The 72,089-nt window shown below is 41.5% G+C and overlaps 2 protein-coding genes across 2 annotated transcripts; one reads left to right on the top strand and one right to left on the bottom strand.

The window, feature by feature from the left end:
• Positions 1-21,880: 21,880 nt before the first annotated feature.
• LOC121448927 (60S ribosomal protein L11-like) lies at positions 21,881-22,417 on the bottom strand. Its single transcript, XM_041653213.1, has one exon. The coding sequence runs from the start codon at positions 22,415-22,417 to the stop codon at positions 21,881-21,883; it is 537 nt and encodes a 178-aa protein (XP_041509147.1).
• A 2,532-nt stretch (positions 22,418-24,949) lies between these two features.
• On the top strand, positions 24,950-53,366 carry Ube2u (ubiquitin conjugating enzyme E2 U). Its single transcript, XM_041651150.1, has 7 exons — positions 24,950-25,015; positions 27,233-27,314; positions 28,330-28,422; positions 31,237-31,334; positions 36,683-36,803; positions 51,915-51,963; positions 53,258-53,366. Exons 1-7 carry the CDS (start codon positions 24,950-24,952, stop codon positions 53,364-53,366), a joined length of 618 nt encoding a protein of 205 aa, XP_041507084.1.
• Positions 53,367-72,089: the final 18,723 nt, after the last annotated feature.

Raw genomic sequence — 72,089 nt, 5'->3', positions numbered from 1 at the left:
TGAGGTCAGTGGCTGAGGGCATCCGGAAAACTCCAGGGGGCTTTGCTTCTTCTGCACCCTTAGGAGGGAGGGAGCAGGGGAACCCTCACCTTCCTAGATCCTGGGTAAATGCTTTTACCTTTATACAGGCAAGCTCAAAGAAGCAATTTTCTTAGTACAATTTTTTTTAATTCTAAACTGATGGTTGAAAATAAATTTAAAAACATTCCCTCTGTGCTTCACCTTATGAAGAAAAAAAAGGGTCCCTAACCACCAGCAATCTTGTCTGTAGGGTAAGGCCAGCTCCTAGTTCACATCATACTGGAAGCCACCCAGAGGCCCCTCCCTCCTCTGTGCTTCCTGTGACAGTTGGCGGAAATGGTCACCTGCAGCTTGGTTCCCAAATCAGCTGCAGTCCATCTGGGCCTGGCAGCCTAGGAACTGTCCTCTGTGAAAGCCTAGCTCTCCAGGGAGCTATGGGGCTTAAAGACTGGGGGAAGACAGCAAGAGGGGTCCAGAATGGTGGCAGGGTGAAGTTCACACTCTTCTTAATTTATAGAGCATCTTTTTCGGTCTATAGCTCAAATGTCAAAGAGGAAATACCAAATGAGAGGAGGAAAAGGAGCGAGGAAGCGCACACAAGGGGGTCTGCAGCCCATCAGAATCATACCTGAAGTTCTTACTATAAACACCAAGATCCTGGGTCACTGAAACCTCAGGAGAGTGAGTCTTACAAACCATCAAAGTGTTCAAGGTCGAGGAAATCCACTGGGAAATTAGTATGGGGAGGTTTAAATCCATGGAGGTGTAAAGGAAGACAGACTGATGACATATTTATGACAAGCTGAGTTCTAATCACCTAAGAGTTTGCATGTCCACGAATAAGTACCTTAACACTGGCTGATGGGGGAGGGGGAGCTCCAGTCCCTTTCGTAAGTGACTATGGGAATGAACATCAGCTAGGGAGGAAAACCCTGCCTGAGGGTTAGAGAGAACATTGCCTAGGACTTTGTAAAAGACAGTATCACAGAAATGAAAACGCAAGGAATGTTTAACATGAAGAAAAGGAGCCCATGTGTCAGTTCTCCTTGACCTGTGTTCCTGATTGTAAATGTAGACATTACAGACTAGCTACACAAAGCCATAGACTGGAGCTCAAATTCTTCTGGCTTTCCAGGCAGAGTGGAACTCTCACCAGAAACAGGTGTCACCCACGTCTGTCAGCAGAAGTGGGTGTGCTGTGGCTTCTCTGTGTGGCACCTGAATGACAGCCTGGTTCACAGCATAGAGAAAACAAGAGTCCCAAGACATGGTCATTCATTCGATCTTAGCTCAGACATGCTGCTTGTTAATTCAAGTTCTGAGGCCAAATATGACTGTAAAGCATGTATCAATCCCCACTGGTTTGGCGGCAATGAAGGGCACAGGGTCATGAGAAGGGCTCTAGAACATAATGTTAATCACTCCTTTTTTTACATTTTTTATTGATTTTTATTGAGCTCTACATTTTTCTCTGCTCCCCTCCTTGCCTCTTCCCTATCCCCTTCAACCCTCCCCCAAGGTCCCCATGCTCCCAATTTACTCAGGAAATCTTGTCTTTTTCTACTTCCCGTGCAGATTAGGTCTATGTAAGTCTCTCTTAGTGTCCTCATTGTTGTCTAAACTCTCTGGGATTGTGGTTTTTGTAGGCTGCTTTTCTTTGCTTTATGTTTGAGTGAGTAGATGTGATATTGCCTTTCTGTGTCTGTAGTATCTGTTCTTATCAGTTAATCACTCTTAAAACAGTTAGTGTACAAAGTAATGGGTGTCATTATGACATTTTCAAAAATATGTCTTTGTCCTCTGCTCACAACCATCCTTCCCTTGTTGGCCCTTCCTCACTTCCCATCAATCCCCTTCTTTCCCCAAAATGGCTCCCTTCTGATTTTAGTCATATGGCAACTTGTTGTGGAATAATCTTTTTGTACAATGTGAAAATATATCACTCAGATTAGTTTAATAAAGAGCTGAACAGCCAACAGCTAGGCAGGATTTTGGGGGCAGAAAGGATTCTGGGAAGAAGGCAGAGGTGCCAAGAGATGCAGAGCAAGCAGGATGAACAATATGGAGATGAGGTAATAAAGCCACGAGGCAAAAAGTAAATTAATAGAAATAAGTTAATTTAAGTTCCAAGAGAGTTAGAAACACACCTTAGCTATCATGTCTCAGAATTAATAATAAGTCTCCATGTGGTTATTTAGGAGCTGGCAGGTGAGACAGAAAAAGACTCACTGCAATAGTTGATAGATGGTAAATGATGGATATATAGATAGAGATGGATAAATGATAGATAGATGATAGATAGATAGATAGATAGCTAGATGATAGTTAGATGATAGATTCTACATATGAGAGGAAGCATGTAGTGTTTGTTATCCTTTCCGCACATTTCTCCTTCATATCCCCCTTCTATTCCTTCTATTTTAAAGTCATATAATTATATATTTCAATCTCAATTCTGCATGTAAAAGAAAGCTTGATATTTGTCTTTCTAAGTCTTTATTTCACTTAATATGATGTTAAATCCATTTCCCACAAGGACATAATTTCCTTTTTTAATGGATAAATAAAACCCTATGGTCTCTGCATACCATATTTTTTATACATTTCCTTTTGTGGGCATCTGGTCTGGCTCCTTATTTTAGGAATTATGAAGCATGTAGCAATGAGCATGGCTATGTAAACACCTCTGTGGTGTGTTGATGGAGATTCCTTTGGAGATAGAACCAGGAGTGCTACAGCTGGGCATACAGTAGCTCGATTTTATATTTCTATGATGATCCTCCATAGTAACTTCCATAAAAGAAGTGCTAGTCTGCCTTCACAGCAGCAGAGTCTGAATCATCCTCTTCCCCATATCCTCATAGCGTGGGTCTGCTTGATGATGGCCACTCTCCTTGAGGGGGGATGGGATCTGCAAGTAGTTTTCATTTCCATTTTCCTGATGGCTGAGGAAGCTAAACACTTTTCTCGTGTATCTCCTGACTGTTATTTCTCCTATCTTCTTCTATGACTTCTTCTAACTATCCAATTTATTTTCATTTATTGATTGAGTTATTGGCCTTTTAGTGTTTACTGTTTGGAGTTTTAATATAGTTAAGAAATTAATCCCTTGTAAGATGTCCAGATATGCATAACTAACAAATATTTTCTTCCATTACAGAGGCTCTCTCTTTCCTCTGGTGAATATTTCCTTTGTTATACAAAAGGTTTTTAATGTCACGAAGTCCCATTTGTCAATTCTTGTCATTATTTCTTGAGCCGTCTGAATCCTTCCAGAAAGTTCTTGCCTATGCTTATATCCTTTAAAAAAATTGATCATATATAATGCTAATTGTTTGAATATTTTCAAGACTTATCATTTAGTATTGGACAGTCCCTGGGGAAGACTATTTCTCCCACTCTCACTTTTCCTTAGTTGTCTGTAGGTCTTTGTGTAGATTGAGGTCTCATATGCTTTCCTTCATCCACTTTAGCATGTCTTGGTGTTCTTGATCACCATGTAGGCAATCATATTGGTAAGATTCTATGGGTGTAGTAGCATCTGACATTCCTAGGATACACAATCTCATAGCAAACTCCATGACCTCTGGTTCTTAAATCTTTCACTCCCTAAGGTTCTCTAAGCTTTATGTGTGGGGTTGTTTTGCAGACATGTCTACTAAGACTGGGCTCCACAACTCTGGGTTTTGATTGGTTGTGCTTTTCAATAGTAGTCTGTTTCAAAGAGAAGTTTCCTTGATGAGGGGTGAAGCCTACACTTACCTGTGGCTATAAGGATAACTATTTAGAATGTAGTTAAGGATGGTGATGCTTTAGTAGTATGGCAGGTGTGGGTTCTTTTCGAAGAGCCACTACTGTAGTGATATTTTGTTTGGGATCTAACAAATAAAGATTTGCCTGAAGATCAGATTGCAGAGCTAAGACACCAGTTAGCCATAGAAGTCAGGCAGTGGTGGCACAGGCCTTCAATCCCAGCACTCTGGAGACAGAAGTAGATGGATCTCTGTTAGTCAAGGTCACTCCAGGCTACACAAAATTGAATCTGCCTAAAAGAGAAGCAGAGCTCACACAAAGGTGATCCCAACACTTGGGATCACATGCTTTTAATCCCAGCACTAGGGAAGTGGAGACAGGAGTAATATGGCTGGGTGGAGAGAGGAATATAAGGTGGGAGGAAACAGACGTGCAGATGCAGTCTGAGGATTCACTCTGAAGTTTCATAGAGACAGCAGTCAGTCTGAGGATTTAGAGAGACAGAAACGCCCCTTCAGTCTGAGCATAGGGAGAAGTAAGAGTTCTTTAGTGGTTGACCAATCTGCTTCTCTGATCTTTCAATGTTATCCCCGATATCTGACTCTGGGTTTTTATTAGAATTTGTGCTACACACAGCTTCATTGGTCCTTGGTATTTGCCTAGGTTTCCATTACTAGACGTGATTCTCCACTTGTTGAGCAGGTCTTAATTAGAGAGCTATTGGTTACTGCCAAGGTAAGTGTGCCACTACTGCACCCTCAGAGGTATGGTGCCATGATGATTGTTGTTCTGGTTCATGGACATCCTAGCAGGGCAGGACTGTTGGTTGGTTCTTCTGAGAAAATCTTGCATGGTGCCTTCTGGTTCCAAGAAAACTAGTCGTCAGGGAAGAAACTTTTGGGTCCAGCTCAGTGGCTTCTGGGTCCTGTTTCTGAAACATAGTGTATTCAGAAATAGGGACTTCTACATCAGGTAATGAGGACTATTAAGGAAAATAGCAATGGCCTGTAATGTTTTGGAAATCTCTTAAACAACCCTGACCAACAATTCTAAAGAGAGTTTTTCATGCTTGGTGTTGGGGTTTGTTAGATAATAACTTGAGGATCAGGAGTGTTAATTCTTTCATAAAAGTTGATAGAATTTATCTATGAACCCCTCTGGTCCAGGACTTTTATTTATTGGGAGACCTTTTGTTACCACTTCAATCTCATTGCCTGTTAGAGAACTGTTAAATTATATCCTCTTGATTTAATTTTGGTAAACCATAGGTATCCAGGTGTTTATCCACTTCTTCTAGATTTTTAATTTTTTGGAATATTAGCTTTCAAATTACTTACTGCTAAATATCTATATTTCATCATACTCTGTAGTAACAGCCCCCTTTCATTTAATTTTATTTAGACCTCTTTCTTTTGAGTAATTTGGCTGAGGGTCATTCAATCGTGTCTATTTTCTCAAAGCACTAGCTATGTCCTGGATTCCTTGGATTGCTCTTTTAGTGTACATTCACCAATTTCTATCCTGATCCATTTTCATCCTGTCTAATGTCTTTAGACTTCACTTTTCTCATTTTCCTAAGACCAAAAGGCACACAATGATGATATCTGAAATGGCTCTGGTTTCTTAATGTAAAAACTCATGTTATCGACATTCCCCTAGACGTACCTTCATTGCATCCAAAAAGTTCTGGTAAGTTGTGCTTTCATTTTCTTTTGATTGTGGGATTTTTAAAATTTTATACACTAATTGAAATAGCACCCTGCATCCTACCTGACCACCATGGATTAAAGATGGATAGCAACAACAACAGAAACAGCAGAAGTATACAAACTCGTGGAAACCAAAGAACTCACTGCTAAATGAAAAAAAAAAATCTCAAAATAGGAATTAAGAAGAAAATTATTTAATCCCAGCACTAGGAAGACAGAGGCAGGTGAATCTTCATGAGTGCCTGCATAAAAAGAAAAAAGAGATCTCATATTAGCATGTTAGCGCTTTCAGGGCACATCTGGGAGCTCTGGAGCAGTGGTTCTCAATGTGTGGGCTGTGACTCCTTAGGGGGTTAAAAACCTTTTCACAGGAGTCACCGAAGACCACCATAGAGCAGATATTTACAACATAATTCATAACAGTAGCAAAATTACAGTTATAAAGTAATAACAAAGACAACTTTATGGTTGAGGTTCATCACAACATGGGGAACTCCATTAAAGGGCTTCAGCATTGGAAAGGCAGAGAGCTACTGCTCTAGAACAGAAGAAACAACGCACAAAAAGAATAGATGGCAAGAGAGAAACTCAGGGTTGAAATCAATAAATAGAAACAACAAAAAATCAATGAAGCAAAAAGTTGGTTCTTTGAGAAATCAGTAAGATTGATAAAATGTTACCCAAGTTAACTAGAAGACACAGAAAGAAGATCCAAATTAATAAAATTAAAAATGAAAAGGAGGCTATTACAAATAATACTGCTATGAACATAGTTGAACAAATGCTTTTGTCATATGATAGAGCATCTCTTGGGTATATTCCCAGGAGTGGTATTGCTGGGTCCAAGGGTAAGTTGATCCCGAATTTCCTGAGAAACCGAAACACAGACTTCCACAGTGGTTGCACAAGATTGCATTCCCACCAGCAGTGGATGAGGGTACCCCTTCCTCCACAGCCTCTCCAGCAAAGGTTATCCTTGGTGTTTTTGACTTTAGCCATTCTGACAGGTGTAAGATGATATCTCAAAGTTGTTTTGATTTGCATTTCCCTGATTGCTAAGGAAGTTGAGCACGACCTTAAGTGTCTTTTGGCCATTTGAACTTCTTCTGTTGAGAATTCTCTGTTCAGATCAGTGCCCCATTTTTTAATTGGGTTAATTAGCATTTTAAAGTCTAGTTTCTTGAGTTCTCTATATATTTTGGAGATCAGACCTTTGTCTGTTGTGGGGTTGGTGAAGATCTTCTCCCAGTCAGTAGGTTGCCTTTGTGTCTTAGTGACAATGTCCTTTGCTTTACAGAAGCTTCTCAGTTTAAGTAGGTCCCATTTATTCAATGTTGCCCTTAATGTCTGTGCTTCTGGGGTTATACACAGGAAGCGATCTCCTGTGCCCATCTGTTGTAGGGTGGAAACAACCTAGATGCCCTTCAATGGAAGAATGGGTGAAGAAAGTATGGAATATATACACGCTAGAGTACTACGCTGCGGTAAAAAACAATGACTTCTCAAATTTTGCATGCAAATGGATGGAAATAGAAAACACTATCCTGAGTGAGGTGTCCCAGACCCAAAAAGATGAACATGGGATATAATCGCTCATAATTGGTTTCTAGCCATAAATAAGGGCCACGGAGTCTACAATAGGTGAACCTAAAGAAGCTAAGTAAGAAGGTGAACCCAAGGAAAAACATATAGTTATCCTCTTGGCTAAGGGAAGTAGACCAAATTGCCGGGGAGAAAATTGGGATCTTGGGGGTGGGGTGGGATGGGGGTAAGGGGAGATGGGAAGAGAAAAGGTAGAAGGGAAGGAGGGGGGACTTGGGGAAACAGAAGAATTGGGATAAAGGAAAGGTGGATAGGAGAGCACGGAACCACAATTCTTAGGTAAGGGAGCCACTTTAGGGTGAGCAAGAGACTTGACCCTAGAGGGGCTCCCAAGTGCCCAAGATGAGGTTCCCAGTTAGTTCCTTGGGCAGCTGAGGATTGGGAACCTGAAATGACCCTATCCTAGAGCAATACTGATGAATATCTTGCATATCATCATAGAACCTTCATCTGGTGATGGATAGAGATAGAGACAGAGACCCACACAGGAGCACTGGACTGAACTCCCAAGGTCCCAATGAGGAGCAGAAGGATGGAGAACATGAGCAAAGAAGTCGGGACCACGAGGGGTGCACCCACCCACTGAGACAGTGGAGCTGATCTACTGGGAGCTCACCAAGGCCAGCTGGACTGTGACCAAAAAAGCATGGGATAAAACCGGACTCTCTGAACATGGCGAACAATGAGAGCTGATGAGATGCCAAGGACAATGGCACGGGGTTTTGATCCTACTTCATGTGCTGGCTTTGTGGGAGCCTAGCCAGTTTGGATGTGCACCTTCCTAGATATGGACGGAGGGGGGAGGACCTAGGACTTACCACAGGGCAGGGAACCCGGACTGCTCTGTGGACTGGAGAGGGAGGGGGAGAGGAGTGGGGGGAGGGAGAGAAGGGTGGGAGGAGGGGGAGAAGGGTGGGAGGAGGGGGAGGGAAATGGGAGGCTGGGAGGAGGTGGAAACTTGATTTTTGTTTATGTTTTTTTTCTTCTTTTCTCAATAAAAAAAAATTGAGGAAAAAAAATGAAAAGGAGGGTATCAGACAATGAAAATCATAATCAGATAATCCAGAGAATAATAAGAACAAACTATAAAAATCTGTATTCCATAAAGCTGGAAAACCTAAAAGAAATAAATGAATTTCTTCATAACAACACAAATCAAAAAGATAAGCAATTTAAGCAGACCTATAACCCCTAGTGAAATAGAAGGAATAATTAAAATCTCCAAAGTAGATAAACAAAGGTGAAATTATTTTAGTGCAGAATTCTACCAGATCTTCAAAGAAGAATTAACACCAATACTGCTCAAATTATTCTACAAAATAAAAACTGAAGAAAAATGTCCTAATTTTTTATGAGGCCAGAATAGACTTGATATTAAAATAACACAATGATCAAACAAAGAAAAAGAATTACAAACCAATTTCCCTTATGGACATAGATGAAAAAATTCTCAATAAAATACTTGCAAAACTAATCTAAGAACAACACATCAATAAAAAAAACATATACTATGATCAAGTAGACTTCATCTCAGTGATGCACGATTGGTTCAGTGTACATAAACCAAATTAATGTTATCTATCACCTGAACAAAAATCACATGATCTTCTCATTAGAAGCAGAAATAGCCTTTGACAAAATCCAACATCCCTTCATAATGAGAATCCTAGAGAGATTTGAAACACAAGGAACATACCTAAGCATAATAAAGGCGATTAAGAACAAGTCGACAGCCAATATCAACTTAAATGGAGAAAAACTCAAAGCATTTCCAGTAAAACCAAGACCAAGACAAGGCTGTTCACTCTCTCCATGCCTATTGAATTTTCTTAGCTAGAACATTAAGACAACTGAAGAAGATCAAGGAGATACAAAGAAAAAAGAAAGGAAATGTCCAAGTATCTTATTTGCTAATGATATGATTTTATATATAAAAGACCCTGAAAACTCCACCAGGAAACTTCTGAAGCTGATTAACACCTTCAGCAAAGTAGCACGGTACAAAATTAACACAGAAAAATCAGTAGCCTTCTGTGATGGTTTGAAAGAAAATGGCCCCCAAAAGGAGCGGCACTATTTGGAGGTGTGACTTTGTTGGGGCAGGTATGGCATTGTTGGAGGAAGTGTGTCATTGTGGGGGTTAGGCTTTGAGGTGTCTTTTGTTCAATATAATGTCCAGTGTTTCAGACCATTTCCTGTTGCTGGACTCTCAGTTGTATCTCCAGTACCAAATCTGCCTGCATGCTGTCATGTCCCACCATGATGATAATGGACTGAACCTCTGACCTGTAAGTGAGCCACCCCAAGTAAATGTTTTTCTTTAAAAGAATTGCTGTGGATGCCTATGTGTTTATTAGGATCTCACCAAGGCCAGCTGGCCTAGGTCTGAAAAAGCATGGGATAAATCCGGACTAGCTGAACATAGCGGACAATGAGGAATACTGAGAATTCAAGAACAATTGCAGTGGGTTTTTGATCCTACTGCACGTACTGGCTTTGTGGGAGCCTAGGCAGTTTGAATGCTCACCTTACGAGACCTGGATAGAGGTGGGCAGTCCTTGGGCTTCCCACAGGTCAGGGAACCCTGATTGCTCTTCGAGCAGATGAGGGGGGGGACTTGATCGGGGGAGGGGGAGGGAAATGGGAAGCGGTTGTGGGGACGAGGCAGAAATCCTTAATAAATAAATAAATTTAAAAAATAAAAAAAAAGAATTGCTGTGGTCAAGTGTCTCTTCACAGCAATAGAAACGAAAACTAAGACACCTTCCAAATGACCAACAGACTGAGAAATAAATCAGAGAAACAATATTTTTCAAAACAGCCTCCAAAAAACAAATATCGTGGGATGACTCTAACCAAGCAAGTAAAGGACTTGTTTAATAAGAATTTTAAGACTCTGAAGAAAGAAATTGAAAAAGACATTTAGAAGATGGAAAGATCTTCCAAGCCCATGCATTGGTAGCATTAGTACAGTGAGAATAGCCATTCTACCTAACACTATCTACAGATTTAATACAATTCCCCATCAAAATTCTAACACAAGTCTCCTCCCTGGTCTTGGAAGTAAAATTTTCAGTTTCATATGAAAGGATTAAAAACAAACAAATAAACAAACAAAGAGATAACTAGAGCAATCCTGAATGGTGAAAGAACTGCTAGAATTCTACCTGCTCTGGTCTCAAGTTATACTATAGAGCTATAGTAATAAAAACAACATGGTATTGACATAAAACAGACACATTGATAAGTGGAATCAAATTGAATACCTACACATAAGTCTACACATCTATGGACACCTGATTTTTTTTTTTACAAAGAAGCCAGAAATGTACACTGTTTGCAAAAAAAAACAAAACAAAACAAACAAACAAAAAAACCAGCATCTTCAACAAACTCTGGTCAAACTGAATGACTAAATGTAAAAGAATTCAAAATAGATCCATTAGATTTATATTTATCATTCTGTACAAAATTTAATGTAAAACAAAATATATTGAATTCAAAAGAAATGAAAGTTGGAAATAGTCTTGAACTCACTGACACAAGAAATGACCTTCTGGACAGGACACTGATAGCATATGCACTAAAAATGACAATTTATAAATTGGACCTCAGAGATCTGTGTCATGCTCAACCATCACCAGAGAAGTTTCTCCTTCAAGAAGATGGGAACTAACAGAGGGGCCTACAACTGGACAGTGTACAGAGAATGAGAGATGTTGGAACACTCAATCCTAAATGGGATGCCTTCATCAAACCACTCTCCTCATGGAGCTATATAGAAGAGGAGACAGGACCAGAAAAATAGTGTCTTTAAGATATAACAGGACAGATGTACATAAGAACTCACAGAGACAGTGACAGCATGCACAGAGCCTATACAGGGTCAAGTCAGAGATAGTTGTAGAACTGGAAGTGGGTGTAAGAGCCAAAGTTAACCTGTAAACCGCACGTGCCCAAGGACCAGGTAACTTCCTAGAATGCTGGGAGTTGATCTTGGAGAATAACAAACCCACTGGGGAAATTTGGTGGCCACATGATTTTGTATTTAAAAAGCCCCATGTATCTCATCACCACACCCTGGGATTCCAGATCATGCGCTGGTCAGTATTTAATTAAAGTTTGCTTCAAATTGGACTCAAAATTGTGGAATTGGTTTTTCCTCTTGAGAATCTCTGGATTAACATTTGGAAGCCCTAGTGAGATGAGAAAGACTATTCCACCACAAATTCTGAAGTTAGGATCTTCACTCTGGCTTGGGGGATCCCAGGCAATGAATAGTCTTGCTCAAAAAAAAAAAAAGATATCAAGAACTTTTAGTAAGTCTTGAAGCCTTTTTAGCTTCCTATGATACTTTTCTACCTGGTTTCTGGATTCTGGTTCTGGGGTACTATCTTAATTAGGGTTTCCATTATGGTGAAGAGAGACACCATGACCACAGCAACTCTTACAAAGAAGAAACATTAAATTGGGGTGACTTACATTTTCATTTTATTTTAGTCCATTAATATTATAGAACAACATGGTGGTATGCAGGCAGACATGGTACTAGAGAGGTGAGAGTCCTACATCTTGACTTGCAAAAACAGGAAGTGGTCTGAGACACTGGATGGTATTATATATGAGATGTCAAAGGCCACCTCCACAGTGGTACACTTCCTTCAACAAGAGAATGCCTACTCCAATGAGGCCACACATCCTAATAGTGCCATTCCCTATGAGCTTATAGAGGCCAATTATATTCTGACTACCACGTTCCATTCTCTGGCCCCCATAAACTTATAATAATACTATAATCCAAAATGCATTTCATAAAACTTCAGAAGTCCCCATAGTCTGTCACAGTCTTAACAATGTTTAAAAGTTCACAGTCCCTTTTGAGATTCGTGCAATCTCTTAACTATAATCTCCTATAAAATCAAAATCCAAAAGTGATCACATACTTCCAACATATTGCACAAAATATACATTACCATTCTAAAACACAGGGAAGGGAACATAGTGAGGAAATACTAGACCAAATCAAGACTGAAAACTAGCTGGGCAAACTCTAAGCTCTGTATCTCATGTCTGACGTCAAAATACTCTTCAGATCTCCAACTCCTTTCAGCTTTGTGGACTGCAACACACTTCCTTCTCTTAGGCTGGTTCCACTTTCTGTTAGGAGCTCTCCTCAGCAGGTATCCTACAGCTCTGGCATCTCCAACATCTTGGGGTGTCCAAAGCAATATAGGCTTCTCCTTCACAGTTTCAAATAAGGGCCTCTCTAGGCCTCCATTCAGGGATACTCCTGACATTTGCCTGGCCTCACCAACTTTTATAGTTGCATAGGCAAATTCCATAATCCCTTTCTTCTATCCTTATCTCTAAAAGCATAACCACATGAGCAAAGCTGCCAAGTTCTGTTGTTTACTAGTCCTGGGACATGGCTCCATTTTTCAATTGTATCTTTACCCATTTTCTGGTTTTGGTGCTTACCTTCACTGCCTAAGTTAGGCTGTCCTTGAACTTGCTCTATAGACTAGGCTGGCATCAAACTCAGAGATCTTTCAGTCTCTGCCTCCCAAGTGCTAGAATTAAAGACATGTACCACCATACCCAGCTCTAAGCTTTTCTTTAATTCATTTTCACAAGTTGGAAATCTAGCTTGGTGGGAGATCTTGTACTGAGGACATCACTCCCTTTATTCTGTTCTTAATTTGTTTATCTCCTTGAACACAGAACTTAGCTCTTTTCCACTTCCTGGTGCTCCTTTTCTCCTCAAATTGTTCTATATCTTATATTTTTCCTTGCTTATCCTGCTCCTTTTCATTCTAAATCATTAGAGTTATCACTAATAACCACACGACAGAGTCTATACTAGTCTGTTTTGAGATTTCCTCTGCCAATAGAATTAATCCAAAACTCTTCATTTTAGCTTTAGGCAGACTCTTCAGAAAAGGCCACATATTAAAATTCTTTTCCTCTGAAACCTCTTGAGTCAGGCCCCACAGTTCATTAAATCACACTTAACACCATTGTCTTCTATGCTCCTACTAGTATGGCCCATTAAGCAACACTTAAAACATCCAACTGCTTTTCTAATCCACAGTCTAAAGGTCCCTATACCTTCAAACACAGACATTGTCAGGCCTATCACAGCTATCCCCGACTCTTGGTACCAACTTCTGTCTTAGTTAGGGTTTCTGTGGCTGTGATGAGACATCATGACCACAGAAACTCTTACAAAGGAAAACATTAATTGGGATGGATTGCTTACAGTTCAGATGTTTAGTCCACTATCATCATGGTAGGAAGCAAGGCAGCATGCAGACAGACAAGGTGCTGGAGAAGTAGCTAAGAGTTCTTACATCTTGACCCATAAGTTAAAAAAAGTGGTCTGAAATACTAGGTGTGACTCAAAATTGTGGAAATGGTTTTTCTCAGGATTAATGGGGGAGAAGTGGACATATGCTCCCATCCTTAACCAAGAAGCTATCTCCAACTGACATCTACTTGCAAGGAAATATTTAGTTTTCTCCAATGGAGTCTCATTGGGTATATTAATCACCCTTAAGGGTAGGTCTCATTCCCGGCAGTAGATGGTCAACACAAAATGAACTTTTTGTCTCATTTAAGCATTTTTGGGGGAAACTTACTGGTCTTTTGTCTGTATAATATGGTTTCTGATTTTGTATTTTAAGGATTTTGTTGTTTTGTATATCTTATTATTTTCTTAGATTCTGATTTGTTTGTTTCCTTTGTTTGCTGTTTGTTTTCTAAAGAGAGAGAGAAGGGGCCTGGTATTTGGTGGGTGAGAAGTTGGGAAGGATCTGGGAGGAGTTGGGGGGAGAAAAAAGAATAGTCAGAGTATATTGTATGTTTAAAAGAATTGACAATACATAAATAATTTTAAAATAAAGAACTTTGCACACTAGACTAGACAACTTACTTCTCCATCAGGAAGGCCTAATGGCTAGTGGCATGTCTCAGGCATCCTTGGACTGTAGCACCATTGTTCAGTTTGGTTGTTGTCACAATCCTCTAAAAATTGCAATCCATCAAGACAGCTGCAGAATGTGTCCAAAAGGGTGACTGAGGGTAAGTTCATAGACATGGCATGTCACACCATATCCAAGCTTCCTTTTTCTAAAGGAAAGACTAGAAGCCTATGTTTTCAGCTACAGCAGCATAGGAGCTGGCTGGCCTTGAGTAAGTAAGGTTCCCTATTCCCTTATCTAGGAAGTGACTGACGCACAGCATCCTGGGTAACAGGATTCCGGGATGATAGTAAGCTAAGTGATAAGGTATGCACTTAGTGAACTTGGGGACCTGGCTCAATCACCCACACCACAATAAATAAATAAATAAATAAATAAATAAATAAATAAATAAATAAGAAATCCAAGGGCTTTGGCATCTCCCCATCACCCGTTCACAGACATACAGACATATTAACTTCAGTTACTGAGCTACTATTTCCTCGCCTGAACCTTTATCTGTTTTATAGGTTTTTTTTTTTTTTAATGAACTAAATCATGGTAATTGTAGAGGAAAGAACTGGCAAAGTTCTCAGCAAATTCAGCCTCTCCAATTTTACAGCTTTTTTTGTAATGCCAGTCTTGCAGATGATTTAGTAAAAACATATCTACATATGTACATGTAGATATAAACATAATTATATAAATGAACAAATAAGTATGCACCATGTGGTAGATGCCAAAAAATCATACTATAATTCCTCATGTTTTATACAATTTTTATAAAAGAATATGTTATTTTCCAGTGAAGTTAATGGAGTGCAAAATATTCTATTTACTTATTCATGCCTATAGTATAATGTAGAACACCCTGCACTGATGCTGAAGAGCGGGGGGTGGGCTTTGCCCACCAACAGTTTCCAGCATCTCCCTTTTAACCAGCCCCCATACATACACAATAAGTAAGAACAGCTTAAGATGCATCCCTAAGCCATCCCTAAACCATATGCAATCCCCTACCCTTGCAAGCTGACTGCCACCTCCAAGCCCGTCCCGTGTTGAATTTCTGGAACTACCCCTGGAGGGCGACCGTGGAAAGGCACATGAATGTGACCTGCAGGGAGGCAGCCTGGAATCTTGTGCCTTTTAGACGCCCATCCACAACTGCACTCAGATATTATAAATGCCGTGTCTCCCGACAGATGGCATTTTCCGGTGGGGAAATGAAAAGAGACCCAGTTCTCCTAAAACACTTCAGCACATGTAGTGTTCCAGGCGGACCCCACATTCCTTCATCACAGACACCTCCAGCATCTTCCCCTAACATGGTTCTGAGCATGACTTTCATAACTTTGATTATGAGGGCTTGAGTGCCAGCCTGTCACAGGAAACAAATTGGGTGCTTTTTAATGGCCACGTTCCAAAACAAGTAAATGGCTTTTATCAAGTTATTACACAATTCTCACAAAAAAAAAAAAAAGAAAAGAGAAAAGAAAAAAAGTACCTTGGTACTGAAACTTTCATGCCAAACCAAGCCAGTTTGCAAGGGGCTCTTCTCAGTTAAGTTCATTGTCCCAGGCACACCAGGGCCACACTAGCCAAAGCCTAGATGGTAAAATCAAAGCCAGTGTGTACTGGTTCTGAGCTCTGCTGTTGCTCTGCTTAGCTCTAAACAGAGATTAGGAGGCTTACATCTCAGGTGCCTCACAGGGAGAGATCATATTATTTTGCTAAATAATTCTGAAATCCGGGGCCTCCGACTTTGAAAAGAGGAGCCAAGCGTGCCTTCAGCTGAGACTTTTATTAGTGAAAATAAATGTTTTAAATGAGAAATTTCAGGAATCCAAGCCACTGAGCTCGGCTGCCCACCTCTTTCTTCCTGTTTGATCTTTGAAGATTAGCATTCGGTACTTTTCGTGACATTTATATTGAGGAAGGAATATAAGATTATTAAAAGCAGAGAAACTCAATATTGGGAAGGCACATCAAAAGGTCCTCATGACAAAGAAGAGATCCTCTGATTTGAAGCCCGTGACTAGAAGCATGTGTGCCGCACTTATTTTCTGGTTAACAGCGTAACGTACGTCAAAATATGATTTAAAACACTTCTCGCAGCTGAGCTGACATTTGGCGCTCCTCCACCTTCTTTTGCTCTTGAGGATGGGGCTTCAAATCCAAACGAGGTTAACACTTTGTACTGGGACATATTCCTGGTGGATGAGGAAAACAGTCTTTTTGTTGAAGTAAAATGAAAACATCTGTGCGGGTCCCCAGGGAAAGAATTATTTTTAAAAAAGAAGGGGTGGGGGAGGGGGAAGGCCTGGTTTCAAAGCTGGAGACAGCTTCAGGAACATTGCATACGTCAAACAATTACACTGTCTGTTGCCCGACTCACCAAGGATGATGAAAATTTGTATGTGAGCGGCAGTTGATCTTGAATTTTAAAGATTGCTCCTCCATATTTATCCCCTTGCTTTGTCCCAGAGTCACGTGGGAAGAGCTATTCACTGGTGTTTGAGTTCTTTTCGCAGTAAAGCAATGTGTCTTGATCAGCAGCTGTGTCCTCCTGATAGATATTACATTTGTTTGACATGGATGCAATCTGAGATAAAGTCGAGCCTCCCGGTTCTAATAATCCAAAATGTGAAGGACTTCAAAATCTGAAACTTTTGAATTGCTGGCCTGAAATCCAGATTCAGATCTTGGTGCATTTTGGACTTCAGATCTGGGAGCTAGAAGTTCTTGTCCAGCAAAGTATATATTAAGTTCCAAAGTCTGGAAAACATTTCTAGTCCTAAGAATTCCCGATGACAGCATCTCCACACTGCAGCCATTGATCACAATAGTCCCATCAACCTGATACAGGCAGGGCTTGATATCGTTATCTTCTCAGGGTCTCACAGAGTGTTGGCTGCTGTGATCTGGAATTCGAGACCCCTTCCAAGCTCATGGGATTGTGGCAGAGCCCTGTGTCTTGCAGTTGGTGGGCGGACGCTCTGATTCCCGTGTTGCTCCCTGGCCATGTTTGGATGCTGTCCACGCTAGCACATGGCCTCTTCCATTTTCAAGGCTAAACACAGACACTGAATCTGCCATGTGTGGATTCCCCAGATTTTCTGAATCACTGACTCCTAGAATACACTAGTTCCTTAGAGATCACCTAAGTCAATTAGGTCCACACCATGAAATTTCCTCTCCTCAAACGCGAGTGTCCCACCTAACCTAGCCATAGAACAAACCCCATTATGTTCACAACCCTGAAGATGGAATTATGTGTGTGTGTGTGTGTGTGTGTGTGTTTGTCTATGTCTGTGTGTCTGTGCCTATCATAAAAGAAATATACAAATCTCACCTTCCAAACCTCTAGGCCCATTTTTGGGAGGAAAAGACAAACATGGAACTCTGAGAAGGCCTTAAGACTTACTTGAATCTCCTTTCTACCCAATGGAATGAAAATTCTAAAGTACAACATGTAATTAACTATTTCCCAATGACTAAGCATTTTGAGCAATATATTTTATATCATATGTATAGTCTGTATGCATTTATAAGTTACATAAATCAAAGACAGTATTTTATGAATGGATAAGAATACTCCTTTAATCCAGACGGTGGTGGCACACACCTTTAATCCCAGCACACAGGAGGCAGGATCTCTGTGAGTTCAAGGCCAGCCTGGTCTACAAGAGCACAAGAGCTAGTTCCAGGACAGGCACCAAAGCTACAAAAACCTTGTCTCGAAAAAAACCAAAAAAAAAAAAAACAAAACACTCCTTTAATACCAAATTGGAGGTGGGCTTTATTTCACAAAGTGATGGTCTGCTTTTCCTGGATGGACAATTTAGTGGAAGAGATGCTCAGGAAACTGTCAGGCTAATCCCACCTGCTCTTCTTCCTCCACAGTCTCAATCCCCTACCTGTAACCACCCAAAGGCCACTACTCAACACCCAAATTTTTCTCTTTCTCCCACAGGGTCTAGCCTGGTGGGGGCACACCCCTCCCACTCAATACTCATTTTCCCACAAACCGCCAGATTTGACCGGGATCCCACAACTAGTGCCAGTAACTTAATATGGCCTTTCCACCTTCATTGCAGAGGAACTCTAGGCTGGGCACAGGATTCTCCTTAACTATCTGTCAAACCACAGGACTCTCCCATGTCAGATCCAAACTTTCCCCTCAGACCTCTCTATCCTGACACCCCCAGATTGGAGCATCCTATAAACCAGGCCAGTTCCTTCTGTTCATCTGCTTCACTTCACCAAGCTATTTCCAAACTCTAGACCCCCCAAAATCTTCTTTTCCCACAACATGCTTTATCCATAACAAACTCAGAACTAACAAAGGAAGCCCACATGCCCAGATCTCATTGCAAGAATATCAAAAGCATGAAAAATCAAACCAGTATCTTCTCTCCAAAGCCTACCAGTCTCAGAGAAATGTATCCCAAGGACAACTACGTAGATGAACTTTAGGACACAGAACTGAAGAGAATCAAGATCCTCATGAAAGAATTCGAGGACTTTAAAGAAAACACTGCTGCAGGAGCTCCTTCTACTCCTTCAGCCAACAGCCATTGAGATACCAGCCCACTGGGGCATGGTCTCTTTCTTTTAAAAAGCAGTGGCAGCCCTCTGCTCCCTCTCTTGCTCCAGTGACTAAACTCCTTTCCTGGCTGTCATGTAGGACCATGTTCTGTAAGTATTTTCCCCTCAAATAAATAACCCTTTGAGGGCTGGAGAGATGGCTCAGAGGTTAAGAGCATTGCCTGCTCTTCCAAAGGTCCTGAGTTCAATTCCCAGCAACCACATGGTGGCTTACAACCATCTGTAATAGGGTCTGGTGCCCTCTTTTGGCCTGCAGGCATACAGACAAAATATTGTATACATAATAAATATTTTTTTAAAAAATAACCCTTTGAATCCAACTGGTGTGGAATTGTTTAGTGCTTTAAAACACAAAGAAACTGGCTCAATTAAATCATGGAGAAACGGTCTCAGGAAAGCAAACAGCTGTCTGATGCCCAAGAAAACACTAGAAAAAATGAGAACAAGCCAAGATGAAAGTGAATCCAATCAAAAGACTAAAAACACTGAAGAGGACCCAGGCTGAAATGAGATGGAATTGAAACTCCATTGCTCAACTAGATAACTCAAAGGAAAGCTTTACAAGCAGAATGAGTCAAACAGAAGGCAGAATGGCAAGTCTCAAGGAGAAAAGAGAGGGGCGAGTCTAGGGATTCTCAATCTGTGGGTCACTATCCCTTGGGGTTGAATGACCTTTTCATGGGGGGGGGGCACCTAAGTCCATCAGAAAACACATATTTCCGACGGTCTTCGGGACTGAGACAGCATTCCTCTATCCTTCAGGCAGGTCTGCCCACATGCAGATATGTCCACCTATGAGAACCCAGAGTGTCAAACCCATCACACCCACCCAGACAAAAACAGGTGTATGTCACAGGGTGGGCGCCATAATGTACTCATGCAGAACAGCCACACGTGTGTAGAACGCAGCTACTGTGTCAAAAGCAGTGGTAACTGGAGGTAAAATGACACTTCATGAATTATAATTACAGGCTAAATGTAAAATCATGCACTGTGAATATATTCAAATATACAGAGATATAAAACATGCATTTCTGTACCATGGGGATTTAATCTGGATGCTGAGCCATCTTTTTATATTCAGCTGTGGTTGATGAGAATACTGCCCTCTTGTGATAGTAATGAGTATGTAAAAAATAACAGAATGATAAACCATAGGAAACTTTAATGAACTGTATTGACTGAACTAAGCCGTGTATCTATCACATTTTGTGTTATTAAAGTTATTGTTATATATTATTTTCACTAGAAAACCATCCCATGACAATGGATCAGGTAGAGAAGAATGTTAAATAAAGAAAATACAGTGAGGGTTTTTGGTTTTTGATACAGGGTTTCTTCATGTAGCCTTCACTATATTGGAACTATGTTCGTAGACCAGGCTGGCCTCGAACTCACAGAGATCTGCCTGTTTCGGCCTCCCAAAGTGCTGAGATTAAAGGCATGCACCACCACACCTGGCTATAGTGAGGATTTTTTACGGTATGGTTTTACCTTAATAAGTACAACAGGATTTGAGAAAGACCAGGGTGTTATTTGTTGTAACGTTCTATCAGCTGAATCTATGAAATCGAACAAATAAAACACCATTTAATGGCAGGCAGTCAAGCTTTGCTGTCAAATATATAATATATATTTATATATAGAATATAGAAACACATACAGAAACAAAGCTGATGGACTCATGAAGGAATTCTAGCCGATCCAAGCATGGCAAATATGACTCTGGCAGGGTTTACCCTTTTTCTCCATTCCCTCTGCCTTGCTAAGAACCATTCGATTATACTCTTAAAGGTCTATTCCCTTATTTAGTCACTTCCTCCCCCTGAGAATGACTACCAAAGTTCACTTGTCATCCAGAACTCAAAAGCCCCCTTTGAATCACCTAATTAACATGCCCAATCAAAACAAAACACCCCATCCTAAGGGGATGAGAGCTCCCCTTTTACCTTTATAACCTGACATTTGACTACCAGGTCACACCAGTCTCCTCTCTGTCTAAAGGGCAGTTCTTTGTCCCTAGGGACAAATACCCCATGCCCTCTCTCTTGTTCCCTTTCCCTTCTCCCTCATCTTCTATCTCCTGTTTTTGTCTCTTATTCCCTGCCCTTTTTTCCCCTGGGGCAAATAAATCTCCTTTGTGCTAAAAACCTACCCAAAACTGGTCCCTTTACTCAAGAAAGCCAGATTTGATTCTAGTGACAATTACAACAAACAATACATAGCAGCTATTGAAGCTTCATATTTGATGACACTCAGAATCACCAGAGCTATGAAACTTACCATTGCTGGGGATTTGCTGTTGCCAGCAGTCAAAGACATTGTTCAAATAATGATCAGAGATGAATTGGTGGTTCAAGATGTTCCTCTGTATATGTGTTGCTTTTATTAGATAATGAATAAATTAATAAAAGATAAATGTTTGGACCAAAGGTTTAGCAGAGTGAAAGCCAGATGGGAAGTCAGAACAGAGATAGAGAGAGAGTAGGCAGAGTTAAAGAGATGCCATGCAACTGCCAAAAGAGAAAGATGCCCACCAGAATATTATCAGGTAAGCCTCATGGCATTACATAGATTAATAGAAATGGGTTGTTAACCAGGAATACGCCTAAGTTATTGACCAAGCAGTGTTATAATTAACATAGTTTCTGTGTGTTTATTCAGGTCTGAGCGGCTGGGAAAAACAAGCATTCTCCGTTTATAAATTTGTTACCCAACTGAATACATTTTCCTTATCTAAGGACCCTGTCTGGAAAAGAACAGGTAACTTGTACACTGCATACCAAGTCTGAGCCCTGATCTGATGTCTTACTATCTGTCGCCTATTTCTTTGTTCCTTGTTAGTCATTACTTTGCTTGCTACATTGTTTTTGTTGTTGCTTTTTTGGTTTTTGGTTTTTGAGACAGGGCTTCTCTGTGTAGCTCTGGCTGTCCTGGAACTAGACCAGACTGGCCTTGAACTCAGAGATCCGTCTGCCTCTGCCTCCTGAGTGTTGGGATTAAAGGTGTGCACCACCACTGCCCAGCATCTGCTGATATTCTTCATCAGGTAATCCAGGAAATTAAATATGCTCCACTTCCAATATTTAATGTCCAACTTGATGAACTTAGATGTTGCAAACTGTTCACAGTTACTGATTTGCATGAGGCATATAAATAGATGAATTTCTTCTCTGCAAATCTCTTTTTTTATTCTGAGAAAAAATTTATTGGCCTTTTGGATAAAATTTATTTGCCAGGAAGAATGATCCCATCATACTTCTGCTGGAACCAGCACATGGCTTCCTCTTTGCTGATTCTGTGTTTGGCCCCAATACAGCCTGTCCTGTGCTTCTTGTCTGCGATGCTGAAACCTGGCCTGCCCAGCATCACATAGAAGTCTAAGCCGTAGATCCCAGTGCTTGGGTCATATTTGATGCCCGGGTCAATGTGTTCTGGAATCCCAAAGCCGAAGTTCTCAGTATCTGAGAAGTTATTTTTCCTCAACTCATCCTCCCGTACCTTCAGGCTTTTCTCCGGAATTTCTTCTGCCTTGGCTCCACGGACAGTGCAGTGAACAGCAATCTTCTCCTTTTTCCTGATGCCGAAGGACCTGACGGTACACTTAGCTTTGGAAAAGACAGGTGTCTGGCCTGTGAGCTGCTCCAACACCTTGGCTGCCCAGGTCAGTCTGTCTCCGCCCTCCCCCACACAGATACTGAGGCAGAGCTTGTGGATGCGAAGTTCCCGCATGGGGTTCTCCTTTTCACCTTGATCTTGAGACATGATGGAGGACAGGAAGAGAGAGCAGGACTTCCCTCTGCAAATCTCTTGAAGCAACCACTCCATGTGATGTATTTGACACAGCTGGTTCATTCCTGAAAGAACAAAAGATTTCTGGGGGAAAGGTTTGTGGTGTTTGCACAGAGAATATTGGGCTAGAGGGAATATACCTCAACACAATAAAAGCTATATACAGGAAATGCATAGCCAACATTATCCTAAATGACAAATATCATTCCACTATTTCCACTCCTTTTCTATATGTACTCAAATAACTAGCTGGAGCAATAAAGAAAAAACACAGAAATTAAAGGAATACAAATAGGGAACAAAGAAGTCAAATTATCCCTATTCTTATGAATAATACTACAGTAGAGATGATGCTATACAATCCCAAAAATTCTACCAGAAAACTTCTAGAAATGATAAATTTAGCAATGTGGCAAGATACAGAATCATTTACACAAATCAATAGATTTTCTATACACACAACAAACATTCAGAGAAGGGGATCATGGACACATCCCCATTCACAATAGCCTCAAATAAAATATCTAGGAATTAACCTAAGCAAGGAAGTGAAGGACCTCTTCAAAGAAGAGACTTTAAACATGTAAAGAAAGAGATAAAGACACTAGCAAATGGAAAGACATCCCATGGATTAATAGAATAGCAAAAAATGATGGTTCTACTAAAGCTATTTCCAGATGCAATGTAATCTCAATCAAAACCCCTATCTCACTCATCACAGAAACATGAAAAAGCTATCCTAAAATTCACATGAAACCACAAAAGATCCTGAATAGCCAAAACAATCCTGAGCAAAAGAACAGTGCTGGAGAGATTACCATTCCAGATCTTAAGATACATTAGTGAGCTACAGTAATAAACAATACGGTATTGGCACAAAAACAGACAAGTAGACCAGTGGACTAAAGACCCGAACATGAGCACTCATAACTTCAGCCACTTAATATTTAACAAGGACATGAGAAACATTCACTACAGAAAAGCTCGTCAGCAAATGATGCTGGGGAAACTGGGTGGCTACGTGCAGAAGGATAAAATTAGACCCGTATCGATCACCGTGCACAAAAGCTAGCTCCAAACAGAAGGAAGACTGAAACCGCTAGAAGAAATCCCGGCCAGCGCCCACCGTGATATTGGTGTAGGGAAGGATTTCTTGAATAGGACTCATTTGCTCAATAACTAAGGCCAGCCATTGACAAGTCAAGCTCATGAAGTCAAAAAACGTCTGCACGGCGAAGGAAATAAAAGCATTTATATTCGAGTGGGGAAGAAAACCAGTGGTGGGAACACGGTAATCATAGGCAAAGATGACCTTTAAAATGATGAAGACGAGCCGGGCGGTGGTGGCGCACGCCTTTAATCCCAGCACTCGGGAGGCAGAGGCAGGCGGATCTCTGTGAGTTCGAGGCCAGCCTGGTCTACAAGAGCTAGTTCCTGGATGGGCACCAAAGCTACACAGAAACCCTGTCTCGAAAAACCAAACTAAATAAATAAATAAATAAATAAATAAATAAATAAATAAATAAATAAAATTATGAAGATGGAGGCATTATGATCTGGGGAAGTAGCAAGGTCCCATCAGAGCGTTTTAATCAGCACACGTAAGCTCACGTATTAGTTTCTGTCTATGGTGCTGGTCCTAGGAGAAGATGTTCTGTGTCTAGGAGAGACAAAGCCGTTAACTTGAGTGAAGTTCGGTGAATGCGTGCAAGCTCTAAAGAGGAGGGCTGGGGTTGCTTTCAGCTATCCAGCCTGGAAAAGACGTGAATGAATAAATTGGGGTAGAAGCCTAGCTGGGAAGCAGGAATGGTTTGGGTTGTAGTTTGAAAGGCAGCTGAGTGATGAGCTTTGGGTACTAGCCATGTAGTTAACTGTCCCTGACAGTCAAAGAGAAAGGCTCACGGTGAACAGGCGTTCTCGAGAGGCTTCTGCAATTTACAGTTCAAGTCGTGGGACACAGGGAAGGCCCTCTACAACCGCGGTGTCCCGGTTCACTGAGAGGCGGGGATTGTCGTCTTGAATGCTGACTTCATTGGCCTTCCCCACTGACACTGTTCATCGATTGGCTAAGAGGACTTACAATCCCGTAGCTAAAGCCCACAACTTCAACGCCTCACCTCCTTCAGAGGCCTGTTGCTTAGCAACTGGTTTCCTTAGTCGAGCTGAGCTGACACAGCTTTATTTCACCTGCGAGGTAAAAGAGAATTTGCCAGCCAATACGCGGCCTTCTCTCAAGTGGTTCCCCGAGTTTGTCTTGGGGGGTGGCGGCTGGCAGTGAGACACCTCAGATAAGGACTCCAGTCCTCCTTCTAGAAGTCCCCACTTGGAAGGGTCAGAGGAGGGAAAGAAAGTCGTTGTTAAATCGTAATCTTAGCGGTCATTTAACTGGAGAGCTAGTAACCGTTAACCAGGGGTCAGAGGATGACCTGAGATCCCTGTCAAGAGCTCTGCCCAGAGTAAACGGGATAGTTCAGGGACAGGTGGCAGTCCCTCCACTGCCTCAGCATGTACTCCAGAGCTCACATCTTGCTGGAAAGAGAGTTCAAGGGGTTACAGAACAAGAGAAATGAGGTAAGTACAGGGCGTGGAGGGTTCTGCTCCATCCCGTGAGGCTGTTTAAGAGGCAGGTTAGTCCGTACTTACTCTATAAGCCATGATTTAGCTCACCGACTTTCCCACTACAGTATTCCAGGATTATAACTACTGTTTCAAAGTCATGAGGGGTAACAACTGTAAGTACATTGTGAGGGGTGCTTTCTCTAAGCCGAAACCCTGGGCATCAGAGTGTGTCAAGGAGTGACTGACAGATTCAGTCATACTCATTAATATTGTAAACTAAGTAGCCTTTCTTTTTCCTACCCGCAAGCTAGCACTCAGAAAGATTCAGTGTAGACTTGTACCCCAGGATCCACTCCATCACTTTCTGAGCATTTGTTTAGAGATCTGTGTTCCACTGCATACTCCCTAGGACTTTTTTCCTTTACCAACACAAGGCATAGGTATCTTTGCCTCCTAATATTAATGCAGCAGAAAAAAATAAATACCCTTTGCCCCAGTGCCCCCGGTGAAGTTATTGGCGTTCATTTGTGCCATGGGCTTATTTATAGAAAATGAAAAATGAATGAGAGGGAGAAATGGGAAAAGCCTTTTAAAAACAGAAACAACGCCATCCTTAGAAGAGTGTGTGCAGTGGTCCCAACAATAGCTCTGTTGGTGACGGTTCAGAATACATGTTCCATTTCATGCCCACTATAAACACAATTTTAAAAAACCCTCTGGAGATGCTTCGGATCAACTATATAAACATTACAGATGCATGGACCTCCTGTTGAATAACACTTCTGTTCAGTCCAAACGTCGTTGTTCTCTGGCATAAAAGAATCGAGTGCTGGGTTATAGCAGTGCAGATAATGCAGAAAGACAAATACAGTGTTTGCTTTGATAGTCACCTCATGTACTTATTCACTACGCTGGCTCAGAAAGAATTTGTTGAACTTATTCAAATATACTCAGCATAGCTGTCACGGTTTTCTGTGAAGCACATTCTTGAATCTCCATAGAAACAATACTTAAATGTAGGAAAAGTTTGTTTTTATATACAAGAGTAACGTGGGAATTTTTATTTTATTTTCCTAAATCAATTTTATAAAACTTAATATAAAAAACTCACACACCAAAATTAACCAAACCAAAAGTACATACATTCCAATGAACTTCCACACAATTAAAACGGCCATTCAAAAAAGAGGCTGTGGAGCTTCACACTGGATTTTACACTTTCACTATTGAATGTAGCTTAATGCATCTATCTATTACCAAAAGCAAACAAAAAAAATGGCAGAGTTAGAACTGGACAAAGAATTAGCTTTTGTTGCATGTTGTTTTTGCTCCTTTTGCTTCTTAGGAGACCATCACCCAGCTCCCAAATAAATCATACTAAGTTTTATTATTACTTATAAATGTCCGGCCTTAGCTTGACTTGTTTCTTGCCAGCTTTTCTTACCGTAAATTAACCTGTACACTCTTTTCCTCTGGCCTTTTGTCTTTCTTCCTCCTGTGTATCTTACTCTCCTTCTTACTCCGTGACTGGCTGGGTGATGGCCCCTGATGTCCTCCTCCCTTGTTCTCTCATGCCTCCTCTCCTCTTTTCTGCTTCTCTTTATTCTCTCTGCTTGCCAGTCCATCCTGTCCTCGTTTCTGCCTCACTATTGACCACTCAGCTCTTTATTAGGACCATCATGTGTTTTAGACAGGCAAAGAATCACAGCTTCGCGGAGTTAAACAAGTGTGGCGTAAACAAAAGTCACACACCTTAAGATAATATTTCCCAAGAAGCTTTATATTCTCTTTTACGCATAAAACTCCAACTAATAAATACAATGGACTTGAGTTTAGACTTTTTAGTGAAAATGACCCTACATCCTACCTTCCATATGGCATCCATCATCTTCAGGAACTTTCAGGAAACACATGCTTTCCAATCCCCAACCATTTCCTCCTTTTCCCATTGGGATCTTAAATGGCCACGCCCTCCACATATGCAGTCCTTATTTCCCGGTCCCACTAGTGATTTCTACTCTTAGCATTTGGTTTTCAATTTACTATTATTTCAAATGTTTCCTGGCATCTACCTTAAAACAAGCAATACCTCCTCCCCACGTCAACAAATAAACTCTAAGAAAAAAGTCAAAATATTGAAATTCATTGAACTCCAGAATCTGATTTTCAAAGATACAAAGACTATTTTAGTCTGTTTTCTTTCTTTCTTTATTTTTTTTTAAATGACAGGGCATCGTTGCTTTTCCTACAAGAGACGACATGATGAGCTGGGAAGCTCAGATTGAAGGGCTTCAGAATTCCATCTGGGAAGGTTCGTGTTTCCAAATTCAATGTCTCCAGAGGGAGTGGGTGAGTGGGAAGGACTGAGGACAACTCCATGGCCTCACTCTTAGTCCCTCGTGTTACTGCATTGTTTTTCTTTTACAAAAAAATTTATGTATTTATTACTTTTATGTAATAGAATTTGTGATTTGTCTGCATGTATGTCTGTGTGAATGTATTAGATCCCCTGAAACTGGAGTTACAGGCTTTTGTAGCTGCCATGAGAGTGCTGGGAATTGAACCTGGGTCCTCTAGAAGCGCACCCAGTGCTCCTAGCCACTGAGCAATCTCTCCAGTCCCATGTTACTGTATTTTTAAGAAGCAATCACAATAAAGTATATTTATCAAGAATATTTGCCAATAGTCTCTGTGAGATCAGAGAATACCTATCAAAATTCCTGTTGACTTCAGCATTCCACAGTTCTTTCTTGGTTTTCCCTTTGTAATTTTCCCCTAAATTTCCAGAGGTCAAATCCTCAAGGAAACTGGTCCACTATAAACTTTAATAATTCTGAGTTATTTCAGTTATTTATTTAAAAGAGATTCTTTGGGCGAAATGGGTAAGACAAACATATAAAGTAACAACGACAGTAAAATATACTATATACTATACACTGCATATATATATACATACAAACATATATATATATATATATATATATATATATATATATATGTTTGTATGTATGTAGTATATAAATATCCTATCCGCTGCTAGGGATCTTGGAGAGAATGCCAAGGAGGGGAGGTGGATTAGCAATTTCATGCGCAGGAGTCAGGAAGGCTTTCTAAAGAAGCAACATTTGAGTTGACACATGAGTACAAGCCAAGCTCTAAAGGAGAAGGACATTCATGTTGCAGGCAGGAAAGGTTGCTGCAGTTTCTGGGAAGGAGGAGATCAGTCAATGAAAGGAGGCAGTGTGCCGGGGATGGAGGGAGGGAGTGTTCAATCAGGCTAGAGCTAACCATAACACGTTAATGGCATCATTATTTCTATATTACAGGATTTCTTTTCCACTTGACAATAGATTTTACACCAGAGTACAACCTTGTTCCTCCAGTTGTGAAATTTCTAACAATTCCTTTCCATCCAAATGGTAAGAACTAAGTGAGACTCTTAATATTGTGTTATTATGACTTTTTCTATGCAATTCTTTTTAGTGGGGGATAGTGTTTAATAGCCATGGTCCCCTTTAGCAACTTACAGTTAAAGTAAGAATACTCATTGGAGAAACTTTAAAAGGCAGAAAAATTGTCAATGTCTTTGAATCCGAATAGTTAGTAAAACAACATTTTTGATATTTTACCATATCTCCTTATTTTCCTGTGTACAGTTTTCTGCATAGTTGAGTTGTTACATAGAGTTTTGAATTTGGCCTTAGTTTAGATAGTGTGTCATTTTCCTGCATTTTAAAACTTCTTCTTTTTAATTATGTGTGTGTGTGTGTGTGTGTGTGTGTGTGTGTGTGTGTGTGTGTGTGAAGGGGTGGTGGTTGTGCGCATAAGTGTGGTGCCAGTGGAGGAGAGAAGAGGGTTTTGGGTCCCCTGGAGACAGCAGTTATGAGCCATCCAGCGTGAGTGCTGAGAACCAAATTCAGCAAGTCTCTCGAGCCATCTCCCCAGCACCTTTCCTGCATTTTCATACATCTGTCAAAGATCATTTTAAATGGCTGGATAGTCCACATGTTCATGCATCATTTATTATTTTAGTTGAATTTTATAAAAATAATACTCCAGACAACTTAATCTTTGGGATAGAAATATGTTAGATTGTTCTGCTGAGTTCTCCATAAAGGGATTGCCTAAAGCTTTAAATTTTCTTTAGTTGGGTTCTAAGATAGAAGACAGCGTAGGGTAACTGTTTGTGGGCTTGTACAGGGGCCTTTCCGTGATACTAATGTAAACATATAAACGTTTACAAACCTCTATAGCTATGCACATTATAAACAAGCTAAAAAAATAACAAAACTGTATTGTGAAGACTCAGGGACCATTCATGGTACAGGACAGAATATCTATACCGCATAAAGAACCCTTGTGAACTAGCAGAAAGCTGTGTGAAACCCATGAACAAACACTGGATAGACAGAACACAACAAAACAATCTCATTGTGAAGAAAATAGATAAAAATTAAAACACAACATATTGTGATTCGTCGCCTCTGCTTACAGATCATTAAAAGACATTAAAATTCAATTCTAGTGGGCTTGGGCAGACATTAGTCCCTGCCATAAGGGCGATCTTTTAGGGAAGTGACTTGACACTTTCTAATCACATATAAAATCCACATATCCTACAGGCCAAAATCCCAGGTTTATAGACTATCCTGTTAGATATAGTAGCACAAAAGTATGCTCCATTGAAGGATGATCATTCCCAGTAGATTTAACCATGGCCTTGCGGCAGCCTCTCCCATACATTTCAAATCATCTCTGGATTACTTAACAATGAAAACGCCATGTGCATCGCTGTGCTTCTGTATTGTTTCATAAATAATAACAAGAAAAATGTCCACACAAGTTAAATATGAATGCTAATTTTTCTGACTATTTCTGATACTCAGTTGAATCTATGGATTCAAAACCAATGCCTACAGGGATCACACTATAATGACAATATCCATTGACATAGGAGTCCTTTTTTTTTTTTAACCACAGGAAGTTTTTAAGTAAAACTCCAAGACTACATCTTTCCTCTATATAGAAAAGGAAGACTATGAAAGCTGGATTTTCTTGGTCACTGCAGTGTCCCTAGAATCATCATTGCTTGGCACATAGTAGGTGCTTACATATCTTTTTAATAAGCATATCTCAAGGGCCAGTAAAGCGATCCAGCAGGGAAGGGCACTTGCTGAGCAACCTGACAAGCCCCAGAACCCACATGGTGGAAGGAGAGAACCAACTCCCACAGGTTGTCCTCTGACCTCTAGACATATACTGAACTTCATGTGCATGTGCACACACACACACACACGCACACACGCACACGCACACACACACACGCACACACACACATACACATGCACACACACATGCACATGCACACACACATGCACACACACATGCACACGCACACACACACACACGCATGCACACACACATATACACACAAATAAATGAATGCAAGTACATTTTAATAAATAAATGCAGCTAGAAACAGGTTGCAATTTATTTTAAATGAAAAAGAACACCTTGAAAAGAAAATATCAAAGTACCCTCTCTCATAATAAACACATGAGCTCTTCCAGGTATACAGATGGACATCTGTAGATCAATGTGGCATAAGAGTGGAATTGATAGGCGGGGAACACTCAGGTTTTACCTCACACTTTCTTGTTTCCCCTTTCTCTCCATAGTCCACTATTATCTTTGTAATTAAAATCTACTTTTGAAATTGGGCAAATGGCTTGTGCAAGCATAAGGGGCTGACTTCAAATCCCGAGCAGGCATATAGAAACCCAGCCATGACCACCCACACCTATAACGCCAGCCCTGCGAAAGGAAGGGCTGTGAGCAAGGGGATTGCTGGGGTTTGCTGACCACAAACCTACACCGGTTTCAATGAGAGACCCTCTCTCAAAGAAGTAAGACGAAGACTAATAGAGCAGAGTACCTGATCTCCTCCTCTAACTTCTAGGTATTACAGGCATGCACACGCACATGTACATGTCAATCACACACATACACACTCACACACGAGCCTCAAAAATAAATACTGTATTTGAAATGTATACTATCAAATTACTGCACCAGGAGCCTCTAATCAGCTAAAGCTGGTGGACGCGGGAGAGCCGCGCAGTGATTATCATTATATGAAACAGGAAGAAAGGAAGAAGAGTAGGTCAATTATTTATAAACTATGATGCTTTATAAGTTTTGAATACTAAAACTAATACGCTGTTTTAATACAGTAGACCCACATACCGGTCGGCCCAGTATACACTTTTTGGACAACCAGAACAGCTGGAACACAAATTACACAATACTCAGCATCTTACGTGCTATACAGGTAAGAATACAGTTACTATAATGTACGCTTTCTCTCTCTTCTTCTCTGAGATGGGGCCTCACTATGTAACCCCAGGTTGACCTCAAACTCATGATTCTCCTGCCTCCATCTCCTGGGGACCAGAATTACGAGCATGTACCACCATGCCTAACTTAATGTTTTAACACATTGAATTCTCCCACTTCATTATCACACAAGGGTTAACGTGTACACAGCATATTTAAATGCTTAAAGGATCTGAACGAGCTGGCCAGTGTCAATCAAAACTTCTTCATTGGGAACTGAGGAGTGGATCTTTAGCTGCAGACTTATTTTGAAATTGATAGTTAAAGCCCTTTGCGTTTTATAAAAGAAGAAAGGAACCATTGAAATGTTGTGAATTATAGACATACATCCGGGCTTTATTTCAGCTTCTAACAGTGAACAATGTCTCTGGAGTTGTTCCTAATTCCCGGGCCTCACCGGTCTCACTGGCTACACCTTAGAATATTCAGCTTTCAGCTGCTCTCTCTCTCTCTCTCTCCTAAATGTTCATACCAAACCTGTTGAATAATGAAACCAAAGATACTCTCTCCTCAGGTCAATGGTTCTCAAATGCCACATTCACTGCTGGGCTCATGTTCTTAAACACATATATATCCATTTATGTCCTGTTTCGTTTTCTTTTTCTCTTTCTTTCTGTCTTTTTCTTTTTTAAATTGTCATGAGGGTCAGGTACCCTGGAACTATAATTACAGACAGTTTTGGGCTGCCATGTGGGTGCTGGGACTTGAACTCGGTTCCTCTGGAACTGCAGTCAGGGCTCTTAACCACTGAGCCATCTCTCCAGCCCCATGTCCTTCTTTTTCATCTAATGCTAAAATTAATTATTACAGTAACATTGCTTTGACTGTTTAGAGAAGCTGAACAATCTCCCCACAGGAATCTATTTGTCACCAAGAATATTGGTGATAAATTATTAAAGTTTGACCATCTGGAATACCTGGAGGATAATTTTTAAGATAATTCAGTTTTTTCCACTGGAATTATAATATAATTTCTATTTTCTATTCCTGAAAATAAAAGTTAATATTGTGGTGAATCATCTTAGCAGACCCAGTAAAGTGTTGACCTGTAACAAGATTCAGTTCATTCATTCTGTAAACATGTACTGAACATCTGCCCGTGTGAGCATATCTTCTGTTCATTCATTCATTCTGTTAACATGTACTGAACATCTGCCCGTGTGAGCGTGTCTTCTGTTCATTCTTTCATTCTGTTAACATGTACTGAACATCTGCCCGTGTGAGCGTGTCTTCTGTTCATTCTTTCATTCTGTTAACATGTACTGAACATCTGCCCGTGTGAGCGTGTCTTCTGTTCATTCTTTCATTCTGTTAACATGTACTGAGCATCTGCCCGTGTGAGCGTGTCTTTTGTTCATTCATTCATTCACTCTATAAACATCTACTGAGCATCTGCCCGTGTGAGCGTGTCTTTTGTTCATTCATTCATTCACTCTATAAACGTACTGAACATCTGCCCGTGTGAGCGTGTCTTTTGTTCATTCATTCATTCACTCTATAAACATGTACTGAGCATCTGCCCGTGTGAGCGTGTCTTCTGATAGAGACATGGAGCTGGAGAGACGGCACAATGTTTAAGAGTACTTGCTGCTCTTGTAGAGGACCCAGGTTAGGTTCCCACCACCCACACGGTGACTCATAGCTGTCTGAAACTCCAGTTCCAAGAGATCCAGAACCCTCTTCTGGCCTCTGCAGACCCCTAGGTATACATGTGGTACACAGACATACACATAATATATAATGTATACAAGTTCAGATACATATCTAGGAAAACTCTAACTCCAATGCTATATGTATTTCCTTCCCATCCTTACTTCTAAGTTTCTGTTAGAATCATCCATTGCCTCCTACGTTCTCCTCTGCCCCAGAGCAGAGGACCTGCTTTTTGCACTTAGGTTCACACTCAGCTATGGGATCCTGCTTCTGTTTGTATCCCCATGCTTTTCTGCACTCACATTGCTTGATGTACTTCTGACCCAAAAGAACTCACAGAGATGGAAACTCTAACAGTATAGACACAAGCAAAGCTTGAACCTCGAGTAACGCTTGGCCGTCTCTCCAGCAGATGGCCACCCACCTCTGTCCCTGCTCTCCAGACTGTCCATCAACCAAGGGGCTCTTCACACCCCAGTTAGGTCACGCACCTCTCCTTCTCATATGTCGTTTCTGATTCCTTTTCCTAGGGCAGAATTTATGGCATTGGTCTGGAGGGCACTGGCTTTGCCAGGTACCTGACTGTATTTAGATTTCTGTCCGATACTATGGCACTTCGATGCACATACTGTTCCCCAAACTGTTTTTACTGGACCAGCCTGTAGCCTGATTGAAATGTGCCAAAGAGCTGAATTCTCACTTACTCTTTAGTAATTTCATTTAAACCACTACCTTTTACCAATGTTTACTAGTAATGGACAATACAGACACAAATCATAATTATTGCTTACTTTCTTTTGAATTAAAAAACCATATTTCTAATTACCATGTTGTTGCTTTTCATAGAGATGGTACTTTAAATGTTGTTTAAAATATTTTAAAAATAGTAGCCATCCCACCAAAATAAATGCAATCTTAAATAATTAGAAAATTCCACATAAAATAAAAAGACAAATATCAACACTCATCCATAAAACAAATTTCAAAACCATCAGCTGCAATCAAATGGATATTATAAAACCTATCTCTCTACTGTTACAGGCACTTGCTGAAGATCCAGAATTCTCCGTTTATTTCTGGAGTCTTTTGTTTTTGAAATTCTGTCACCATGAGTCTAATTTAAAGACTGAGCCTTTGTTCTCTTTGGCTCCTTTAGCAGTGTGTCCAACTTACACATATGCTAATCTACTAATAACATATAGTAGTAGTATAAACAAATATGCCAATTTTTAAAAGTCATCAAATACTTGCAATAGCCATGTATATGTCATATGAATAAGTCTCTCGCACACAGCAGTTAAGGAGAAAATATGCAATAAAATTTGCCAGATGTGCCTTGCTGAGTAAGATTCTCTCCAGCCAGAGACCAAAGCTTTACTCTCAATGATGAGTTTCTTCTGCTTCCCACCCACTTTGAAAGGTAGGGTGGGATCCTCTCTGAATCCTTATTTGGGCAATTATTATGATCTTGGAAATGCAGGCTGAATGTGTTTCCCAGAGAGAAAACTCTAGTAAAAGCAGAGAATTCTTGTTGCTTTTGAAATATCAGATGTCAAAATGATTACTTTCATTTGAGAAAGTCTGCTATAAGTTCCAAATTTTTGTTTTGATTTTGCTTATGGTTTTCTGTATGCATTTATTATTCAAAGGACAACTTGCTGGAGAAGTTTCTCTCCTTCCACTATATGGGTCCTAGGGCTCAAACTCAGGTAGAGAAGTTTAGCCGCAAGCACCTTCACCCATGAACTCTCGCTTGCCCTATTTTTCTGTCTGTTTTAAGGTAGGGTCTCACTATGAAGTCCTGATTGGCCTCAAATTCATCATCTCTTGCTTCCAGCTCTCCAGATGTGTGCCACCATATAGAACCTTTTCATGATTTTCATTCATTTATTTATTAGTTTACATTTGTCTCTTTATGTGGGGGTGACAGGCTTTGAAACACATGTAGAGGTCAGGACAGCTTATAGGAGTCCACAGAGAAGTCCTCATTCCTCGTGGCTTGCTCAGCTTGATGCAACCCAAAACCACCGGCCTGGAGGTGGCACCGCCTACAGTAGGCTGGGTCCTCCTACATCAATCATTAATGCAGAAAATGCACCACAGGCTTGTTGACTGGTCAAGCAAATGGAGGCAATGCTTCAATTAAGGTTCACTCTTCCCAGATGACCCCAGTTTGTGTCAAGTTGAAAAACAAAACCAAACCAGCACAAATAGTAAGACATGCAGTAATTCTGCTAACCGTATTTTATTAGCCTGCATATTATAACATGCAATGTCCAAAATATTGAATTCATAAACAAATATTTTTAGTTTAGGGTGAAACAATTTTTTGAAGTGACTAATAAGCAAATCATGCTTTAGCACAACAATTTTGGTAACCACTGGTCATTTGTTTTGGCCGAAGTATATGGATTCTGTGATATGCAGAATTATAAAAAGATTCCCTCAAGACACTAACCTACATACTACTATGAATGAAATACATACGGAATTTTGGTTATCAGTCAACTCACCTTAAGACAAAAAGGTTAGTCTATACTTTGCAAGGTGCTCGTGGTCTCCTCCTAACACCAGAAGGCAGAAGAGGGAGGATAGCTGAAGAAGGGTGTGGCCAAAGGAGAGGTCAGATGCCAAGCTCGGGGAGGTTCTCTTGCACCATAGCTGGCTCTGAGACGCTAAACATCAAAGACAAGGATGGAAGAGATGACTGTAGGAGCAGAAGGTGTCCCCCAGCTAACAGTCTGAACAATAATGAGACCCTCAATTCTACAGCTGAAAGGAACTGAATTCAGCCAACCTCATGCTTGTAAGAACATGGAAAGTGCTTCATCCAGATTCTTCTGACAAGAGCCCAGCCTGCTGATATTTGGCCTCTGGCCTTGTTAAAGCTAGAAAATAGTCCTACATTCTGAGTTTTCCACCTAAAACTGCAGATTATAAGACTGTTCCTTTTAAGATGCTAATTTATGGTAGTCAAAAAAAAAATCACAGAAAACTACTGTAGGTGCTAAATTAATCATTTAAAGACCAAAAGGGATAGCAACATGTGTGCAATCTTTGTACCTGTGTGTTTAGACATGATCTAATGTAGTCTCCTATTAGTATGTAATGGGAGACTTTTTTATTGTTTTCCAATGTTTATCTTACTTTATATAAAAATCCAATTTAAATTTATATGATAGAATGGATGTTATAAAAGATAAAAGCTTTTGCTTTGACCCCAGTGTTTGATGAATACACACAATAAAACCAAGATAAAGTGAGTTTCCTGGGCATGTTCTGTATCTTCTGTCATCTCTACAAACCTGTCTCCTAGAATGTCTAGACACCAGCAGTCCCCGGGAAAGCACGATGTGAGGTAACAAGCCACGAGCCTCATGGTAAAATCTAGAATAATAGAAATGGATTCATTTAAGCTATAAGAGCTAGTTAATAATAAGCCTGAGCTAATAGGCCAAACCGTTTGTAATTAATATTAAGCCTCTGCGTGGTTATTGAGGAACTGGCAGGCAGGAGAGAAACATCCAGTTACACTCACTGAATGCTTGTTGGGTTTACATGCATTGACTTGTCTTGTTATTCCAAGAAAAGTTTGTTTTGAACTTGTTTGTTGTATGTGCTTTCTTTTAGAGGCTACTTTCTAAACCTGTCCTAGAAAACCCAGTGAATTTGGAAGCAGCCAAGATGTTGGTTAAAGATGAGGCTATGTACAGAGTAGTAGTTCAGAAACTTTTCAAGCCAGCACCACCAGGTAAGAACTACTTGCCTGGTTTTCCTTGGCAGTTAGCACCTGTACATGAACTATTTAAAGCAAATAAGTGATTGAATAAATCGCTGACATGTAAGGGATAGTTTAATATTTTCTGTATCCATTTTCAGTAAGGAAATGGCATTGCATTTTCTCTCCTATAGCTATTTGTCAGACCAACCGGAGTGAACCTTTTACATTTTTAAATTTTTTGTTTTTTATTAGTGTGTGGTTTGGATGGGTGGGTAGACACAGCGCGTGTGTGGAAAGGAGAAGAACACTTGAAGGGGTTAGTTCTCTCCTCCCACCACGGATCCCCATTATTAAACTCGTCATCAAGCCTGTGTATCAAGGGATTTTATTTTTTTTTTACCTGCTGAGCCATCTTGCTAGCACAGTATACTTCTTTTTAAAATATCATTAAAGATTTCAATCTCAATGTATTTACATGTTATGGTCATGTAAATGATAGAGATGGGCACTATCAATTAAATATCCACCCATTATCATATGGCATCTGACTTTTATTCTCACATCTGTAATGAACGTTTCCCAGACCCCAGATATTGCTGACCTTTGCCTCCTTGCCTCTTGTTTAAGAAAATATTCAACATTTTCTTCCTGGGCATTTTCTTCCCAGATATTCTTTGCAATGGTCCTGTGGGAACGACACTGGAAACACTCCAGTCTCCTGCTTAATTCTTGATATCCTTGGATTCCTGCCAGCATCCTCCACTCTGTGCTGGCTCCTTCCACCTCCATTGTTCCCATGTTGTCTTTCCAGTCAGCGGAGCCCAGAGGGTTTTCCCACAGGCAAGCAATGAGACGGAGTTCCTTCTTACCTGCCCTGGCCCTCCTAGAAGCGTTCAGCAACCTTGCACACCAGTATGCTTGCCTCTCCAGCCTGCAGACTTCCATCACTTTGCATACTCCCCTCTCCTGTTTTTATCGACCCCACCCCTGCTTTCCTTCTACGACTCCACCCTTCGCAGTTCATTCGGAAAGGCTTGTGAAAGCTTGTACCATGGTGATCAAGTTCAATTCTTCCTCCTCCACAGGCTTTTGGATCTGATACAAATTAAGCAGTATTAATCAGAAGGCCTCACCAATACCTCCAGGCACATGCTTGGTTTTTTTTCAGAGTTTTTCCAGCTTTTGCTGGCCCCTTTGAAGTTGATGGATGCATAGAGGAATAGCACTGCTTCACACTGGCATCTCTTCTGCACCTAGCGGTATCCGTACCATCCACAGAAACATTCTCTAGAATAGTCTGACTCTCAGGAAATATCTGGAAGATGAATGAAGAGTATATATCATTTAACCTTTCACAGAAACCTACTATACCCTCATTACAAAAAATATTTTGTGTCGTGAAATTGTGCCCTTATGCTGGTGAACAGCATTTTTTTAAAACGTGGTTTAAAAATTTTTCTACAATGAATCACTTTATGCATGGATTTTGATTGTTGTCCTGCTATGGGACAAACCTAAAATCAAAGCTAAATATGGTGGCACACACCTGCCATTCCTGTACTCAGAAGCAGAGATGATGAGTTCAGGTTAGACTTAGCTATGCAGCAAGACCTTGACTCAAATAAAAGCAAGCACTGTTTACTTTCCCTGTTTATGTTACTTAATTTTTTTTTTGCAAATGCAACTGAAGGAAGAAAAGTCTTATTTTGGTTTATAGATAGCAGTCCTAGTCCATTGTGGTGGGGAAATCACAGGAAGAGAAGCATAAAGCAGTTGGTCACATTGTACATAGAGTCAAGAGGCAGAGAGCAATGCATGCTGGTACTCAGTCAGCTTTCTCCTATTGATGCAGTCTAGAACCCAACCCCAGGAAATGGTGCCACCCACCGTAGATGGTTTCACCCATCTCAATCAAACTGGTCAAGAGACTTGCACACAGGTATGCCCAGAGGTGCATCTCCTAGGTGATTTCATCAAGACAATAGAAATTAACCATTGCAGCTCCAGCCCTTGTCAATGTGACAGCCAATTACATCACTTTCAGCTAATACCTTCCACCTTCTGTCCCTAAACTCTCATGTTCATCCCATAATGCAAAATAGAACCCAACTTCAAATGTCCCCACAGTCACTAACAGTTCCACCAATGAAAGCATCCAAAGTTCTTTCCTCATTCGAGACTCGAGGCGAATCACTTCGTTGTTAACTACTATAAAATACAAACAAGTTTAATACTTCTAATATACAGTGGTACAGAATAAATATTCATATTCCAAAAAGGAAGAATAGGGTCAAAGCAATGAATGATAATATCAAAGCAAGACCCAAATGTGGAAAAACACCAAATCTGGCAGCTCCATAACTGGCATCTAGAGCTCATGGTTAGATCATCTGGGCTTCAAAAGGTTCATATTTCCATACTTCTCCAGGGCTGTAGCAGATAGCATATATAGAATTTCTCATACCAGCTCCAGTCTATGCCTCTAGCTTGCCTTTGTACACATTCCACCATTGTAATATCCCCAACATCCTGACATCTCTTGTAATTTAGGCTCTACATTTAGTGCCCACTTTAGGGCCTCCTTGCAGGGACTCTAACCCTGTCACACCCTTGCCTTTTACACTGCCTAGAACTACAGAGCAGGACTTCATGCCTCTCTCATGCTTGGAAAACTAGTGCCACGCAGGTGATACTGGGAAGTTCCTACGACCCTGGGGAAATACTTCTCTAATCAGTAGTTTTCGAGGAGCAGAGAACCCCTGCAGTTTAGGTTTTCTTCCTTCAGATGAATTCGGTTTTTCATAAGGTACAGTCTCTATTGGGTGAGGTTTTACCCTGAGGACACCTTGCCCACAAACCCAATGAAAGCCAAGCTCCTCTGGTGCACTCGTATCTGAAACAATTACAGCTGTTTTTTCTCAGTGCCAGCCTAAACGCTCTCCTGTCTTGAAGTTTTCCCCGCCAAACAAATTAGTCCATCAACTGTAAATTCAACTTCACTCAAGTTCTCAGGACACAGGCTCTTGGCCAAAATATCACAGGAATGGCCCATCCCACTTCCTGATGGAGATCTTGTTCCCTGACTGGGCCTGCACTGCCCATGTGTCTCTGGTCATTCTTGTCTCTTAGGTTCCCATCAGAATAGCTCATGTAAGCTCTGCTTGCCGCATTTAAGAACTTTCCTGGTCCAACCTCCAAAGTCTTCCACATCCTTCCCTCAAGCCAGTTCTAAAGGCCTAAGAACAATGTGCTCAGGTTTCCCACAGTACAGGCCACACTTATCAGTACCAAACTGACGTATTATTTATTTCTCTATTGCTGTCATAAAACACTCTGACTTTAAGTAAGGAAGGGTTTGTTTTGGCTCACAGTGTGAGGTTACTAGGATACACACATTGGAGCCCACAAGACTCTACAGGGACTGCACAGCCGACAGACCAATAGGCAGATCCACGGGAAGTGTATACGTCCACGTCCACATGGAATAACCCATTTTGCAGAGCTGTGGGAACACTTGTCTTTTGGAAAAGTCACTGTCATAACTGTGGAAACCTTGCGAAGCTATGATTCTTCCTTTCAAAACGGGATTCATTCCCAGAACACCTCAGCAGTGTAATCTCTGATTGGGCCATGGAAGGACCTTGCTCCATTCCCCCACATCATGAGGCTTTGGAGCAATGACATTCACTCTTTGTTCTAGGAGTCAAATTTACATTGAGTCTATCTCACAAAATTACCAGCTAACAGACCACATAGAAATGTCTATAGAATGTAGGCACTGAGCAGGAAGGCAGCATGCCCCACCTTTGCTAGCAAACAAATCCGGGCATCCTCAAAGCTGGTTATCACCAAGGAGATTAGATGACAAGAATGTGTGAATCCAGGATTCAGGGATGTTTAGTAATGCAGTATGAGGAGCGGTGGGCTGCATTCCCGCCCAGCTCTGCACGGCTAGCTTTACCCAAAATAATTACACATGAATTGTATTCTTTTAAACACTGCCTGGCCCATTAGCTCTAGCCTCTTACTGATTAACTCTCACATCTTGATTAACCCATATTTAGTAATCTGTGTAGCACCATGAGGTGGTGGCTTACCAGCAAGGATCTTGACCTGTGTCCATCTTGGAGAGGAGAGCTATGGCATCTGCCTGAAGAGGAGAGGCATGGCGTCTGGCTCACTGCCTTCTTCCTCCCAGAATTCTGTTCTGCCTATTCCGCCTATCTAAGCTGCTGTCCTATCAAAAGCCAAGGCAGTTTCTTTATTAACCAATGAAAGTAATACATAGACAAATGACCCTCCTCCCTCATAGTAACTTTGTCTAGTGGTTTGGGATGTCAGGTACTTCTCCTTGAATCCTGGTTCTTTCCTGGGTTGGGCCACCTGTTCCAGAGTACAGCTTTGTCAGGTTCTACCTGCCCCTTTTAGTGATTTTGATATGCATATTATCATTGCCCTTACCTATGGAATTTTCCAACTATGTCTATAAAACCTAGAAACCTGGTGGAGATCAGCCCTTACTCTTCTTCTTCTTTTCACTACTTCTACTTATTCCCCTTACTCTCATTTCTTCTCCTTATTCTTCCCCTTACTCTTCTTCTTATTCTTCCTCTCCTCCACGCCCCCTTCATTTTTACTACATGAAAAATAAAGAAGATGCAAAGGTAATATACTTGAGTTATTTTTCACCCTCAGATTTTCACCTGCCATAGACATCCAATTCTGAGCCCTGAGGGGGTACTGAGGCTGGTACTCAAGGCCCCCAATATACACAGTCAAGGGACAGAGAGCCATGAATGCCAGTGCTCAGCCAGCTTTCTCAGGTTTATACTACAGGACACAAGTCTGTAGGTGGAAGTTCCTGCCTCACTAGGTCCCACAGTCATTCATTCCCAAAGAAATACACAGAGGTTTACATTAATTATAAACAGTTTGACCTGTTTAGCTCAAGCTTATTATTAGGTAGCTCTTAAAACTTAAATTAACCCATAATTCTTATTGATGTTTAGCCACGTGACCTTTTCTCAGTGCAGCTTTTTCATCTTGCTTCCTCTGTGTCTGGGTGGTGACTGCAGACTGAGCCTTTCCTCCTCCCAGAATTCTCCTAGTCTGGTCATCCCACCTATACTTCCTGCCTGGCTATTGGTCAGTCAGCATTTCATTAAACCAATACAAGTGACAAATCTTTACAGGGTACAAGAGCATTATCCCACAGCACAAACTCGGGAAATAGTGCTAACCATAGTAACTTAATCTTTCCACTTTAGTTACTCTAGTCAAAATGAACCCTCCCAGGCATGTGCAGAGGCCCATCGCCTGGGTGGTTCTAAATCTCATCAAGCTGACAACTGAAATTGACTATCCCTGAAGTCAGTCTCCTTTTGTTCTCCCTGTTAGACTTCATCCTTACAGGTTTATCATCACAACTTTACCATCACACCGTTCAGAAAAGCCAGCCAAACCAGCAAACACCCAGAAAACCAGGAATGAACCAAACAGCAGTCCTTAGCAGTTGTCACCATTTTATATGCGCGTGATAGTGAAATGTGCAGAAATCAAAGCCAGCTGATGTGCCTCGGCTAGCTCGCCATCTTGACTGTTCTGGGACCCCACGACAGGAATGACTTTCAGAGGTCTATGGGGGAAGAGCATGCTGATTTGGAGACAGCAACTGCTTCTGCACACCAGGAGAAGAAAGTGGTGGGAAGCTTCCTCAGCGCTGTATTAGACAGAAGTATGTCTACATGGACTTGTGTGAAAACTACACCCAGCAGGAAGCAACTTCTTGTAAACACTTGCAAAAGGATCTCTGCAAGATTAGAAAAATCCTCACTTTTATATTATACATTTAAAATATTAATACAGAATCCAGGAAATGTATAGGAAGAATTATTGTCACATCTTAGACAATATGAATTTGAGTCAATACATGAAAACCACGAGGCAACTCATTTGATCATCTCTTTCTTTAGCTTTAGATGAGAGCTATGTCCCCAGTGCCCAGTATAGTAGCAGACAGAGGGATTGAATAAAAATTTGTAGAACGAGCGAATGAAAAAAATAACTTCCTACAAATTTAGAATTAGATTTTACTTCCCAGTTTACTTAATACTTGAAAGGGCTTTTAATCATCTTGTCTTCACCACCTCATCCTTGGGGAGACATTCAAAAATGGATTAGTTGAAGGCCACAGAGCACCAAAGAATCCACACAAAACTTCCCAGTCTCTCATGCTTCAAGTTTAATGGGTGAATGCTTGTTTAGGGTCAAATTGTAAGAATTTGCATGTGTAAAATGGAAGGCCAATGTGATAGCCAAATTCAGTACAATGAATAGGTTCCCAGGGGAACTCTTTACTTAATGTAAACCAGCAGTAGGAAATGTGCATCTACCAAACACGTGTTACATGGCTTTACCCTACCGTCTGGTGGGCCCTCGTCTGAAATACCTGCTTGCTCCACTCGGAACATCACCTTTCCTACGGCTGAAGAAACTACTTTGCTCATGCAAGATCAAAGGTGGCTGGAAGGTGCTTTGCAGACGTCTGAAGAGCTGTCCTACAAAGGAAAGATTTTGTCTGTGTGGCTCCAGAAAACTGTGGTCCTGACATTTACACGCCAGTCAACCTGTCCTAGGTCTTCCAGACAGTAGCCACTCAAGTCCAGTGTTTGCAGGCTTGGCCCCACTTTCTACCAGAATATATCTTGACTGCATTGGAGATGTTTTCCTCAATAGTCAGTGTCATCAATTAGTTTATCCTAAGCCCCAGCCTTGCACATAATATGTAGACATGCAAATGCCACTCATTCCTCAAGTTCTCCCCAAATAACGTCAGTGTTTGCCCAACCTACACGGCGATCCAAGCTCTAAGTTCAAGCTTTCGTGTTCTTATAATAGGCTTCCATTCTTGTGACTTGGCTCCCTTATCTAGAGTGCTCACACACCCTAGGCTGCCTAGTACCATCCTGATCGAACTGTTCCTAGTGGTCCCGTTAGCTTGCAGTGAGCTAGTTCGGGCTATGAATTAAGAGGCAGCTGACAGGACTGCTAACTGGCCTTCTGTAGAGGCAAAGGATGCTGTAGCTGCATCCTTCATGACAGACAGAACCACGCAAGTCCTTAAACAGTTCTATAACTCCAGTTGCTTAAAAGAACAAACAAAGTCAGTTGGTCAGGTAGTAAGCTCTTCGTCAAAATGGTGTTAATTTATAACCACCAGTATTGATTTAGTGGAGTTAAATGGCCATTTTCAATGTTATCTAAGAGATCAGTTGCCTGGTTATGGTGGGAACTGGACAAGAAGCCACTCAGGCACTTGCTAGTTATGAAAATTTGAAGAAAGAAAGGTCTGGAAGGAGCCAATGTGTAGCAGCTGTTCGCCATCCAGACTGATTACTGTGACCTTCTAGCTTGTCATGGAAGGGAGTTCGTATTGGCTCTGTGTCCTTTGTTATTTCTCAAGCTGTCCTTGTCCTTTGCTTTCTGGCTGCTTAATACAGTCAAATAATGTTTATCTTCTGAGGACCATGCTTGCTTTGACATTTGAAACATAGGATTTATATAATTTTAAATTTTTTTGGTTGAAGTAAAATCTTGAGTATAAAAATAGAAATTCTGAGTAAAAGGTAACTAATTCTGGTATAATGATTGTTTTTGTTAGCCAGGTGTCTTCATGTAACTTTTGATAACGGAAGATTGTTTTAAATTTCAGATGCTAGTTTTAATAAACTATATTATAATAAACTGGCAGATGAGTCAACAAATTACCATGCACAACTGGCAGATGAATTAATATCTGAATAAAGGGAATTACAGAAGTCGGGAGGATGATAATACTTTTTTACATCATACACCTTTTCAAAATTTGGTTTTGAAATGAATTTCTATTAAATAGAGTTTTTCACAGAAGTTCACAGAGAAGTACCCTGTCTAACACAGAGTGGGCAAGCTTCCTGTCACTTCCTCCTCAAGAAATATGTATTCAGATAATTCTGTTAGGTTTCTAGCTATAAAGATGTAAGCATTTGATTCTCCACTTTAAGCTCCAGTTTAAGCCGAGTTTCTAATTTTTTATAACATCGAGTAACTTTTAAGACCATTTTCTCTCTACACAGAAAGCTGATGAAGTCTCATAGAATTGCGAGTCTCCATTTTATTTTTAAACTACATGCATGGGGAGGCATGCGGGGTGGGGGTGGGAGTGAAAAATCTCCTTCCTCTGGAAAACGGATTTTCAAGACACCGGGGAAAAGGAAATTTAGTCGGACCACACTGCTCACTTCTCACTTAACAGAAACTTCAGAAGCATCCCTGAGACCCAGCGACTGCAGTGTTCTCTCACACATCCAGTCCCTTAGGGCGGAGATGCAGGAGGGGAGTTGAACCAGACCTGGGGTGCATCGCCTCACTGTGTATGAGCGGCTCACAATAGGCCAGGGACTTCGTAGCGAAGTGTCTAAATTGTTAGTTTTAACTGAAATGTTAGGTTTATATTTTTATCAAAGAAACGTGTTCATAGCTTTGAAAGACAAAAAGTAGAACTTAGTTTTGCATATAGCATTTCAAGATCTTAGAAGCCTGAACCGGTCATCTTTGGGTGCTGCCCCCTGGAGGCAGCAACGTTCAGCGCTCTTAGCTGTTTCTTCCTGCATAGACTACCACATTCCAGATCAGCTTCCCTGCTAGTTACCTGAGATTTTAGTTATTAGTTGTTATTTATAGACTTTATCTTATGCAACAAAAAAGACTGGCCTCTTACATTGCTATTCATATCTACTCTTCTTCCACCTCATAGTTTTCATTATATTCATATGTAATTTTTTGAATTTGTTAATACTTTGTAATTACTTTGTAAATGCTTTTAAATTACTTTAAAAATGCTTTGTAAATATTCCCCACAATTCAGACATGGTGGTTATCTTTCTTTTCTTTTCCAGAAAGGCCTGATTTTCTTTCCCTTGCTTCTATAAATTCCTATCTATTCTTTTGTGTGAAATTTCCTGGTCAAGCTATGAAATAGCTCCTAGATGTTGATCAATAGTCTTCCCTTATTTTGTTCCTGTTGTTAATTTCTCAGGTTAGTGTACAAAATAATGTGTTTGGTTTCATCAAGGTGTCCTCATACATAAGCATTCTTAACTTTTTTCAACTGTTCTCTCCCACTACTCTCCCCTATCTCCTACCTTTCCTTTATACATATTACATTGCCCTATTTCCCACCTCCTCATAGAGCTTTTCTTCTGCATCTCATGATCTGCCCTCTAAGTGTGGCCTGTTTCACTTGACACAATGATTTTTCAGTTGTACTCATTGTCCTTTATAACTGCATAAAAATCCATTGTATATGTAGACCACATTTTCTTTGTTCATCTGCTGATGAGCACATCTCAATGGGCCCATTTCTTGACTATTATGAATAATGCAGCTATATGTGTAATTATGCCAATAATTCTGTGGTACGTTGACTGGGAGCTTTGAGAAATGTACTCAGTTTTTTGGTGAGTCTCCATACTAATTTCTATAATGGTTATGTAAGTTTATATTCCTGTCGATGGAAGTTTCTGTCCCACCCAGTCTTGCAACCATTCCATCCCAAAGAAACACACAGATGTTTATCTTAATTATAAACTGTTTGGCCTATTAGCTCAGGCTTATTATTAACTAGCTCTTACAACTTAAGTTAACCCATAATTCTTGTCTATGGTTAACCACGTGGCTTGGTACTTTTTCTAAGTGATGCATTCTCATCTTGCCTCCTCTACATCTGGCTGGTGGCTGACTATCTTTTCTCTTCCCAGAACTCTCTTAGTCTAGTAGCCCCACCTATACTTCCTTCCTGGCTACTGGCCAATCAGCATTTTATTAAACTATTATGAGTGACAAATCTTTACAATATACAAGAGCATTATCCCATCATATTTTTACTGGTGATGAATGAATAAGGATTCCTGTGTTTTGCACTGTTTTTATTTTAATTACTACCTAGTTCACTGATTGTTGTACATCCGTTTAAGTGGTTTAAATCTTCTTGACTTAACTTTGGTGGGTCATATGTATCAAGAATTTATGTTTCTTCGAGATATCCCAGATTTTTGGAAGTATAAGTTTCCAAAGCACTCCCTAATGAGTCTCTGCTTTTTCAGTGGAATTTGTCTTAACCTCCTTTTTTACATCTCTCATTCCATTAATTTGGATGTTCTCTTTATTTTGGTTATTTGATTAGGGATCCATCAATCTTATATTTATTTTTCAAAGAACCAACTCTTTGATTGAATCTATGCATTATTCTTTTTTCATTAATTTCTTTCATGATCTTCACTCTTTCTCGCCACCTGACGCTTTTGGGTTAGGATTTGTTTTGTTTCCTCAATGACTCACCAGTCCTTTAGAGAATCCACTGTTCAGTCTCCATTTAGTTGTGTCGTTTCTTCAGTTTTCTTGCTATTGATTTCTGATTTTACTCTACTATAATTTAATAATATATGAGATTATTTTGACTACTTCGTATTTGGTGAAACTTGATTTTTCCAACCTAGAATATGATCTCCATACTTACAGAAAGTTCAATAGGCTACTGACAAAAGAAGAATATTGTTTCCTTTGGATAAAATAGTCTGTAACTGTTAGTCTGTTTGACCTATAGTATAGAGTAACTCTGGGGTTTCACTTGTTGATTTTAAGTTGGAATGAATCTAGAGAGAAGAGTGGAATATTTAAATCTGCCACTATTACTGCATCAGCACCCATCTGTGTTTTGCATCCATTGGTGTTTATCTTATAAAACTATGCATCACGTGGTTTAGTACTTAAGTATTTACAATTGTTATATATTCTTGACGGGTTGTCTCCTTTAGTAGTGCTTACTGCCAGTCTCTATCTCTCTGACACATTTCAACCTGAAGTCACTTTATCAGCCATCAGACTGCCATGCAAGAGGATTTTAGTTTCTGTGCACTTGCTGGATTTCTTTCTGACCTCTGATTTTCAGCCTGTGGGTGTCTTCCAGTGAGGTGCGTATCTCAGAGACAACAGAAGTTTGCATTTAGCTTTTGAATCCAGTCAGTCTATGTGTCTTTATTGGTGAGCTGAAGCCATTTACATTTTGTGTTATTATATAGAAAGATTTACTAATTTCTGTAATTTCCTGATTGTTTTTCTGGTTGGTTGGATTATTGTTTTCTTTATGTTTTCCTCTATTAGTACCAAGGGTTTGCTGCCTTACTGTGTGAGATTGATGGATTCCCCCCAGCTTTCCTTTGTTCCATTATTCCCCCCCTGAAATCTATTCTATGCCATCCTCTCATAATGAAGATTGTCTCGCTCAATCCTCTCTCTATAAAATTCCTTTTAGTGCTTTTAGCAATGCTGACTTAGTGACCACAAAACTGCTTTATTTGGATTTGTCTTGAAATGTCTGATTTTTTTTAATAGCACTGATGGATTTAGCGGTCTTGGTTGGTGTGGTGGTTTAAAGAAAACTGGCCCCCCAAAGGGAGTGGCACTAACAGGAGGTGTGGCCTTGTCGGAGGAAGATTGTCACTGTGGGGATGGGCTTTGAGGTTCCCTATGCCCAAGCCACACCCAATGAGGGAGACCACTTCCTGTTGCCTCTAAGTCAAGATGTAAAAGTCTCATGTCTGCCTACACACCACTATGTCACAGCATAAGAATAATGGACTGAACTTCTGAAACTGTAAGCCACCAATAAATGGTTTCCTTTAAAAGAGTTGCCATGGTCATGGTATCTCTTCAGAGCAATAGAAACCCTAACTAAGACAGTTGGTAATTATTTTTAAGGATTCAAATGTGTCACGGAGAGATCTGATATTTGGCCTCTGTAGTATCACCCTCTTACAGCTATTGATGTTGTGTCTTTGTTTTGTATTTTTGACATCTGGACTCTAATATTGTGCAGTTCTTCTCTGGTCATGTCTATTTTGGATTCTAAATGCTGCTTGTGTTCAAATGTGTTTTTCTTTCTCTGGTTTTGGGAAATTTCCTGTTATCATTTCTTTGACAATTCTCTATGTATCTTTCTATTCTTTGTATTCTTAGTCTTTGGATTCAGTTTCATTTATTGTTATTGTGGGGCGTGCAGTGTCAACACTCACAGACAGCTGAATGCATGTGGAGGTTAAAGCACAACTTCATGGAGTTGGTTCTCTCCATCCACCTTTATGTGGGTTCTGCCCATCTATCAAGCCTAGGACTCCAGGCTTGAGCGGGAAGCACCCTTACCTACTGAGCATCTTGTTGGCCTGGTTTTGTCTCTGACTGTATCAGTGGATGTCATGGTTATTCCATCACATCCCATTTGATACTTTTCTTATTAGTACAGCATTTCATCAACCTGTCTTGACATTCTTTATTCTGCTTGATTGAGTCTATTGATGTTTTCCATAGAAATGATGTTGATTCATTGATTTTTTTTCTACCTTCAAACTCTCTTTTTAAAAATCTCAATTTAATCTCAAGAAAACATGAAGTTTTCTTCCATGTTACTGACTTTTTCTTCAACCATATGGCTTGTTTCTTATTCAGATTTCTGACACTGTCTTCTCTGTTGCTGACTTTCTTCTCTGTGTCTGGATTGAACTCACGCACTTGTTTGCACCCTCTCTCAGGTCACTGATCATTTTTAGGTAAAATCTTTGAAATCTCCGCCCGAAATCTTCCTTACTTCAGCAGGAACCAAGGAGGTAAGGACTTTTGTAGGAGTCATGTTACCATTTCTAGTTTCCCACATGTCTGCCTCACATGGTTGGTTAGTTAATGCTTCTGGATTTGGGATGCGGGCATGTAATCTTTCTTAGCAACATACTCTTGGGAGCTGAATCCCCAGTGATGCTCAACCAGGAGAAGATAAACCCCTGCACCAGCAACATCAACCAACAAAACATGGAAATACACTGTGGTGACGTATTTATATGTGTGTGTCTATGTGTGCACAAATCTGCATGCATATACACGTATGTCTATGTGTATCTGTGGTGTGTGTGTGTGTGTGTGTGTGTGTGTTTGTGTGTGTGTTGTCACCTTAACAGGATCTACAATTACCTCAGAGACAAATCTCTAGGCTTATCTGTGAGAGATTTTGTAGTATAGGTTAATTGAAGTGGGAAAAACTCCCCTGACTGCTGAACTGAATAAAATGGAGAACATGAGCTAAGTACCAGCCTTCACCACTCTCTGCTTAGTGACTGTGGCTGCAGCATGAGCTGCCTCTGCTAGGTGACTGTGAATGCAACACGAGCTGCTTCTGCTAGGTGACTGTGGTTGCAATGTGAACTGTTGTCTCCAGCTTCTTCCTTTTGCCTTCCTTGCCACAGAAGACTGTGTTTTCAAACTGTGAGCCAAACCAAATCATTCCTTTCTCAAGTTGCTTTTGTCAAGTATTTGCCCAGCAAGGAGTTGAGCAAATCTATGACACTTAAAATTGATTGCACTTCACTAATATGCACCAATGACTACAAAAATCAAAGTCACAAAATTCCTGTAGCGTGTGCTGCGACATTAGAAATGAGTTAGGTGTGGGGAGAGTAGATGGCTGAGATGCAGGGAGGGGAAGGAGAAAGCGGGTGGGGGCGGGAAGTCAGCTCATGAGAGGAGAGAGAATGTGGAGAATGATAAAGGACATTATGGGGGGGGGGGGGAGAAAATTGTATAGGGGCGGTGGTTTGAATGAGAATGGCCTTCCAAGGCTCGTATGTCTGAATATTTGCTCCCTAGTTGGTAGAAGAACTGCTTTGGAACAATGAGCAGGTTTAACAGGTGTGGCCTTGACCTGGGTGACATTTTAGCCGAAGGGTGTCTCCCACGGAGCATAGCAAGTGACAACAGCACTAGGATGTGTACAAGCAAAGGACCTGCCTTTGGACTTCCAGGGCTTCCCCAGTGTTGGTTTCTCTGCTGGAGAAAGCTGCTGTGGACTGGGACTTCAGAATTCTCAGGCTCCGCCCCATGAGTGACAACTGCATGACTTCAGAATTTGACCCCCTCCTGACCTCAGGCTCAAAGCCACCAAGCGCCAGAGCCTTCTTAGTTGATGACCTGTGTTCCTAGACTCCAGGGGGTCAGGCTCTCGCCCTCCTCCTCCTCCTCCTCCTCCTTGTCCCAGCCTGAGCTCCCCTCCTGCTGCCTGCCCCTGTCCATCCTCAGAGTCTGGCCCTGATGCTTTCCGCTGTCCCTCTGTGTCTTCCCTCCCCCAGGGGCCACGACAGGCCCCTAAGAGTCTTTCCAACCTGTGGACCTTCCCTAATCTCAGTTGCTAACAATAGAAAGGCCCACTGCTGCATGACAACATGGAATCTCTCCTCCACTGACGCTACTCCAAGGAATCACTGTTGCGCCAACACCTGCAACTAGATTTGAGGCCTGTGGGAACAGTGGGCTTGTTTTGAAGGTAGGCCTGCCTGTCTGTTTTAGGCCTTCGGCATCCTCTCCTCCACCAGGGACCAATGCCAAGGCAGCTGTAGTGTGTTCTGCTTGTCTCTTGGTGTCATGGTGTGTCTTTCTATTCCCCCTGATCTTTCCCAGTATCCTTCAGTTCCTTCAGGAATTTCTGAAGCTTTTATCTTTGTTTCTCTCACTGGGATAAAGTCTGTTTTGGTTTGGTTTTTTTCCTGTGTCAGAGGAGGAGTCTTTACTTCTTCCCACTCTCTGTCCTCCATGCTGCTGTTCAGCCCTGAGTCTCCATGACTGTCTCTGCAGAGGGTGAGCATCCTGCTCCCATTCTGGGCAGGGAATCCATGTGGTTCTCTGGGGTGAGGGTGGAAAATGCAGGTCTGTGCTGCCCCCCCCCCCCCACGTCTCCACTCAGAGTTACCTGGCACCTTTGGGCCCTGAGTTCTTTCTGGAGCACAGCTCCGCTTGCCAGCTCTGCTTGCTGTCTGTTGGCCTTTCCTGGTCGCGCAGTTAGGTTTCCGCTTCCCAGGACCTGCCAGCACGGTTGCCATTTGACATCTGCTTTCCATCTTGACATTCTTTCTTGTCAGTTTTCTTCCCCTTCCTCAATGTTATGTGCAACACTTTTTTTTTTTAATCCCTATACTGTGATTTTATAGAGGCTTTGGGAAGAATGCACATAGCACCACCTCTTCCAGTTCCAAGTCACCAGAACCTTTTTCTATTTTCTCTTTGCAGGAAAGGAGGGCGACCAAGAGCTTTCTGAAAAGCCACAAGGGGCTATCAGGTAAGTTTTTATTGATCAGCATCTCCATCGGTTTTGCAACTCAAGCCAATATTAAATGATACTGACTTTCTGGTTTGTCATGAAGATATTCAAAAAGGTTTATGTCTATTTTATGTGTATGTGGGTGTCTACGGAGGAGAAAAGTGATCATTGGTTCCTGAAGTTGTAGTGTCGTGTGATTGTGAGCCTCCTGATGTGGCTGTTGGGATGTGAACCCTGATCATCTGGAAGAGCAGCAAGTGCTCTTAACTGCTGAGCCATCTCTCTGTCCCCACATTTTAAATCATTTAATTTAGAAAGGGAACCATGTATTTCTCTCATAATAAATTATTTTTAGGAAGAATGTGGGAAATTATTAAGTTCTTTCTATTGAATCTACCTTTGATGTATCTATAATGAATGGATCTGTTTTATTTCTGTTTATATCTGTTGTATTTGCATTTTAAATGGAACAAAAGTCCTGTAGGTGAAATAAGCATAAACCATTGTAGACCACAAAACTCCAAGAATTTTAGAAGAAGATGTGATTAGCCCTAACTCAGAAAACAGTCAGGGCCAAAGCCATTGTATCTTTCCTTCCTTACATTGTTCCTTCCTTCCTTTCTTTTTTCTTTCTCTCTCTCTTTCTTGTTTCTTTGTAACAAATTTTATATTTTCATTTTTAATTGTGGGTGGGGGCGGTTCATATGAGCACAGTGCCCAGATTGGCCAGAAGAGGGTGTCAGATTCCTCCAATGGGGAATCCAAGGGACGGTGAGCTTTGCAGTGATTACACCTTGGGGATCAAACTGGTCCCTGGAAGAACAGCAAATCCCCTTGAGTTCTGGGCCATCTCGCCAGCCCCTACTGTAAATTTTAAGAGAAAGCCTGGCAATGTAGCATGACTTTGGCCTTGAGCGTCTGAGCAAGGTGTAGTCTGTATAGTCTCCTAAATTGTAACTACTTGAAAAAAGTGCTCCAGCCTTTGCTTTCTTGAGCTCTAAACTTAAAGCCAATTAGCTGGTATTGAAGTCATGCTTGATTTAGCCCAGGTTTCCTTGACTATAAGGAAAGTAAACTTGGGCCACTTAAGTCTTGAAACTGTGCTGAAAGATCATGTGCCGTCCAGTGAATGGTCCATTTAGCTGGGGCTCCCTGAAGGTGCTGCTGTACACTTAGTCTGTGGGCGAGAGCACCTTCCCCATCCTGATCACACTCTGATAAGCCGTACATGCATGCCTTCTTGTCATCCATGAAACATGGGTAGCCCTGGGACCGCAAACGTTCCTGCTGCCTGGGTCTTAACTGTTTGCAGCATCCGTCACACAGTGCCAACATTAACTGAAAAGTCCAGAGAACTTGACCAGGAGATTGTCGCTGGTTTGGTTTCAGCAGTTCCTCTGAACCCAGACAAGGATAATTGACCCTGAATCAAGTCTGGTTTATCAGCCTCACTTCGTGAAACCTTGACTTCTCTAGAGAAGCCGTCAGGTAGGACAGAGTAGGGGCTAGAGAGTCAGGACTTGAGTATGCTTCATGGTTCTAGTATATATCATGATGAGATTGGTTGTGTGGGTTCCCATGTTGCCCCCTTGATATGTTATTCATGACTCAATTATGTCTTCTCTCTTTGGGTCACTCATTCTTTGTTTACTGGTATTTGTGTGTTCATGTTATATGTGGGTGAGAGAGAAACAGAGAAAGAGAGAGATGAAGAGAGGAAAGAGAGATGGAGAGAGGGAAGAGGCATGGAAAGGGGAGAGAGAGAAAAAACAGATATACATGTACCATGCCTTGCATTTGGAGGCAAGAAGACAGCTTTGGGGAGTCACTGCTCTCCTGCCTTGGTGAGCAGGGTCTCTCTTGACTCCACTGTACTCCAGAAAGCTGGCCTTCAGCTTCTAGGTGATTCCCCTGTCTGACTCTCACCCATCTTTTAAGAGTGCTGGGATTACAGATGCACACTATCATGGCAGCCTTTTTCAACAGGGTTCCCATGAATTGAATTTGCTGGCCACTACTTTTTAACTAGTGCATCGCAATGAGTTCTTGCAGTGATTATTCAAAGAGAAATACTGTTCTTAGCAATGTGACATCTAGCCCATTGGTTTGGAGGTTTGCATTAACGTCGTGAGCAAAAAGGAAAGATCTACATGTAGAAATGTGATCCAGAAGCATGACCTCTAAATGCAGATGAAACAAACTCAAGCAGACTCGAATCAAATGCTTGGAACAGAGGCAGGGAAGAAGAAGGGTTCTGTTGATGTTGAACTGGGGGTTCTATTGATGTTGAACTAGGGAGTTCTGATGATGCTGAGCTAGAAGGTTCTGTTGATGTTGAAATAGAGGATTCTATTGATGTTGAACTGGGGATTCTGTTGCTGTTGAACTGGGGGTTCTATTGATGTTGAACTGTGGGGTTCTGTTGATGTTGAACTGTGGGGTTCTATTGATGTTGAACTGGGGGATTCTGTTGATGTTGAGCTAGAAGGTTCTGTTGATGTTGAACTACATGGTTCTGTTGATGTTGAGCTAGGGATTCTGATGATGCTGAGCTAGGGGGTTCTGCTGATGTTGAACTAGGGGGTTGTGTTGATGTTGAGCTAGGGGGTTCTGTTGATGTTGAGCTACGGGTTCCATTGATGTTGAACCTAGGGGGTTCTGTTGAGGTTGAGGTAGGGGTTCTGTTGATGTTGAAATAGGGATTCTGTTGATGTTGAACTGAAGGTTCTGTTGATGTTGAATGGGAATTCTGTTGATGTTGAATTGGGGGTTCTGTTGATATTGAACTGGGGGTTCTGTTGATACTGAACTGAGAGTTCTGATGATGTTGAATTAGGAGGTTCTGTTGATGTTGAGCTAAGGGTTCTGTTGACATTGAATTAGAAGATTCTGTTGATGTTGAGATAGGGGTTCTGCTGACGCTGAGCTAGGAGGTTCTGTTGATGTTGAACTAGGGGGATCTGTTGATGTTGAGTAACAGGTTCTGTTGATGTTGAACTAGGGGGTTCTATTGATGTTTAGCTAGAAGGTTCTGTTGATGTTGAAATAGAGGATTCTATTGATGTTGAACTGGGGATTCTGTTGCTGTTGAACTGGGGGTTCTGTTGATGTTGAACTGTGGGGTTCTGTTGATGTTGAACTGTGGGGTTCTATTGATGTTGAACTGGGGGGTTCTGTTGATGTTGAGCTACGGGTTCCGTTGATGTTGAACTAGGGGGTTCTATTAATGTTGAACTGGGGTGTTCTGTGGATGTTGAACTGGGGGGTTTTGTTGATGCTGACCTAGGAATTATGTTTATGTTGAACTGGGGGGTTGTGTTGATGTTGAATTGGGGGGTTCTATTGATGTTGAACTGGGTGGTTCTGTTGATGTTGAACTGGAAGTTGTGTTGATGCTGAACTCGGGGGTTCTGTTGATATTGAAATGTGGGTTCTGTTCATGTTGAATTGGGGGTTCTATTGATGTTAAACTGGGAGTTCTCTTGATGTTGGACTGGAAGTTGTGTTGATGTTGAACTGGGGGTTCTGTTGATGCTGAATTGGGGTTCTGTTGATATTGAACTGGGGGTTCTGTTGATATTGAAATGAGGGTTCTGTTGATGTTGGGATAGGTGGTTCTGTTGGTATTGAGCTACTGGTTCTGTTGATGTTGAACTAGGGGGTTCTGTTGATGTTGATCTAGCAGTTCTGTTGATGTTGAACTTGGGGTTCTGTCGATGTTGAGCTAGGGGTTCTGTTGATGTTGAAAACTGTGTTCTGTTGATGTTGGACTGTGGGTTCTGTTGATGTTGTACTGGGGTGTTCTGTTGATGTTGATCTAGGGGTTCTGTTGATGTTGAACTTGGGGTTCTGTTGATGTTGAACTGGGGGATTCTGTTGATGTTGAACTGGGGGTTCTGTTGATGTTGAACTAGGGGCTCCTATTGAAGTTGAACAGGGAGGTTCTGTTGATGTTGAACTGGGGGTTGTGTTGATGTTGAACTTAGGGGTTCTTTTGATGTTGAACTGGGAGTTCTGTTTATGTTGAAGAGGCTGTTCTGTTGATGTTGAACTAGGCGGTTCTATTGATGTTGAGCTAGGGGGTTCTATTGAAGTTGAACAGGGAGGTTCTATTGATGTTGAACTGGGTATGGTGTTGATGTTGAACTTGGGGGTTCTTTTGATGTTGAACTGGAAGTCCTGTTGATATTGAACAGGGGGTTCTGTTGATGTTGAACTAGGTTGTTCTGTTGATGTTGAACTGGGGGTTGTGATGATGTTGGACTGGGGGATTCTGTTGATGTTGAACTGGGGTTCTGTTGTTGTTGAACTAGGGGCTTCTATTGACGTTGAACAGGGAGGTTCTGTTGATGTTGAACTGGGGGTTGTGTTGATGTTGAACTTGGGGGTTCTTTTGATGTTGAACTGGGAGTTCTGTTGATGTTGAACTAGGCAGTTCTGTTGATGTTGAGCTAGGGAGTTCTACTGATATTGAGCTACAGGTTCTGTTGATGTTGAGCTAGGGATTCTTGTAGTTGGAAGTTGCAGGCTGCATTCCTGCAACCCAGCTCCCAGGCACTGGCTAGCTTTACCCGAAATAACAAGACACAAACTGTATTCTTTTAAACACTGCCTGGCCCATTATTTCTAGCCTCTTCTGGGATAATTTACACGTATTAATTTAGTCTATTTCTAATAATTTGTGTAGCAACACTAGGTGTGCTTACCGGAAAGATTCAGCATGTCTGGCCTGGCGGCTTGCTTCATTGCATCTGGCTCTGAGAGGAGCTGCATGATTTCTGAGCTCACTTCCTCTTCGTCCCAGCATTCTGTTCTGTTTACTCTGCCTATCTAGATTCTGCCCTATGAGGCCAAGCAGTTTCTTTGTTACTTAACCAATGAAATTAACAGATTGATATATAACACTCCCACATCAGGTTCTGTTGATGTTGAACTGGGGATTCTGTTGATGCTCCACTGGGGGTTCTGTTGTTGTTGAACTGGGGGTCCTGTTGGTGGGAACTGGGGTGTTTTATTGATGTTGAACTGGGGGTTCTCTTTATGTTGATATGTGGGTTCTCTTGATGTTGAACAGGGGGTTCACTTAATGTTCAACTGGGTGTTCTGTTGATGTTCAACTGTGGAATTCAGTTGCTGTTGGACTGCGGGGTTCTGTTGACATTGAACAGGGGGTTCGGTTTATCTTGACCTGGGGGTTCTGTTGATGTTGAACTGGGGGTTCTGTTGATGTTAGACTGGTGGTTCTGTTTATATTGAACTGGGGGATCTATTCATGTTGTACTGGGAGTTCTGTTTATGTTGAACGGTGGGGTTCTGTTGATGTTGAACTGGGGGTCCTGTTGATTTTGAACTGGGGGGTTCTGTTGATGTTGAACTGGGGGTTCTCTTTATGTTGAACTGGGGATTCTGTTGATTTTGAACTAGGGCATTCTGATGATTTTGAACTGGGGGTTCTGTTGACATTGAACTCAGGGTTCCGTTGATGTTGAACTAAAGAGTTCTAATGATGTTGATCTGGAGGGTTCTGTTGATGTTGAACTAGGGCGTTCTCTTTATGTTGAACTCGGGGTTCTGTTTATATTGAACTGGAGGTTCTATTTATGTTGAACTGGGGAGGTCTGTTGATGGTGAACTGGGGGTTCTGTTGATGTTGAGCTAAGAGGTTCTGTTGATGTTGAGATATGGGTCCTGTTGATGTTGAGCTTTGGATTCTTTTGATGTTTGACTAGGGGATTCTGTTGATGTTATTGTGCATGTTCTGTTGATGTTGAAATCAAGGGTTCTATTGAGGTTGAACTGGGGATTCTTTTGATGTTGAACTGTGGGGTTGTTGATGTTGAACTAGGGGGTTATGAAGATGTTGAACTAGGGGTTCTATTGCTGTTCAACTGAGGGATTCTATTGATGTTGAGCTAGGGGTTCTGTTGATGTTGAACTATGTGGTTCTGTTGATGTTGAACTAGGGAGTTGTATTGAGGTTGTGCTAGGGAGTTCTATTGATGTTGAGCTAGGGTTTCTGTTGATGTTGAACTACGTGGTTCTGTTGATGTTGAGCTATGGGTTCTCTTGATGTTGAACTAGGGAGTTCTATTGATGTTGTGCTAGGGATTCTGTTGATGTTGAGCTGGGGGTTCTATTGATGTTCAAATTGGTGTACTGTTGATGTTCAATTGGGGGTTCTGTTGATGTTGATCTGGGGGTTCTGTTGATGCTGTACTGCGGGGTTCTGTTGATGTTGGACTGGGGAGTTCTATTGATGTTGATCTGGGGTTCTGTTGATGTTGAACTCAGGGGTTCTGTTGATATTGAACTGGGGGTTCTGTTGATGTTGAACAAGGGGTTCTGTTGATGTTGACATAGGGGTTCTGTTGATGTTGAACTGGGGGGTTCTGTTTATGTTAAACTGGGGGATTCTGTTGATGTTGAACTTGGTGGTTCTGTTGATGTTGACCTGGGGGTTCTGTTGATGTTGAACTGGGGGTTCTGTTTATATTGAACTGGAGGTTCTATTGATGTTGACCTGGGGGTTCTGTTGATGTTGAACCGGGGGTTCTGTTGATGTTGAGCTAGGAGGTTCTGTTGAGGTTGCGCTACGGGTCCTGTTGATATTGAGCTTTATGTTCTGTTGATGTTTGACTAGGGGATTCTGTTGATGTTAAAGTGCATGTTCTTTTGATGTTGAATGGAGCTTCTGCTGATGTTGAAATCAAGGGTTCTATTGATGTTGAACTGCGGATTCTTTTGATGTTGAACTGTGGGGTTCTGTTGATGTTGAACTACAGGGTTATGATGATGTTGATCTGGGGGTTCTATTGATGTTCAACTGGAAGATTCTATTGATGTTGAGCTAGGGGTTCTGTTGATGTTGAACTACGTGGTTCTGTTGATGTTGAGCTATGGGTTCTGTTGATGTTGAACTAGGGAGTTCCATTGATGTTGAGCTGGGGTTCTGTTGATGTTGAAAAGTGTGTTCTGTTGATGTTCAACTGGGTTTTTGTTGATGTTGGACTGGGGTGTTCTGTTGATGTTGATCTGGGGGTTCTGTTGATATTGTACTTCGGGGTTCTGTTGATGTTGATCTCAGGGTTTCTGTTGATATTGAACTAGGGGTTCTGTTGATGTTGAACGGGGGTTCTTTTGATGTTGGACTTGGGGGTTCTCTTGATTTTGCACTGGGGGTTTGTTGATATTGAACTTGGGGTTCTGTTGTTGTTGAACTTGGCGGTTCCGTTGCTGTTTAGTAGGGCTTTCTGTTGATATTGAGCTAAGGGTTCTTTTGATGTTAAGCTAGTGTTTCTTGTAGTAGGGAGCTGTGGCCTGCGTTCCTGCCATCCAGTTCCCAGGCACTGGCTAGCTTTACCTGAAATTACAACACACAAACTGTATTCTTTTAAGCACTGCCTGGCCCATTATATCTAGCCTCTTCTGGGCTAATTCTCACGTATGAATTTAGCCCATTTCTAATAATCTGTGTAACACCACTAGGTGCGCTTACTGGAAAGATTCAGCATGTCTTGCCTTGATTTGGGAGTGTCATATATCAATCTGTTCATTTCGTTGGTTAAGCAATAAAAGAAACTGCTTGGCCCTGTGGGTGGAGTAAACAGAACAAAATGCTAGGAAGAAGAGGAAGTGAGGTCACACTCGACAGCTCTCCTCTCGGGCGCAGACGCCTGAGAGTGATGCCATGCTCCTGGCTCCTGGGCCGATGCACGCTATGAAGCTCCGACCCAGGATGGACATAGGCTAGAATCTTCCCCGTAAGCGCACCTAGGGGCGCAACTGAGATGATTAGAAATGGGCTAAATTAATATGTGAGAATTCTCCTAGAAGAGAATGGGCCAAGCAGTGTTTAAATGAATACAATTTGTGCGTTGTTATTTCGGGCATAAGCTAGCCGTGTGGGCAGCTGTGGTGCTGGGGACGCAGCCCTGCCGCCCTTATTACTACATATTGGTGCCCAACGTGGGGCTAAACCCACTTAAAAAACCTGAGAAGGCTTAAAAATAAGGGAGAGAGAGTTTAACACATATTTTTGCTGTTTGTCGGTGGCATGCTGTAGAGAGATTTCCTGATTCGGCAACAGCAGCAGAAAAAACGCTGTGTCATTTTAAAGTGCAGTTCTTGGGGCTGTGCTGCCAGCGTGAACTCTGGCTTTAAACCATTTCAATGGATTTTATGGGACTGGATGTTTGTGTTCCCACTTAGGATCTGGGATCAGAAGGAGAGCGCTCTGAGATGTGCTGATGGCTCAGTGCTCCCCACCTGCACCTGGGCAGATGGCCGAATCAGGCTTAGGCAGGCGGGAGAGCATGGCGGATTCCTGTCGCCATATAGAGACATGTTTTCAGACTGCGCAGTGCTCTGCGTGTCAGATTTGGATGTAAGTTAGATGAAAAGAATTTCTGTGCTGCACGCTCAGTCTCAGAATTAATGTGCTGAGTTCCGCTCCTACCTGGCGGTCCCAGAGCTAGCACAAAATGGTATGTCCTCCATTTTGAAATTTTCCTGACTCAGCAGCAGGGAAAAAAAACCTGTGTTGTTTTAAAATGCCAGCTTTCTGGGCCATCCTGCCAGGGCAAACTCAACTGTTTGAGGCTTTAGCCAAGTTTGAGATTGCTTGGTACATTAAAGACTCATGTGGCCAGAAAAAGAGAGATATACAGTAAAGAGAGATTCATAGACAAAGAAAATTTCTAAATGATTTACTGTGTGTTAAAAATATATGCAGACTAAAAGTTGAAGTTCTTAAAGTAAAAAACATTAAAAAAAGGAAGAGAGTTGTTGTGTGTGGTAGAACACGCCATTAATCCCAGGGCCTAGAAGGCAGAGACAAACAGATCTCTGTGATTTCAAGGTGTAGTAGTGTACACCTTTAATCCCGAATGCCTGGGGGGCAGAGACAGGCAGATCTCTGAGAGTTCAAAGACAGCCTGGTTTACAGAGTTACTTCAGGTCAAAGATACAGAGAACCTGTCTCAAAAAACAAACAGTTAAAAGTAAAAATAAACAAAATAGAGGTTAAAACAAAGCTGCACAAAGATGGAAAATACACAGAGAATTTTGATACTGTATGCTCTGATGCTCTCTTTGAATTATTTGAATGCTGAGGAAGGAGCAACAGCTGCTAAAAGATATTTATTTATAAATGCTGCTGAACTAATCCAACATAGATATTTAAAATTTGGATCTAAGGATATGATACTTTGGAAAGGAGTTTCTTATTTTGTTTTCACAGAGGATGAGACGCTGTTCATTTCTTCTATTCCGATTTGGTATGATGGACCACGCCCTCCTGAAGGGTTGCTGTGAACATCTTCAGAAAATTGCTTTGCTCAACTGCCAACTGAGATGAAACTAGCACACAGGATATACCATGAAAGACCTAATTAACGACGCCCCCATTCAGCAGGAAGCAGTTTGGAGAGAAAAAACTGCGTCCATGTTCCCAGGCTATGAAGATCCGACCCAGGATGGACATAGGCTAGAATCTTCCCGGTAAGCACACCTAGGGGCGAAACACAGATGATTAAAAATGGGCTAAATTAATATGTGAGAATTAGCTTAGAAGAGAATGGGAGCAGCAGTGTTTAAATGAATACAGTTTATGTGTTGTTTTTTCGGGCATAAGCTAGCCATGCGGGCAGCTGGGGTGCTAGGGACGCAGCCCCGCCGCCATTATTACTACATGGCCTGGCGCCTTGCTTCATTGCATCTGGATCTGAAAGGAGCTGCATGATTTCTGAGCTCACTTGCTCTTCGTCCCAGCATTCTGTTCTGTTTACTCTGCCTATCAAGATTCTGTCTTTTGAGGCCAAGCAGTTTCTTTGTTACTTAATCAATGAAATCAACAGATTGATATATAACACTCCCACATAAGGTTCTGTTGATGTTGAACTGGGGATTCTGTTGTTGCTCCACTGGGGTTGTGTTGATGTTGAACTGGGGGTTCTGTGGTTATTGAACTGGGGGGTTCTGTTGATGTTGAACTGGGGGTTCTCTTTATGTTGAACTGGGGATTCAGTTGATTTTGAACTAGGGCATTCTGATGATTTTGAACTGGGGGTTCTGTTGATATTGAACTCAGAGTTCCGTTGATGTTGAACTAAAGAGTTCTAATGATGTTGAACTGGAGGGTTCTGTTGATGTTGAACTATGGCGTTCTCTTTATGTTGAACTCGGGGTTCTGTTTATATTGAACTGGAGGTTCTATTTATGTTGAACTGGAAACGTCTGTTGATGTTGACCTGGGGGTTCTGTTGATGTTGAACTGGGGGTTCTATTTATATTAAACTGGAGGTTCTATTGATGAGGAACTGGGGAGTTCTGTTGAGGTAGAACTGGGGGTTATGTGGATGTTTAGCTCAGAGGTTCTGTTGAGGTTGCGCTACGGGTCCTGTTGATGTGGAGCTTTGGATTCTCTTGATGTTTGACTAGGGGATTCTGTTGATATTAAAGTGCGTGTTCTGATGATATTGAATGGGGGTTCTGCTGATGTTGAAATCAAGGGTTCTATTGATGTTGAACTGGGGATTCTTTTGATATTGAACTGTGGGGTTCTGTTGATGTTGAACTAGGGGGTTATGATGATGTTGATCTGGGGTTTCTATTGATGTTCAACTGGGGGATTCTATTGATGTTGAACTAGGGGTTCTGTTGATATTGAACTATGTGGTTCTGTTGCTGTTGAGCTATCGGTTCTGTTGATGTTGAACTAGGGAGTTCTATTGATGTTGAGCTAGGGGTTCTGTTGATGTTGAAAAATGTGTTCTGTTGATGTTGGACTGGGGATTCTGTTGATGTTGTACTGGGGGTTCTGTTGATGTTGAACTGGGGGGTTCTGTTTATGTTGATCTGGCTGTTCTGTTAATGTTGTTCTGCGGGGTTCTGTTGATGTTGAACTCAGGGGTTCTGTTGATATTGAACTGGGGTTCTGTTGATATTGAAATGTGGGGTTCGGTTGCTGTGGAATTGCGAGGTTCTGTTGATATTGAACTGGGAGTTCTGTTGATTTTGACATGGGGGTTCTGTTGATGTTGAACTAGGGGGTCATGATGATGTCGATCTGGGGGTTCTATTGATGTTCAACTGGGGGATTCTATTGATGTTGAGCTAATGGTTCTATTGATGTTGAACTACGTGGTTCTGTTGATGTTGAGCTATTGGTTCTGTTGATGTTGAACTAGCAAGTTCTGTTGATGTTGAGCTAGGGGTTCTGTTGACGTTGAAAAGTGTGTTCTGTTGATGTTGGACTGGGGGTTCTGTTGATGTTGAACTGGGGGTTCTGTTGATGTTGATCTGTGGGTTCTGTTGATGTTGTTCTGCGGGGTTCTGTTGATGTTGAAATGGGGGTTCTGTTGATGTTCAAATTGGTGTACTGTTGGTGTTCAATTGGTGGTTCTGTTGATGTTGGAATGGGGGTTCTGTTGATGTTGATCTGGGGGTCCTGTTGATGTTATACTGCAAGGTTTTGTTGATGTTGAACTCAGGGGTCTGTTGATATTGAACTGGGTGTTCTGTTGATGTTGAACTGCGGGGTTCTGGTGATATTGAACTGAAGGTTCTGTTGATGTTGAACTGGGCATTCTATTGATGTTGACATGTATGTTCTGTTGATGTTGAACTGGGGGGTTCTGTTAATGTTGAACTGGGGGAATCTGTTGATGTTGAACTTGGTGGTTCTGTTGATGTTGACCTTGGGGTTCTATTGATGTTGAACTGGGGGTTCTGTTTATATTCAACACTAGGTTCTATTGATGTTGAACTGGGGAGTTCTCTTGATGTTGATTTGGGGATTCTGTTGATTTTGAGCTAGGAGGTTCTGTTGAGCTTGCGCTACGGGTCCTGTTGAAGTGGAGCTTTGGAATCTGTTGATGTTTGACTAGGGGATTATGTTGATGTTGAATGGGGGTTGTGTTGATGTTGAAAAGGGGGTTATGATGATGTTGATCTGGGGGTTATATTGATGATCAACTGGGGGATTCTATTGATGTTGACCTAGGGTTTCTGTTGATGTTGAACTACGTGTTTCTGTTGATGTTGAGCTTTGGGTTCTGTTGATGTTGAAAAGTGTGTTCTGTTGATGTTGGACTGTGGGTTCTGTTGATGTTGTACTGGGGGGTTCTGTTGATGTTGTTCTGCAGGGTTCTGTTGATGTTGAATCAGGGGTTCTGTTGATATTGCACTGGGGGTTCTGTTGATATTGATCTGTGGGGTTCTCTTGTGGATCTGCTGGGTTTTGGTGATATTGAACTGTTGGTTCTGTTGATGTTGAACTGGCGGTTCTGTTGATGTTGACATGGGGGTTCTGTTGATGTTGAACTAAGGGGTTATGATGATGTTGATCTGGGTGTTCTATTGATTTTCAACTGGGGGATTCTATTGATGTTGAGCTAGGGGTTATGTTGATGTTGAACTACGTGGTTCTGTTGATGTTGAGCTATCGGTTTTGTTGATGTTGAACTAGGTAGTTCTATTGATGTTGAGCTAGGGGTTCTGTTGACGTTGAAAAGTGTGTTCTGTTGATGTTGGACTGGGGGTTCTGTTGATGTTGGACTGGGGGGTTCTGTTGATGTTGATCTGGGTGTTCTGTTGATTTTATACTGCGGGGTTCTGTTGATGTTGTACTGCGGGGTTCTGTTGATGTTGAACTCAGGGGTTCTGTTGATATTGAAATCGGGGTTCTGTTCATATTGAAATGTGGGATTTTTTTGCTGTTGAACTGCGGGGTTCTGTTGATATTGAATTGGGGGTTCTGTTGCTTTTGAACTGGGGGTTCTATTGATGTTTTACTGCGGGGTTCTGTTGAAGTTCATCTCAGGGTTCTGTTGATATTGAACTGCTGGTTCTGTTGATGTTGAACTGTGGGTTTCTGTTGCTGTTGAACTGGGGGTTCTGTTGATATTGAACTGGGTGTTCTGTTGATGTTGTACTTGGGGTTCTGTTGATGTTGACATGGGGGTTCTGTTGATGTTGACATGGGGTGTTCTGTGTATGTTGAACTGGGGGATTCTGTTGATGTTGACATGGGGTTTCTGTTGCTGTTGAACTGGGGGTTCTTTTGATATTGAACTGGGGGTTCTGTTGATGTTGAACTGGGGGTTCTGTTCATGTTGACAAGGGGGTTCTGTTGATGTTGACCTGGGGGTTCTATTGATGTTGAACTCGGGGATCTGTTTATATTGAACGGGACGTTCTATTGATGTTGAACTATGAAGTTCTCTTGATGTTGATCTGGGGGTTCTGTTGATGTTGTTCTGCGCGGTTCTGTTGATGTTGAATCAGAGGTTCTATTAATATTGCACTGGGGGTTCTGTTGATATTGAACTGTGGGGTTCTCTTGTTGTGGAACTGCGGGGTTCTGTTGATATTTAACTGGGGGTTCTGTTAATGTTGAACTGTGGGGTTCTGTTGCTGTTGAACTGCTGGGTTCTGTTGATATTGAACTGGGTGTTCTGGTGATGTTGAACTTGGGGTTCTGTTGATGTTGACATGGTGGTTATGTTGATGTTGAACTGGAGTGTTCTGTGTATGTTGAACTTGGGTTTCTGTTGATTTTGTACTTGGTGGTTCTGTTGATGTTGACCTGGGGGTTCGATTGATGTTGAACTCGGGGATCTGTTTATATTGAACGGGAGGTTCTATTGATGTTGAACTAGGGAGTTCTCTTGATGTTGAATTGGGGGTTCTGTTGATGTTGAACTTGGGGGTTATGATGCTGTTCATCTGGGGGTTCTATTGATGTTCAACTGGGGGATTCTATTGATGTTGAGCTAGGGGTTCTGTTGCTGTTGAACTACGTGGTTCTGTTGATGTTGAGCTATCGGTTCTGTTGACGTTGAACTAGGGAGTCCTATTGATGTTCTGTTTACATGGAAAAGTGTGTTCTGTTGATATTGGACTGGAGATTCTGTTGATGTTGAACTTGGTGGTTCTGTTGATGTTGACCTGGGGGTTCTGTTGATGTTGAACCGGGGGTTCTGTTGATGTTGAGCTAGGAGGTTCTGTTGAAGTTGCGCTACGGGTCCTGTTGATGTTGAGCTTGGGTTCTGTTGATGTTTGACTAGGGGATTCTGTTGATGTTAATGTGCATGTTCTTTTGATGTTGAATGGAGCTTCTGCTGATGATGAAATCAAGGGTTCTATTGATGTTGAACTGCGGATTCTTTTGATGTTGAACTGTGGGGTTCTGTTGATGTTGAACTGGGGGGTTATGATGATGTTGATCTGGGGGTTCTATTGATGTTCAACTGGGGAATTCTATTGATGTTGATCTAGGGGTTCTGTTGATGTTGAACTACGTGGTTCTGTTGATGTTGAGCTATCGGTTCTGTTGATGTTGAATTAGGGAGTTCTATTTATGTTGTGCTAGGGGTTCTGTTGATGTTGTAAAGTGTGTTCTGTTGATGTTGGACTGTGGGTTCTGTTGATGTTGTACTGGGGTGTTCTGTTGATGTTGATCTGGGGGTTCTGTTGATGTTGTTCTACGCGGTTCTGTTGATGTTGAATCAGAGGTTCTGTTGATATTGCACTGGGGGTTCTGTTGATATTGAACTGTGGGGTTCTCTTGTTGTGGAACTGCGGGGTTCTGTTGATATTTAAATGGGCGTTCTGTTGATGTTGATCTGTGGGGTTCTGTTGCTGTTGAACTGTGGGTTTCTTTTGATATTGAACTCGGTGTTCTTTTGATGTTGAACTAGGGGTTCTGTTGATGTTGACATGTGGGTTCTGTTTATGTTGAACTGGGGTGTTCTGTGTATGTTGAACTGGGGGATTCTGTTGATGTTGAACTTGGTGGTTCTGTTGATGTTGACCTGGGGTTTCTATTCATGTTGAACTCGGGGATCTGTTTATATTGAACGGGAGGTTCTCTTGATGTTGAACTAGGGAGTTCTCTTGATGTTTAATTGGGGGTTCTGTTGACGTTGAGCTAGGAGGTTCTGTTGATATTGCGCTACGGGTCCTGTTGATGTGGAGCGTTGGATTCTGTTGATGTTTGAGTAGGGGATTCTGTTGATGTTAAAGTGCATATTCTGCTGATGTTGAAATCAAGGGTTCTATTCATGTTGAACTGCGGATTCTTTTGATGTTGAACTGTAGAGTTCTGTTGATGTTGAACTAGGGGGTTATGATGACGTTGATCTGGGGGTTCTATTGATGTTCAACTGGGGGATTCTATTAATGTTGAACTAGGGCTTATGTTGATGTTGAACTACGTGGTTCTTTTGATGTTGAGCTATGGGTTCTGTTGATGTTGAACTAGGGAGTTCTATTGCTGTTGAGCTAGGGGTTCTGTTTATATTGAAATGTGTGTTCTGTTGATGTTGGACTGTGGGCTTTGTTGATGTTGGACTGGGGGGTTCTGTTGATATTGATCTGGGGGTTCTGTTGAGGTTTTTCTGCGGGGTTCTGTTGATGTTGAACTCAGGGGTTCTGCTGATATTGAACTGGGGGTTCTGTTGATATTGAAATGTGGGATTTTTTTGCTGTTGAACTGCGGGGTTCTGTTGATATTGATTGGGGGTTCTGTTGCTTTTGAACTGGGGGTTCTATTGATGTTTTACTGCGGGGTTCTGTTGAAGTTCATCTCAGGGTTCTGTTGATATTGAACTGCTGGTTCTGTTGATGTTGAACTGTGGGTTTCTGTTGCTGTTGAACTGGGGGTTCTGTTGATATTGAACTGGGTGTTCTGTTGATGTTGAACTTGGGGTTCTGTTGATGTTGACATGGGGGTTCTGTTGATGTTGACCTGGGGTGTTCTGTGTATGTTGAACTGGGGGATTCTGTTGATGTTGACATGGGGTTTCTGTTGCTGTTGAACTGGGGGTTCTTTTGATATTGAACTGGGGGTTCTGTTGATGTTGACCTGGGGGTTCTGTTGATGTTGACAAGGGGGTTCTGTTGATGTTGACCTGGGGGTTCTATTGATGTTGAACTCGGGGATCTGTTTATATTGAACGGGACGTTCTATTGATGTTGAACTATGAAGTTCTCTTGATGTTGATCTGGGGGTTCTGTTGATATTTTTCTGTGTGGTTCTGTAGATGTTGAACTCAGGGGTTCTGTTGATATTGAACTGGGGGTTCTGTTGATATTGAACTGTGGGGTTCTGTTGCTGTGGAACTGTGAGGTTCTGTTGATATTGAACTGTTGGTTCTGTTGATCTTGAACTGGGGGTTCTGTTGATGTTGACATGGGGGTTCTGTTGATGTTGAACTAGGGGGTTCTGATGATGTTCATCTGGGGGTTCTATTGATGTTCAACTGGGGTATTCTATTGATGTTGAGCTAGGGGTTCTGTTGATGTTGAACTACGTGGTTCTGTTGATGTTGAGCTATCGGTTCTGTTGATGTTGAACTAGGGAGTCCTATTGATGTTGAGCTATTGGTTCTGTTTACGTGGAAAAGTGTGTTCTGTTGAGGTTGGACTGGGGATTCTGTTGATGTTGAACTTGGTGGTTCTGTTGATGTTGACCTGGGGGTTCTGTTGATGTTGAACTGGGTTTCTGTTAATATTGAACAGGAGGTTCTATTGATGTTGAACTGGGGAATTCTGTTGATGTTGAACCGGGGGTTATGTTGATGTTGAGCTAGGAGGTTCTGTTGAGGTTGCGCTACGGGTCCTGTTGATGTTGAGCTTTGCGTTCTGTTGATGTTTGACTAGGGGATTCTGTTGATGTTAATGTGCATGTTCTTTTGATGTTGAATGGAGCTTCTGCTGATGTTGAAATCAAGGGTTCTATTGATGTTGAACTGCGGATTCTTTTGATGTTGAACTGTGGGGTTCTGTTGATGTTGAACTAGGGGGTTATGATGATGTTGATCTGGGGGTTCTATTGATTTTCAACTGGGGGATTCTATTGATGTTGAGCTATGGCTTCTGTTGATGTTGAACTACGTGGTTCTGTTGTTGTTGAGCTATCGGTTCTGTTGATGTTGAATTAGGGAGTTCTATTGCTGTTGAGCTAGGGGTTCTGTTGATGTTGATCAAGGGAGTCCTATTGATGTTGAGCTATTGGTTCTGTTTACATGGAAAAGTGTGTTCTGTTTAGGTTGAGCTATTGGTTTTGTTGATGTTGAACTAGGGAGTTCTATTGATGTTGACCTGGGGGTTCTGTTGATGTTGAACTGGGTTTCTGTTAATATTGAACAGGAGGTTCTATTGATGTTGAACTGGGGAATTCTGTTGATGTTGAACCGGGGGTTATGTTGATGTTGAGCTAGGAGGTTCTGTTGAGGTTGCGCTACGGGTCCTGTTGATGTTGAGCTTTGGGTTCTGTTGATGTTTGACTAGGGGATTCTGTTGATGTTAATGTGCATGTTCTTTTGATGTTGAATGGAGCTTCTGCTGATGTTGAAATCAAGGGTTCTATTGATGTTGAGCTGGGGTTCTGTTGATGTTGAAAAGTGTGTTCTGTTGATGTTGGACTGTGGGTTCTGTTGATATTGTACTGGGGTGTTCTGTTGATGTTGATCTGGGTGTTCTGTTGATGTTGTTCTGCGCGGTTCTGTTGATGTTGAATCAGAGGTTCTATTAATATTGCACTGGGGGTTCTGTTGATATTGAACTGTGGGGTTCTCTTGTTGTGGAACTGAGGGGTTCTGTTGATATTTAACTGGGGGTTCTGTTAATGTTGAACTGTGGTGTTCTGTTGCTGTTGAACTGCGGGGTTCTGTTGATATTGAACTGGGTGTTGATGTTGAACTTGGGGATCTCTTGATGTTAACATGGGGGTTCTGTTGATGTTGAACTGGGGTGTTCTGTGTATGTTGAACTTGGGGATTCTGTTGATGTTGAACTTGGTGGTTCTGGGATGTTGACCTGGGGGTTCTATTGATGTTGAACTCGGCGTTCTGTTTATATTGAACGGGAGGTTCTATTGATGTTGAACTAGGGAGTTCTATTGATGTTGAATTGGGGGTTTGTTGATGTTGAGCTAGGAGGTTCTGTTGAGCTTGGGCTACGGGTCCTGTTGATGTGGAGCTTTGGATTCTGTTGATGTTTGAGTAGGGGATTCTGTTGTTGTTAAAGTGCATGTTCTGCTGATGTTGAAATCAAGTGTTCTATTTATATTGAACTGTGGATTCTTTTGATGTTGAACTGTGGATTTCTGTTGATGTTGAACTAGGGGATGATGATGATGTTATCTGGGGGCTCTATTGATGTTCAACTGGGGGATTCAATTGATGTTGAAATAGGGGTTCTGCTGATGTTGATCTATGTGGTTCTGTTGATGTTGAGCTATGGATTCTGTTGATTTTGAACTAGGGAATTCTATTGCTGTTGAGCTAGGGGTTGTGTTGATGTTGAAAAGTGTGTTCTGTTGATGTTGGACTGTGGGTTCTGTTGATGTTGGACTGGGGGGTTCTGTTGATGTTGATCTGGGGGTTCTGTTGAATTTGTTCTGTGGGGTCCTGTTGATGTTGAACTCAGGGGTTCTGTTGATATTGAACTGGGGCTTCTGTTGATATTGAACTGTGGGGTTCTGTTGCTGTGTAACTGCGGGGTTCTTTTTATATTGAACTGGGAGTTCTGTTGATGTTGAACTGGGGGTTCTGTTGATGTTGACATGGGGGTTCTGTTGATGTTGAACTAGGGGGGTTTTGATGTTGTTCATCTGGGAGTTCTATTGATGTTCAACTGGGAACATCTATTGATGTTGAGCTAGGGGTTCTGTTGATGTTGAACTACGTGGTTCTGTTGATGTTGAGCTATGGGTTCTGTTGATGTTGAACTAGGGAGTCCAATTGATGTTGAGCTATTGGTTCTGTTGATGTGGAAAAGTGTGTTCTGTTGATGTTGGACTGGGGATTCTGTTGATGTTGAACTTGGTGTTTCTGTTGATGTTGACCTGGGGGTTCTGTTGATGTTGAACTGGGTTTCTGTTAATATTGAACTGGAGGTTCTATTGATGTTGAACTGGGGAATTCTGTTGATGTTGAACCGGGGGATCTGTTGATGTTGAGCTAAGAGGTTCTGTTGAGTTTGCACTACGGTTCCTGTTTATGTTGAGCTTTGGGTTTTGTTGATGTTTGACTAGGGGATCTGTTGATGTTAATGTGCATGTTCTTTTGAAGTTGAATTGAGCTTCTGCTGATGTTGAAATCAAGGGTTCTATTGATGTTGAACTGCGGATTCTTTTGATGTTGAACTGTGGGGTTCTGTTGATGTTGAACAATGGGGTTATGATGATGTTGAACTGGGGGTTCTATTGCTGTACAACTGGGGGATTCTATTGATTTTGAGCTAGGGGTTCTGTTGATGTTGAACTACGTGGTTCTGTTGATGTTGAGCTATGGTTTCTGTTGATGTTGAACTATGGAATTCTATTGATGTTGTGCTAGGGGTTCTGATGATGTTGAAATGGGGGTTCTGTTGATGTTCAAATTGGTGTACTGTTGGTGTCAATTGGTGGTTCTGTTGATGTTGGAATGGGGGTTCTGTTGATGTTGATCTGGGAGCCCTGTTGATGTTATACTGCAAGGTTCTGTTGCTGTTGAACTGCGGGGTTCTGTTGATATTGAACTGAGGGTTCTGTTGATGTTGAACTGGGCATTCTATTGATTTTGACATGTATGTTCTGTTGATGCTGAACTGGGGGGTTCTGTTGATGTTGAACTCGGGGATTCTGTTGATGTTGAACTTGGTGGTTCTGTTGATGTTGACATGGGGGTTCTATTGATGTTGAATTGGGGGTTCTGTTTATATTGAACTCTAGGTTCTATTGATGTTGAACTGGGGAGTTCTCTTGATGTTGATTTTGGGATTCTGTTGATTTTGAGCTCGGAGGTTCTGTTGAGCTTGCGCTACGGGTCTTGTTGGTGTGGAGCTTTGGATTCTGTTGATGTTTGACTAGGGGATTCTGTTGATGTTGAATCGGGGTTGTGTTGATGTTGAAAAGGGGTTATGATGATGTTTATCTGGGGGTTCTATTGATGTTCAACTGGGGGATTCTATTGATGTTGCGCTAGGGCTTCTGTTGATGTAGAACTACCTGGTTCTGTTGATGTTGAGCAATTGGTTCTGTTGATGTTGAACTAGGGAGTTCGATTGATGTTGAGCTAGGGGTTCTGTTGATGTTGAAAACTGTGTTCTGTTGATGTTGGACTGTGGGTTCTGTTGACGTTGTACTGGGGTGTTCTGAT

Source organism: Microtus oregoni, unplaced genomic scaffold, assembly GCF_018167655.1.
Source record: "Microtus oregoni isolate MIOR12 unplaced genomic scaffold, Mior012 000005F_ref0000423, whole genome shotgun sequence".
Taxonomy (NCBI): Eukaryota; Metazoa; Chordata; class Mammalia; order Rodentia; family Cricetidae; genus Microtus; species Microtus oregoni.
This window is presented reverse-complemented; position numbering and strand designations above follow the sequence as displayed.

What these genes read in the sequence shown, in the direction of transcription:
- Ube2u (XM_041651150.1), top strand. Translation starts at nt 24,950, where the DNA reads ATGTACTCCAGAGCTCACATCTTGCTGGAAAGAGAGTTCAAGGGGTTA. An exon ending in GCATCTTACGTGCTATACAG is followed by an intron (nt 31,335 to 36,682) that starts GTAAGAATACAG and finishes GCTTTCTTTTAG; the next exon opens with AGGCTACTTTCTAAACCTGT. An exon ending in TTTCAAGCCAGCACCACCAG is followed by an intron (nt 36,804 to 51,914) that starts GTAAGAACTACT and finishes TTCTCTTTGCAG; the next exon opens with GAAAGGAGGGCGACCAAGAG.
- LOC121448927 (XM_041653213.1), bottom strand. Translation starts at nt 22,417, where the DNA reads ATGTCTCAAGATCAAGGTGAAAAGGAGAACCCCATGCGGGAACTTCGC.